Source organism: Solanum verrucosum, unplaced genomic scaffold (genome assembly GCF_900185275.1).
Source record: "Solanum verrucosum unplaced genomic scaffold, falcon-dt-bn FXZP01000183.1, whole genome shotgun sequence".
Lineage (NCBI taxonomy): Eukaryota > Viridiplantae > Streptophyta > Magnoliopsida > Solanales > Solanaceae > Solanum > Solanum verrucosum.
This window is the reverse complement of record NW_026020430.1, coordinates 2,695,426-2,761,300: the sequence shown is the minus strand read 5'-3', so window position 1 is coordinate 2,761,300 and position 65,875 is coordinate 2,695,426. Positions and strand designations below refer to the sequence as shown.

Sequence of the window (65,875 nt, the reverse complement as noted above, 5' to 3'; positions counted from 1 at the left end):
TAAAAGATGGCGGAGTACGAGGCTTGTATTCTTGGGCTTAGAATGGCTGTTGACATGAATATACAAGAATTGTTGGTTATAGGTGATTCCGACTTATTGATTCATCAGGTTCAAGGCGAATGGAGCACCAAGAATGTGAAGATACTCCCATATTTGTTGTGTGTGAAAGAATTGTGCAAGAAATTCGTCAAGGTAGAATTCAAGCATATTCCACGAGCTCAGAACGAGTTTGCAGATGCGTTGGCAACCCTGGCTTCTATGATTCAACATCCAGACAAGAACTACATAGATCCAATCAAGGTCAATATGCAAGCCAGCCTATTGTTTCCATGTAGATGAAGAACCGGATGGAGAACCTTGGTACTATGACATTAAGAGGTATCTTAGAAAAGGAGACTATCCAGAAGGAGTAAACAATGTTCAAAAGAAAACACTTCGGAGACTCGCAAATCACTTTTTCCTAAGTGGGGAAATCCTTTATAGGAGGACTCCAGATTTGGGATTGTTAAGATGTGTTAACTCTCACGAGGCAAGCAAGTTGATTGAAGAAATACATGGGGGTACATGTGGGCCACACATGAATGGTTTCACTTTGGCAAAGAAGATTCTACGAGCTGGATATTTTTGGATGACCATGGAAACAGATTGCATCCGTTTTGTGAGAAAGTGTCATCAATGTCAGATTCATAGTGATTTGATTCGGGTTCCACCGAATGAGCTAAATGTGACGAGTTCTCCTTGGCCATTTGCAGCTTGGGGCATGGATGTCATTGGCCCTATTGAGCCAGCCGCCTCAAATGGACACAGGTTCATTCTGGTAGCTATTGATTACTTCACAAAGTGGGTAGAAGCATCTTCATACAAGTCTGTGACAAAGAAGGTGGTGACAGATTTTGTTCGCAATAACATCATTTGTAGATTTGGGATCCCCGAGTCAATTATTACAGATAATGGAGCTAATATCAATAGTGGCTTGATGCATGAGATTTGCGAGAAGTTCAAAATTATTCACCGCAATTCCACTCCTTATCGACCTCAGATGAATGGATCAGTTGAGGCCGCCAACAAAAATATTAAGAGGATATTGCGGAAAATGATTGATAACTACAAGCATTGGCATGAGAGTTTGTCCTTTGCCCTTCTTGGCTACCGCACCACAATCAGGACTTCGACTGGGGCAACACCTTATCTTTTGGTTTATGGAACAGAAGCAGTGTTACCAATGGAAGTCGAGATACCATCTCTGAGGATCATCCAAGAAGTTGAGTTAAGTGATGCCGAGTGGACGCAAAATCGGTATGAACAATTGATGCTCATTGATGAAAAAAGAATGAATGCGGTTTGTCACGGGCAACTTTATCAACACAGGATGGCCAAAGCTTTCAACAAGAAAGTAAGATTGAGACAGTTTGAACCGGGACAATTGGTGTTGAAGCGAATATTTCCACACCAAGATGAAGCTAAGGGAAAGTTTGCACCTAATTGGCAAGGACCTTACATGGTTCACCGAGTACTGACTGGAGGAGCTTTGATTCTAGCAGAAATGGATGGCAAGATATGGCCAAAAGCTATCAATGCAGATGCGGTTAAGAGATACTACATCTAAAGGTTTCTATTTCATTTTCTTGTAATCTTTTTGTCATGTATTGGAAACTACGTCTTGACCTGATTCCCATGGCGGGATACGTAGGAAATCCACATCGGATTTGGTCCTTTAGTAGGTTTTGCAAATTTCCTTTCTATGTAATATGAACTACGCTTGGCCTGATACCCTTGGTGGGATACGTAGGCGGCCTATATCGGCTTCGGTCACTTTATTAGATTTTTTTATTTGTATGTAGCGAACTACGTATGGCCTGATTCCGTTCGGATACGTAGGCAACCCGAGAAGGGTTCGGCCCCTTTATTTCAATTTTGATTGTGTCCTTAGGTTATGTTTGGCTTGGTGCCATAATAGAATAGTGTGCAGCCTATAGAAGGTTTGGAATCATCGTGACCAAAGGACAATGCATCTCTTTCGCAAAAACTAGGACAATTTTTAAGGGTATTGTTGCAAAAAGATATCAAGATATTTGAAGAGTATATGGTCAATCGAATCATCCAACAGAAGAAAGACTTCAGATAAAGGACGTTCGCTTTGTTTCATGATATGTCACAATTTGAAGTTCGACAAAATTCTTTATTGATATATATACATATATAATTTTATCTTATTTTCAAATATGATTTTCAATCAAATGTTTTCGTTTTATTTATTTTCTTGTTATCCATTTAACCAAGATTTAGAATTGACGGAGGTTATGAGTCCAACCAAAGCTGGAAGAAAGAAGTATGAAGAGCCAGACCTTCAAAGTCAATGCGAATCAACCTCCCCCAAAACTTATAATTTTTCTTTGAGTGCAGGTTTATCAGAATTACCAAAAGCTGAGAAGTCAATAACATTCATAGCATCGAAAGGACTATATGTCGAGTGGTTTGAGTTACTTATAAATTTATAATTCGAAAACTTATAAGTAAAGCTTTATAAGTTTTCAAATGTGTTGATAACAAATATTATTTAATAAAACAATGCACATGATTTTTGCTCTGCATAAATGCCTTTAAATGCACTGCACAAATGCTTTCAGATATTTCCAAGCACACTGCACATTTGCTTCGAGATATTTTTCAAACGCACCGCACAAATGCTTTCAGATTTTTCGCATACATGCTTTCAAATACTTTAAACGCACTGCACAAATGCTTTTATATATTTTCAAATACACCGCACAAATGCCTCGCACAAATGCATATTTTCAAATACACTGCACAAATGCCTTCAATTATTTTTCAAACGCACTGCATAAATGCTTCTAAATATCTTCAAATGCTTTATATTTCGCACAAATGAATATCTTCAAATGCACAAATATTTTCAATTATTTAAAAAGGAATTCTACATGGCTTTATCGCTTTCTAATGCATTGCACAAATGCTTTCAGTTGATTGCACATACGCTTTCAAATATACTGCACAAATGCTTTACCAGTCTGATTTGCTTTCAGAGACCTCCTTTTCATAAATCACCTGGCTTAAAAGGTCTCATTTTTATATCATTTGGCTAAAAGCCTCATATCCATAATTTATTTGGTTAAGGCCTCATTTTCATTAATCATCGCTGAAAAGCATCATTTCTCATGAATCATCGGCCTTAAACCCCTTTTTCATAAATTTTGCAAGATTTTATCTCATTAAGTCATTTCGGCTTGCAATGCCGCATTTTCATAAATTCACACCCAGGAGGTGTTATTTCCATATGTTTATCGCACCATGCTTCATGTTTAATATTATTAACTGTTTTGTCAAGTTTGAATTCTGCAGGAGTTTTAGCACAACGTGGAACTTTATCTAAGCAGTGAACTGGGGCAATTTGTTGAGAAAGTTTAGCTTTCCAACAAAGGTCAAAGGTCTACCTCGAACTCTACTCGATTCCAATCTTAAATACTCTCCTGGATCACAATACCAGTAACATCATGATTCAATACTGGAGCAACTTTTGTAAGCTTGCGGCCACCTTGTTCCCAAAATCCTCTACCTCATAAGTTATTCAATGCCCATATTGTCTCATATTCTTCCAAGGTCGTATTTGTTGGTCGGGACAAAATTGGTTTTTACGTCAACTTCTTAGCCCAAAAACTCTTACATAGTCTCTGGTCAAAGAGGGACAAGCTGTTGACACCCAATTTTGACCCTCCATTCTTCTAATTTATTGTTTTCAAGCTTCTAATTTAATAAGTATAAAATAATCCTTTTTCACAGCTATTTTTACTACTACGACTATATATCGTCTAAAATTATTAGTTTTATTATCAAAATTAATTACTTTTACACCTTTTTCTTAAATAATCAATTTGTCGTCATCTTATTTCTAGTTTCCTATTTATTTAATTAATTATAAGTCAATATTTTATAAATATATTTTATATTAGTGATATTTTTATTATGTAAATTTTTAGTTGTTATCATATCATAATATATATTATATTAGATATTAAGTTAGAAGCCCAAAATAATTTAAAAGAAAAAGGCCTTTAAATTCAGCCCATAGACCCAACAATATCAGACCAAACTGGTCTGCCCACAAAATTAAATACATCTTAGCCCAAATTCGTCCCAATTTTCGGCCCAAAACTAATTCAAGCCCTAAGCCATACCTTTTTAACTAGCAGGAGCTGTTCCTTTGTCTTCTATCAATAGTTTCCTCTTTTAGTTAAACTCCAGTGATCTTCAAAATGGCAGATACCATCCACTCCAATTCTATGCAAGCCTAGACAACTCCACTTGCTCTCTCTCTTATTCTCATCTCTCTTCTTTAATTTGGTCAAAGGAAAATGCCAAAAACTTCTGCGATTTCTGATGGAGTAAGCTCAGGGATTTGAGTTTGAATTCAAACGGCTCCTTCACTCTTTTGAATCCCGCCAAAACGCTAAGCCAGAAAACCTAGTCTTTACCTATAAATACATCCTCACATCTTTAGCCAGGGGGAGAGATTTTCAGCCTCCATAGAAGCCTTGGCATTCATTTTTAAGAAGTTTTTCCATCGCACGATAGCCCCCTTAACCACTGTGTATTTTGCTCCAAAATATCATTTTGGTTCTATTTTTCTCGATTGAGAACTCTAGTTTCGAGCTGGTCGTTGTTCGAAGGTAGGCCTTAGACCAAAGCATCTCCGTTCACTGCCCGATAACAGGTAATACTCGCCCTTTTCTTTTCCTCTGTTTTTGTCTCTGTAATAAAATGTTGTGTGTGCTTTAATAAACTGATACATCGAGAGTGATTTGTTAGCTGTAATGAAGTGTAAAAAATGAGTCTGTGTCCTGTTTGAGATCTGTACAGAGCTGAGTTTGTATTGCCTTGAAGTTTCGAACGTCGAACTTAAAGAATTATCTTGTTTTACGACTAGACTAGATAGCCGCATGAATCCGTTTTTGCTCCAAGTTGTCTTGCATTTGATAAGAAGTTTCTGCCCATGTATTATTAGGAAGAAAGCGATATAATTTTGTCTTGTTTGAGTGAGCTGTTAATCATGCATTTTCTTAACAAAATGCGAGTAAGTAGCTCGGCCATATATCCCACACCTAAAAACTATAAAATTTCAGATTCCTTTGGTATTCTGTCATATCCATATTGTATAGTGATGTTCGTTTGATTCTCTTTAATTTGCAACTTATACTCTTTTTTTTTTGGTTTAACAGAAGCATGTGAGAACCAATTTTAATTTTTCTTAGTTAGGTAGTATTGTGTAGAATAACTATTTAAACCATTTGTATCTCTCTTTCACGTTCCCAATATATACATTTAGTTATCTTAAGTAGGTGTATAAGTTATCATTTTAAATAACATCATATAGTATATATTGTCAAGACTCGTACATTATATTTCGTTGTTCATAATAATTCATAGAAATGACACTTCTCTTATAGCTCAAATCTGATGTGTTTAAATTTAGCTTATACTCGAAAGAATACATTTGTTTTGATTTTGTCATTGTTAGTCGGTTTAAAGGTCGTTATTCAATAAATGAGTATTTTATTTGATGCTTGCATATCTTGTGTTTGTAATAATATATACATTGTATAATTTTGCTTAGCTCTATATTTGATTTTCACTATTATTTAAAGTTGAATCGTCTCACTAATCTCTTCTTTACTTTCTTTTTATTTACATGTACATTCGGGGGGTGCGTATGGAGTTGCAATATGACTCCACCTCTATCCAAATTAGAGAAGCAACCTACCTTGCATTTAGCTCGTGTCTAGAATGATTCACTCATTCCAAAAGAAAATCCCGCACTTCCTCCTTATCTCAAAGCTTTATATTTTTTATGCATACATATATGTTGTTATCTTTGACTAACATTTTATACTTTCTTTTGGTACCTATATTTATGTTTTGTTTCAATTTATATTTGAACTTATGCAAACTAATCAAATAAGAACTTAAGCAAACCTAATAGCTCACCTTCCCCTCCTCTAGATATTGGGTTTAATATATTAATTTGGCTTAGAACATTGACCTTTAATTTAGGTTCTTTTGTTGTTTAATTCGTTTGTTAGTTTGAGAAATCTTTGTTTTGCAAAGAAGTTAGACCCTTTTTTATAATGAATATGTATCAACTTTTAAGCTATACTTTTTGATAAACTAAGGTTTTAAATACAACTTTTCTAACACTTTCCACAAACCTTTGTTAAAATTAAGAACAAAAGTGTAAGTATTTGAACTCTAAAGTGATTTATTTTGAGAATTTAAAAAGGGCCGATTTGTATGTCTTTGTTTATATTTAAAAAATGTAAACTTTATAAAATGTCGATATGTCTAAAGCTTAAAACACAACTCTTTTTTTTGAATTTTGAGTAGGCGAATTTGAAGATAAAAAGGCTTTCAATTGAATAAAAACTCTTTTTTTTTATTTTATCAAGACAAAATATATTTTCATTATCTTTAGCTTTAAGATTTCCTTGTTAATTCAATTTCATAAAAAGATTTTCTTTTAAAACAAAAAGCATTTGACTTGGTTAGCTATTTTGAAGAAAACAAATTATGCATATTTCATTCAAACTCCTTTTTTCTCGCAAAAAAATTAAGTTTAAACTAATGGTTGTTTCATTTCATTTTTAGATCTTTCTATATGAAGTTAGTATATTTTAAGGTTTTTATACTTTAACTTTTTTTAGGTTACTTTGCCATGATTTAATTAATACTAGTTTTTTTCTTAGCTTTTAATGGTTATTTTATTTTCTCTCTAATTAACCTAAGTTTTGCCGGTAACCGTCTTTAACGGATCTTAAAGGATAATTAGAACCCTTACCCAGAATCTTAAGTTAGTAGACCTTTTAATTGAAGTCATTTTAGTATTACTTAGTTAATAATTTAGGTATCCTAATTTACCTTAAAAATAATTAGGTGGCGACTTCTTAAGTTAATTAATTTGGAAATCACCAATATGTTGTACACGTTTTGACCTCGAGTTAAAATAGGGTATAACAATTTGTATATATGGCAAGCGAGATTGGGAGAGGGAGGAGAAAGGCGAGCAAGAGAGGGCAGAGAGTGTGAGAGAGGTGAATTGTATATGTATATAGGTTAGATAATTGTATATTATACACATGCATTTGTATATATGGCAAGCGAGATTGAGAGAGGGAGGAGAGAGGCGAGCGAGAGAGGGCAGAGAGTGGGAGAGAGGTGAATTGTATATGTATATAGGTTAGATAATTGTATATTATACATATGTATTTGTATATTCTAGCAAATTATACATATACAAACGTGGCTAATTATACAAACTCGAAGTCAGCCCGCGTAATTAATGTATAATGTTAGTCGTAAGTGGTAATTATAGCAAACTATAACTATGATGAGTAATTAAGTAGTATAAGTTTGCTTAATCGCATAATTTTCCCTAATTGTTATTCTCGCCGTCCTAATTTATATGATATATTTTAAATTTTAAAATTTAAATAAATTTATTTTTTATCGTAAATTTTCCGTATATCTTTTAAGTATAAAATAAAAAAAATTATAACTGACTTACAAAATCGATTCTATTTATATAATTCGACCATACTCTATTGTCTAGTCCTTCACACCTATAATTCCACGTGAATTTAAAGATAAAATTCTGATCCACAAATTGCGGATTTGGAGTTTGGATATGGCTGTGACTTGTTAACAAATCAGCATGTGCTTTCTGGTAGTGCATAGAGCTAAAGTATAAAGTTAGCTACAAAAAATAAATATACGTAGGAAGGATAATAATCTAATAGACGTGCAACTTTCAACCTAAAATATAATATACATTCTTGCAACAATTTCATAGTTAAATGATTGGAATTCATTTAAGGGAAACGTTTCCTAATTAACAAACAAATTATTTTGTAGTCACGTTGTCATGATTCGAATTCAAAACCTCTAACTAAATATGCGTAGTAAAATCATATTTCTTCACCCATCGTCCACAACTCTCCTTATAAATTTGCGTAGGATTGTCATATAAAAAAACGAGTTGAAATCTTTATCAAAATCTGGTGTCAGTGAATGCATGGGCTTTCTTATGGAAAAGAAATAGGAGAAGTAAAGCGTACGATTGAGTATGCCCCAAGTAATAGTATATATCAACTTCATAGCAAACCATATAATTGAGGAGCAATTTATGAGAAGGTTTAATGTTTAATTTGCAAAATACCACTTTCTTATCGACCCTTTTACTTTGTTGTTACTAGAATTTTACGTATCAAGTTTGAGCTTTGGGTATGAAGAAAATATTGTGCTGAGTGTCACCTCAAATGAGCCCTGTAATGCGTGACTCGAATTTAATCGGGACTCTAAGTGGACTGAAGGAAAAAAATTAGTATCTCTTAACATAATCAAACTAATACTACTGATTAATTAAAGTAAGTGTGTGTTTGGTATGAAGGAAAATGTTTTCCAATTTTCTCAAATTTGGTTGGATTAAATATTTTGGAAAATGCTTTCCAAATCAACTCATTTTCCTCAAATTTAAGGAAAATGACTTCCCTTCAAAACTTGAAGAAAACATTTTCCAAAAGTCTCTTCCAACTTCAAATTACATTTTTTTTTTTTTTGAAAAAATCAATTTATTTTGTTCCTACCCTCAAACCAACCCCCCCCCCCCAACCACACCCCCCCCCCTCCCCCAAAAGAAAAAATTAAAGCTTGTTTTTAAAAAATGTTTTTAACTTCAATTTTTACCCCACCCTCACCCCCCCAGCCCCCACACACAAAAAAATAAATATTAAAAGTTGTTTTTAAAAGATATTTCTAATTTCAATTTTTTATTTTTTTACCCCCACCCCCTTCAAATAAAAAAAATTCAAGTTTGTTTTTAAAAAATATTTTCAACTTCAAAATTTTATTTTTTCACCCCGATCCTCGACCCCCCCACCTCCCACCCCCCGAAAAAAAATTGAGTTTGTTTTTAAAAAATATTTTCAACTTCAAAATTTCATTTTTTCACCCCTACCCTCGACCCACCCCCCTACCAGCCCCCCAGCCCCCAAAAAAGATTTTAAGTTTGTTTTTAAAAAATATTTTCAACTTCAAAATTTCATTTTTTTCACTCCTACCCTCGACACCTCACCCCAAAAAAATAATAATTTAAGTTTGTTTTTAAAAAATATTTTCAACAATTTCATTTTTTCACTCCTACCCTCAACCCTCCCCCCCTCCCCCCGCCAACCCACCACTCCCAAAAAAAAATTTAAGTTTGTTTTTAAGAAATATTTTCAATTTCAATTTTTTTTTTTATTTCTCAAAAATACTCTTCATTCATAAATCAAACACTAAAAATCTTTTTTGGAAAATATTTTCTACTCACCAACCAAAATGAGAAAATAAGTCACAAATCTACTTGTTTTCCAGGAAAACATTTTCCTTCCTACCAAACACACCCTAAATGCATGTGAGGACTCGCATCAATCTTGTCACCTTGAGCACCACATATTAACCCCACTTTTGTTTTGCATTTCCGGTTAATCTTATATTTTGTCTACTAATTGTTCAATCTCGTGTTCCTCGTGATTGCTTTTATTATCATATTGATATTGGTCGATTTAAAATTTAAATCTTATGATTAGATTGATTCGAATTTGATCTATCACATACCAACTAATTTATAGGTTTCAAATTTATTATTTATATTTATATTTATATTTATTTAGTGGTATTTTAAATATATATATATAGAAGATCTTTACCAAAATTGTTGAATTCGAATGACCTATATATAATTACACTTGTTTACAGAGTTAATATCTAAAAATGATCACTCAACTTTGAATAATTCAGTTAGAAAGTCACTCAACTTTGAGTTGTTTACTTCGAAAGTTACTCAACTATTAATAGCTCACTTAAACAATCACTTAACTATTGATATTTTACTTAGAAAGTAACCCAACTAATTTAATTTATTTTTTTCATTAATTTTGTAAAATACAATTTTTTTTAAAACTATTTTTTTTAAAAATAATAAGATGCTTATTTTAATTATTTTATTGAATTTTGTTGAAATATAATTTTTGTTTTACCTATTTTTTAAACAAAATAATTTTTAAAAATTGGTGTTTTGCTGCGTATTTTTTATTTCTTCTCATCAAGTCCAACCATTTTTGGATCATTTTTTAACATATTTAATCCCGGCAATACAATTGCTAAAATGGAAAAGGTTTTTTCTTGTGGTCAATTGTTACCGCACGTTTTTCAAAAAAATAAAAATAATATAATTGTGATTAATAATGATATCTTATTATTTTATTTCTTTAAAAATAGTTTAAAATAAAAATTAAATTTCAATAAAATTTTATGAAAAATTTATTTAAATGGATTGAGTGATTTTTTAAGTAAAATATCAATAGTTAAGTGACTTTCTAAGTGAAATATCAATAGACAATAGTTGAGTGACTTTTTAAATGAAACATCAACTGAGTGGCTTTTGAGTAATAAAACAAAATTGAATGACTTTCTAAATAAACAACTGCCTTTCTAAGTAAAATTTTCAAAGTTGAGTGACAATATGAGAGAAAATGACATAAATAGTCCCTTAACTATATGAGTAGGTCTAAAATTATCATTTAACTATACACTTAACGGATTTAGTCCTTTAACTATTCAAAAACTTATCAGTTTTGGTCTCTTAACTATACACTTGTCGATTTTAGTCCCTTAACTATAAACTTACTGATTTTAGTCCTTAAGTATTCAAAAACTTATTAGGTTTGATCTTTGTCCATTTTCTTAAGGGAAAAAGGACAAATATACCCCAAAAAATATCGTAAATGGTATGCAGATACCCTCTGTCATACTTTTGGGACATTGATGCCCCTGCCGTCCAAAAACTATAGCGTATATGCCCTTCACTCTAACAAAAGATTAAATAAGGACACGTGACACAATTTTATCCATCGATCCGATGTCGGGTCAGTGGATAAGATTATGACACGTGTATGTCCGTTAGTATAAAGGGTATATATGCTCTAATTTTTGGACGGCAGGGGCACCTATGTCTTAAAAGTATGACGGAGGGTATCTGCATACCATTTACGATAGTTCAGGGATATATTTGTCTTTTTTCCCTTTTCTTAATACAAATAACTTAGATTTATATTAACGGAATCCATGCCTCGAGAAATTAATTTTTTTAACAAGTTTTTCTATTGTTTCTCTCTCTCCACTACTTTTTCTTCAAATTAACCTTATGCGAAAAACTTTAACCTCAATGATTTAAAATAAAATTCACGAGGAAAAAAAATATAAGTCATAGTTTTATTCAACGGAGGATAAAATGAAGCATGTTATTGCTACTAATGACTTGAATATGCTAAACTTTATTATAAAAAGAAAAAAAATTATTGCCCGTTAAATTCAAAGTTTGTACTCCAACGACTTCATTGAACGGACTTTGTTTAATTTTTCAGAAATTGAAATTTATAAAATGGTAGATTTGCAATTTTTTTAAATAGATCAATTTTATTATTCAATTCATTTTATTTTACGTAAAGAAATTTGAGTAAATTAAATAAAATCTGCACCGATTAGCATATTAAGTAAGGATTCAAGTCATTAACAACAATTATATGCTTAATTTTATCCTCCATTGAATAAAATTATGACTTATATCTTCTTTTCTCATTAATTTTATTTTGAATCGTTGACGTTATTGTTCTTTTCATAAGAATAGTTTGAAGAAAAAAGGGTGGGGATAGAGAAACAACTGAAAAAATGGTTTAAAGATTTAATTTCACGAAGATTTTCATTAATATAAACCTATTCTATTTGTATTTAAAAAATGGACAAAGACCAAACTTGATAAGTTTTTGAATACTTAAAGGACTAAAATCGGTAAGTGTATAGTTAAGGGACCAAAGCTGATAAATTTTTGAATAGTTAAAAAACTAAATCCGTTAAGTATATAGTTAAGAGACCATTTTAGACCTACTCCTATAGTTAAGAGACTATTTATGTCATTTTCTCGACAATATGAGATATTAATTCCTTGTTTACAATATAAATGAACATTAGAATTCATATAGGAACTAGTAACGGCTATTTCACTTTTGATAAGCAGCTATACAGCTCTTTATGGAGCCATTCAAGTCACCAATGGAGTCAAATTTTTTTACTAAGCGTGTCTAAAAATAATAGTGTGTAACTGTAAAAATAAAATAATAATATATTATGCTATTTACGGTTTGAATATGAAACTCTGCCATTTAAATGGACACTCATTATCACTATGCCTTACATAACTTTTGCCAAGTATGTCTAACTTTAAATATATATCATTTAAATGTAAAATTTGGCATGTATATAATATAATTTTCCGACGAAGGGTGTCCAATTGGAAACCCTGGATGGCTATAGCTACGCCCCTGATACAAGTGGTCCCTCACTTTTAGAGTAACTACGTACATATAATGTTTTTCTAGGGCATAATTAAGTAACAATTACAACATAACATATCTAATATAATCTTTCATAAGTATAGTCTTTTATTTTTATCTTTATAAGATAGAGAAATGATTATCGATAGACCTTCGACTTTATCAAAAACACAATTTGAAAAGAAAATTATAACAATAAAAAGTTGTGATAAAGATATTGAACCAAGGTACATAAAAAAATCCTCATTTCTAAATCTTTATTGGAATATTTTGATAAGGTAAACTCAACGCTCAATCTAGTCAATAAATTTAAGACGGCAACCTTCTTTAATTCAAACATCATTTTCTTACTTCGAGTATTTTATAGAATTGCAGAATTTATTCATAGACTAGCCTTAATAGAAATATTAGACGGTATTATACATGTAATTGTCATAAGAAATACATCTTTTGTTTCTAGAGAATTTTAGACTGAACCAATTTTCTTACTTTGATTATAACATCACCAAAATTCAAACTTATATTATCTGATAATAATAGTGTTTTGGACCAATTTACAAACAAAATACACTTTGTTTTTTTATATTTTTTTATCAAGTACCTATAAAAGTGAAATATCACCTGATTATTTAATTTTGGCAATATTAAAATTTGATATTGACTCATAATTTTGAGTTATTTCAATTACATACGCTCCTTGATATCCAAATTCATAATAAAAGGTGAGTAATTTCTCTTCTTCTTATTTTATTTTCCGAACAAAACACATTTTTTTATTTTTAACAAAACACATCATTTGAATTTTGAATCAACATCGATCCTTGAGTAGAATAGAATATTACTGCAAATCTATACGTAAACGACAAAATGAAATACGAAAAAATCATTAACTTGTATTATTGGGTATACTAAACTAGATGACTACAATGTCCTCATCAGTCTAATATATATTATTAGAGAATTTTTGAATTCAAAGTTAAGCCTAGAAATGAATTCAAAATCCTACCAACATTATCCGTTCCATAAAATGTATTTTAAGGTAATCCTCAAATTTACTAGTAATAATAAATTGACATGCTCTCCCCATAGGTGAAAATTTACCCACATTAAGTATTTATTTATATATTAAATAAAAGTATATATGATACATATCTTTACATACAATGTCATCACTAAACTGTAATTAGACAAATTCTTATATTATTTTATCACTAATTAGCTACACCAATTAGTATGATTCGACAAAATCAAGTGTGGATAATTAAGGTCTTGTGAATTGATCTTTTCCTGAAATTCAAAAGAGAAAAATAATTCGTAATTTGTATATCTTTGTCATTATCACTAACCATTACCCTTTCCATTACATTTTTTTGATTGGTGGCTCTATACCATCTTCATCGTCAAACCAGCCATTAATTTGGTAAATTGGAGTATTAGTAATTATTTTCACATTGCTAATTAACACACAAATTAATAAACACCATTTGACATATTTTTTTCCTCCATCTTTATCGAATTTATTTTATACAGTGTCGCCATTTAATAATTTTTCGCTTTTTGGTTGAATTTCTAGATTTTTTTTTGCCTCTCAATTAAGAATTATCCAAATGTAGTTTTTCGCCTTATTTTTTGCATTGATCTTTTAGTTACACATTTAATTCTTCTTTATTTATGATCATTAGGATTATTAATGAACTCTGATTAAAACTTAAGAGATTTAAAGTTTCATAATTTTCAAAATTCTCTAAATTACTATACAATAACCAATGCATTTCTACCAGTGGAGTTTGAGAAAAACAATGTTTATACAACCTACCCACCATAATTTTGTGAATGTAGAAAGATCTATTTTTGAAAAACACTAAAATAAAACAATTTAAAGCAATTTTTGAAAAGACGTACAAATTGAAGTAGTGGCATATGCTTGTAACTAAACTCTATGGCAAGTCATGTAATAATTAGCAAAAGAATGCTCCATCTCATATGAAGGTCCTTCAATTATTTTAAAATTTTTCTTTTTTTTGTTTTTATGTTACAACGGTCAAAAATCAATTTCAAATGGGTTGTAACAGCCACAAAATCTGTGCTTTATCTCAGCTCACGCGAATATTACATACAGCTAGCTCCTCCTCTCCCCTCTCTCAATCCCTTCTATTTTTATTATAACCTGAAATTAGAAAATAATTCACCAAATTTATCAGTCTCTATCTTTTCAAATCACTAAATTCTCTCTCCAAAATCCTCTCTCTAAAATATCGCCCTTCTTCTTCTTCTTCACATTGCAGGCGATTTGATCGTCGGTAAGTCTACGCCATTTCCTCTTCATTTTTTTTTATATCGTACATTTGAATCAATCGACGGATTTCATTTTGTTATTTGAATGATGAATCTCTAGTATTCATTAGTCGTTTTCAATTTGATGGTGAATTTTCGTTTGTATTTTTCTCGACATTTGATGTGAAGATTTGCATTTTACCTTTCATTAAACTGTTTCAGCGCATTCGAGTTGGAAGCTCTGTTTTGCCATATCAAGTTTTTGTTCTCAGATTTGGAATCGAGTTGAATTGAATCGGAGAATCGGCAGAAACGATTGTGAGATTGGAGTATAAGGAGATCATTCTGGAAATGGAGCCATCACAGAGAAGAGGCCATGTTTCGCGGTCACCATCACAGACGCCGCGGTCTAGTGAAAAGGTGGTTAGAGATCTGCGATTGGCGGAAGGGAATATGAGTGGGAGGCATGACAAAGATAAAGGCGTCAATGTGCAGGTTATTGTGCGTTGCAGGTTAGTAGAATTAGTGCATTTTGGAGCTTTAGTGTAGGTTTAACTTACTGAATTGAATTGATTGTTTTTGATGGAATTGTTGTGAATTATGCAGGCCATTGAGTGAGGATGAGATGAGATCGAATACACCAGCAGTGATTTCCTGCAATGAGGGAAGAAGAGAAATTTCAGCTATGCAGAACATAGCTAATAAGCAAATTGACAAAACATTTGTCTTTGATAAGGTCTGAATTTCTCTTATCCTTATCTGATACTATTGGTTCTATAATAAGAATATAGTGGATAGTTAAAAAAAGTAATTTGATGTAATAACTCGGACACATTACCTGTTTAGAGCAGAATGGATACAAGTATTTTAATAACTCACTCCAACTAGTTTGGGGATTGGGAGTATTTGCTTGCTATATTGATTGAAACTGAATGCCCATAAAGGATGTGAATCAGACATCAGGTGTTTCTTGGGCTGACACTAACATTCTGCTGGATAATGCTGTCCAGGTCTATGGTCCTACGTCCAAACAAAAGGACTTGTATGATTCGGCAATCTGCCCTATTGTATTTGAAGTTCTAGAGGGCTATAACTGCACCGTTTTCGCTTATGGGCAGACAGGAACCGGGAAAACTTATACAATGGAGGGAGGGGGGAGAAAGAAGGTTGGTGGTTGGCTGTTAGAGATGAATTTGTTTATGCTACTTTCTTCTTTATAATAATACATTACAGTTCACCCCATTTAGAATGGGGAATTTCCAAGTGATGCAGGTGTTATCCCACGAGCTATTAAGCAAATCTTTGACATATTGGAAGCTCAAAGTGCTGAATATAGTGTGAAAGTAACATTTTTGGAGCTGTATAACGAGGAAATATCCGATCTTTTAGCTCCAGAGGAATGTACAAAGTTTACAGATGACAAATCCAAGAAACCATTAGCTCTGATGGAAGATGGTAAGGGTGGAGTTTTTGTTAGAGGCCTGGAAGAGGAGTTAGTAAGCTCTGCAAATGAAATCTACAATATCTTGGAGAAAGGTTCCGCTAAAAGGCGTACAGCTGAAACTTTGCTCAACAAACAGAGCAGTCGTTCTCATTCTATATTCTCTATCACAATTCACATCAAGGAATACACTCCAGAAGGGGAAGAGATGATCAAATGTGGTAAACTGAATCTTGTAGACCTTGCGGGTTCTGAAAACATTTCACGTTCTGGTGCAAGAGAGGTGAGACATTAAAATTCTGTAATTTGTTAGCCATTGCATTTAGCAACTTTATTAGTAAGAAAAAGCAAAAAAGATAAAAGAGAACCAAACCAATGAGTGTGCAAAAGTTGCTTAGCAATGCCATAAATTTTCCTTTTTCATGCCAACTTATCCTGGAAGAGACTTCTCAAGTTCTTTTTGGTTCTTTTTGCCCACTTTGATTATGTTTTTTCTGTTCACATTATATTAAACTGTACTAGATGATAGATTTTATTTTCCAGGGCAGAGCAAGGGAAGCTGGGGAAATCAACAAGAGTTTGCTTACACTTGGTCGTGTAATAAATGCTTTAGTTGAGCACTCTGGTCATATCCCATATAGGTGCTTAAAATATTCATTTTTATAGAAGACAATATTATATGTATGAAACTTTTTACAGACCCTGAGAACATTTGTTGGTTTGTCAGGGAGAGCAAAATAACAAGGTTGTTGAGGGATTCATTGGGAGGGAAAACAAAGACATGCATTATTGCGACAATATCACCCTCCATTCACTCCATGGAAGAGACACTCAGCACTTTAGATTATGCTCATCGTGCCAAAAACATAAAAAATAAGCCAGAGGTCAGTTTTCTGGTCAATCAAACATTCTTAAAAGAATTTTAGTCCAAACGTGGTTAACTTTTCTTTTGCTGTTATTTAGATTAACCAGAAGATGATGAAATCTGCATTGATGAAGGACTTATATTCTGAAATTGAAAGGCTGAAGCAAGGTGTTGAACTGGTTTCTTCTTCTCTTTCTGCATGAATCTCTATCTTGGATGTTAGTTGCTTTAAATTATTTAAATGTTTTGATTACATAAATTTCCATTCTAATGCCAACAGAGGTGTACGCTGCAAGAGAGAAGAATGGTATCTACATACCAAGAGATAGATATCTCCAAGAGGAAGCAGAGAAAAAGGTTAGGCCCTGCTCACTGATCCATTGATTGGTTTGGATTATCATGTAATCTTTTCTTATGTGTGGTCAATATGTTTTTTCTTATCTCTTAGGCAATGTCTGAAAAGATAGAACGGATGGAACTTGACTCAGAATCAAAAGACAAGGTATGCTACTGATTAATTACTCAGCTAGAATCTAATTAATCATCCAGAACTCGTAACTCGTTACATTTTTGCCTACTACATACAGCAACATATGGAGCTTCAGGAACTGTACAATTCTCAGCAGTTGTTGACCACTGAGTTGAGTGGCAAACTTGACAAGACAGAGGTATATGGAGTTCAGACCCTTCCTAATTTCAGTAGCTATCTTTTGTTGTTCAACTCTTTCTCATGGATATTAGCTATAATTTTGTATCTTCCAGAAAAAGCTTCAGGAAACTCAGCATACTTTGGCTGATCTCGAAGAGAAACATAGGCTGGCAATTACAACAATTAGAGAAAAGGAATTTCTAATAACAAACCTTCTAAAGTCTGGTAAGCCGCATTCTCTGTGCATAGTCAAGGCAGACTCTTTTGATTAATCATCTGCAATTGCTTTCTGCTGAAATTGCATGTTTTTCCTATGGACCAGCTTTGGGAGGAATTTACTTTTACTGGGATGGGTGGATAAAGCAAGGTTCAAGTGAAACAAACAATATTAGGGGTGGGGTGCAAGGTTTTAGTGATTCTTATAAACACTTTTGGGGGTGGGGATCATATTTCTCTTAAAGGAATTACCAAATTCATTCGTGGAGACACTATGGGTTCTTTGGAGTCGTTTTACCTTTTGTAATAGTTGTATGAGATAGTTGTATGAGACAGTATGGGTTCTTTGGAGTCGTTTTACCTTTTGTAATAGTTGTATGAGATATTTAATCGGTATGTATTCCACCAGAAAAATCACTGGTTGCGCAGGCCTTTGAACTTCGAGCTGAGCTGGAACATGCTGCATCAGATGTCTCGAACTTGTTTGCAAAGATTGGTAGGTCAACATAAAGACCTGAAATCCGTAATGATTTTCTTTCTCAAAATAAAGGCTCTTGCACCCGCTATACTGATAATGGTTGATTTCAGAGCGCAAGGACAAAATAGAACATGGAAACAAAGTTCTCATCCAAAAGTTCCAATCCCAATTAACTCAACAACTTGAAGTTCTGCATAAGAGTGTTGCTTCCTCAGCCACACAACAAGAGCAACAACTCAAACACATGGAGGAAGACATGCAGTCCTTTGTGTCTACCAAGATTGAGGTAAACTTGACTTTGTATACCTGTTAAAGAAGACACTCAGCAATGTTTCTGGGAAAAGACTTATACTTCTATATATGCTCCTACACAATTTATTGCTTTCATGATGTCATGTGCCCAAAGATTTAGGCATCCTTGACTTGTTAAATTTAGCAATTGGCCTTTTGCAATATTGCCTAGACAATGATGTGATTATCAACCTCCTACAGACCCTTTTAGAGAAATCTCAGAAGCGCTTCTGTATAACACATTCAAAACTATGTACTTAAGAGTCTTGCACTCATGTTGATCAGTAAATCAGTAAGAGTTTTGGTGTACTTTTCAGGCTATGGAGGAGCTTCGAGGTCTCCTAGACAATTTGAAAATCAGGTTTGGTTCTGGTATCAAAGCTTTAGATGGTTTGGCCGGGGAGCTCGATGGCAATGCTCACTCAACTTTTGACCGTTTAAACACTGAAGTTTCTAACCATTCATCTGCTCTCCGAGAGGTATGCCCTCTTTTTATAATTCTCTGAGAAATCCCAGGTAGTATTTCTGCTTATCTCTATGTTTTGTTTTTGAAATGTAGTTTTTTGAGGAGATCGCCTTAGAGGCCAATACCTTGGTTAATGATCTTCAAAAGAGTCTTCACAGCCAGGAGGAGAAACTAATTGCATTTGCAGCACAACAACGTGAGGTATCAGTAGTTTCTATTTGTGAGCTCTTCCCTCTTCTCCCCTCAGTTGCCCTCTGTATATCCCTCTTTTTTCCTTCCCAAGTTTGTGTGATAAAGTTTGGATGCTTTTTATAGGCTCACTGCAGGACAATCACAACATCAAGGTCATTTTCTCAAATTACTGGCAACTTCTTTAAGACTTTGGATACACATGTCTCCCAATTGGGTGATATAGTTGAAGATGCACAGACCGTCAGTGACCAGAAGTTTTCTGAACTAGAAAAGAAGTTTGAGGTAATGATGTCATCCATGAACATCTCTCATTTCATGAAGGTCAATATGATTGTTAGCCCCATTTTATACGGATATTCGCCTTTTACAGGAATGTGCTGCCAGTGAGGAGAGGCAAATCTTGCAGAAAGTGGCAGAACTTCTTGAAGGATCAAATGCTAGGAAGAAAAAATTGGTATGGTCACTTATTAGTCATATAAATGCATCATAATTTGCTTCACCAGTTGAAGAAAGGCACTCAGTTGCGGCTAAAATTTCCATTATCCCTAAAACTAGGCAAAAAGATAGTAATTTCATTGATCGATGAATATGACAAAAATAGATGCACTTTCTTATAGTCGAGCTAACTTTGAAGACAGCAATGATATAAATGTGTGACCTTCCTTTACCTTGCCTAGTTTATGTTTGAATTTTTTTTTCTAGCGCTAGTACTCCCTATATAAGTGACGAGAAGAATGCATTGTGGATCTGGTTACTTTTTCTACTTTAGGCTGCGAAAGCTAATTGGATTTTTTACTTGGTTTGCTCTAGGTTCAAACTGCAATCAGTGACCTCCGAGAAAGTGCTTACAACCGAACCAGCAAACTAAAACAAGAGATGTCAACCATGCAAGATTCAACTACTTCAGTCAAAGACGAATGGACCAATTATATGGAAAAGGCTGAATGCCATTATCTTGAGGATACTGCTTCTGTGGAAAAGGGAAAGAAAGAGATGGAGGGGGTGCTACAGAATTGGTATGTCCTCCTAGCATATCTCGTATCACTTCTGAAGAAAATTTATGTGTTCTTTTCGTCTGTGACTTTTTCTTGGCCTCTCTGCTTACTTGAATATGTACTATGCAGTCTGCAAAAGGCAAAATTGGGTTCTGAACAATGGACAAATGCTCAACGCTCTTTGATCAGTCTAGAGGAAAGAAATGTTGCGTTTATGGATAAAATTGTTAGGTTGGTTGATTCACTTGTTATTCAAGGCTTTTGTCTCTTATTTCCAATATTTCACCTGTTATTTACTGTGAGCTTGTACATTTTTTAGTGAAGGAATGAATGCCACTGAAGCACTGCGTGCACAGTTTTTGTCTGGTGTGTCATCTACTCTTGAAGACACTGATGTTGCCAGCAAAAACCTTCTCTGTTCCATTGACCGTACGTTATCAAGTTTTTTACACATATATTAATGACTTTTGCTGGCTGCTTGGTATCATCCAGTTAACTAAATTAAATTCTGCAGATTCTTTACAACTTGACCGTGATGCTTGTGGGAACCTTGATTCCATGATTGTACCTTCTTGTGGAGAGCTGAGAGAATTGAAGAGTGGACACCACCACAAGGTTGTTGAGATTACAGATCATGCAGGACAGTGTCTTTCACAAGAGTACATGGTAAGGACATCGCGTCATATGATAGAAAATCTGTATTTGTTCTGTTTAAATGACATTATTCATGTACCTGCGACATTATATTCATGTACTTCTTTCTCCAAATCTGTCACTTGTAATAGGTCGACGAACCATCTTGCTCTACACCAAAAAAGAGAGCTTTCAGTATACCAAGTGCTGGTTTGATTGAAGAGCTCAAAACTCCTTCTTTCGAGGAGTTGTTGAAATCATTTTGGGATGGAAAATCACAGAAGCAAGCAAATGGAGATGTAAAACATATTGCAGATGACGCTCATTCATTGAGAGATTCAAGACTTCCTCTCACTACTATTAATTAGTACTATAGAAATTAGACATTATAGGATTATGGAAGAAAAGCTTGTACATAAGAATTCACCTACATGGACGAGTGAGGGATAGTAAGGGCCCTCCACCTCCAATTATAGTTGGGGGTTCGAGTCATCAAGGGAGCAAAGTGGAAGAAGCCATTGTTAGGCTTCTTGAGTAGGGGGAGTTTGAATATGGGTTACCATATCCAAGAAAGAAGAAAGGAAAAAAGGAAAGAAAATCTCCTACATGTAATTGATGTTAGTGTATCCTATTCTTTAAATTATTTGTAGTGATTGGGAAGAGTTTCATTTGTTTGACGTTCTTGTAGGAAACAAAATTGGGAGATTCATGAGACAGACAAATTATAGTAAATTTGAGGTGTCTCTTTTGATGCGATAAGAGTTTCTAATCTTCTTACCTGGTAAGTTTCATATATCCTGAAATTGTTTCTAATTCCAATTTAGGAATTGGTTTGGAAGAGATTTTGGTCCATTTGGGACACACCTAGAATAGAGGTTTCAACTTATTTAATGCCATATGATATCTGCTCACATTAAGTCACTAAAATGCACTCAACTTCACCACTTAAAAGTGCACTAAATTAACTAATAAAGCTAACTGAATCTACTTGTGTTAACATTGAGATATCTTTAAGCTTCGTGTACTGATATGAGTATGACTGTATGAGCTGATACAAACTAGTTAATCGCACGCAAATTTTCAGTGTTCAAATTCATCTTAAGCTTCGGAGTACAGTCAAAGAAGTGAAATCCTATCTTCTTGCACAAACATATATAGAAAAAAAAAGATCAAAAAAGCAAAAACTGCTTCGAAATAAGATTCTTACAAACTTAATGTCAGACTGATAAATCGACCTTGATGTCATATCTAATATTCAAAGTTTGTCTTGATTTGCTTTACCCCTAAATATTTAATATTTCATGTTATTAGCTACGCATATTTTAGTCCAATCTTTATTTCCGCGTTAAAGAGTAGTAAGGAGTATTTGCCTGTACTCTATAGAGTTGTCAAAACAATTTTTTTTTCTTTCTTCTATAGAATTGTCAATACCACGTTTGAAGTTGAGATTATTTTTTATTAAGGAAAATTCCAAAACCCAAAAGCATAAAAGAGAAAAAGATTACCAAAAACAACAAAAAAATAACAAGGTGGAGGACGACGTGCTTACAAGTAAGGATCCCTAATGACTACTCGTTTCAATTAATAAAAGAATTCGAACCACGTCTAAAAGATTCCCTAGAATTTCTGTTCTAAGTAAAAATTGGAACATTGATAATCATATGATCTGTTTCTAGCTTGCTAGGAATGTGCCTACAATTAAAATATTGTATTCACATTAATGAATAATGAACAAATTGCAGTATCTTATTATAAAAATCCAGTCTTTCAGTGACTAAACTATAATCCAACTACTCCTTGGCTGTTTTAAAAAAAGATTCAATTAAAAGAAAATAAACACAAATAAGACTTTGTCTAATAAATAAAAAATTTCATTTTGGCATGCTGTTTTAGTGGGGGACACTATGGTTTTTTAAAACATTGTATTTTTCAAACAACTGATTTAACGAACTCTTCTTTATTTTTCATAAATTTTTTGTGAAAAACAGAGAAGAAGTAAGAGAATCACATAGTATGGTGCCCATTGACGATGGGGATTTATCTAGAGACAATTCAGTGAAATGGATTCTTGAAAATGCTGAAAAAGATAGTACGAGCGATGTCCATGAGAATAGAAATGGTGCAAATGGTTTACAAGAGCTTGCAAATCAAAAATCTTTCAAGAGAAATTTCAGCATTTCAAGACGAAGAAATGGCGTTGTACCAAGAATGGCGAGGATGGAATCAGGAGCTACTAGAGGGCTCAAGAGCTTGCGGTTTCTTGACAGATCAACTACAGGTACTGAATTGTGTGACCATCTCATCTAAAAAGATAAAATGTTCGAGAGTAAGCATTTTTATTTACGTAACATGTCCACTTAGAATCTTTGATACCATATTGGATAATGTAATGGCTCTTCTAAAAGTTTTTAACTTTTATTTACTTATATCTTCAATAACAGGGAAGGAGGGAGATGCCTGGCGAAGTGTGGAGAAACGATTCAATCAAAATGCAGTTAATGGGAGGATCTTCAGAGAGAAATTTGGGACTTGTATTGGTATTTTTGTCAAACTTGTATAGAAACAGGCATTTCATATAAACTTTGGTTTCAGTTAGAGAAGAAAGTAGGATAACATTTCTATGTTTTGCATAATAGGAATGGGAGAAAGCAAGGAATTTGCTGGAGAGTTATTCGATACGTTGGCTAGGCGTAGGAAGATCAACACAGAAAATGGTATAACAATAGATGAAGTGAGAGGATTTTGGGAAGACATATCAACTCAATCTCTTGATGCAAGGCTTCATATTTTCTTTGACATGTAAGAGATTAAATCAATGGAAGATGAAAACTAAAATCCGTCTTTCCGGGTGACTAATGGTGGTGAATTTTCACAGGTGTGACAAGAATGGTGATGGGAAACTATCAGAGGAAGAGGTAAAGGAGGTGAGAAAACTTCCCTTGGAAAACTTTCTTCCTTCAATTTTCGCGTATCTATCTACTTAATATGTTTTTTTTCTGAAAAAGGTTCTAGTGATGAGTGCCTCGGCAAACAAATTGTCAAAATTCAAGCAACATGCACCGACATACGCAGCTTTAATCATGGAAGAGCTCGACCCTGATCATTTGGGATATATTGAGGTAAGGATGGGACTAAAAAGTTGTTGTCGTTTTACTGTTATTGATGGTTTGAATGTCTTGATCCCCGAAATGGTCATGCTTCTAGTTTCCATTGCAATCATCATATTAATGGATGAATCTCCTCGTGCTTTGCCATATGAACTTATTAGAAATGAATTTATGAAAATTCTTTTAGAGAAAGAGCGTCAATGCGTGATGATAGTTTCCTTGTATAATTTCTCATTTTCTACTTTAACAGATGTGGCAACTTGAAGCTCTTCTAAGAGGGATGGTGGGTTCAGAAGAAGGGGAAAAAACCCTGAAGAGATCACAAACACTAGCGAAAACCATGATCCCGAAAGAATACAGGACTCCAGTCAGCAAATTCTTTTACAAAACATCAGAAAAAGTACAAGAAAACTGGAAAAGAATATGGGTCCTAACATTGTGGTTGTGCATCAACATGGTACTTTTCACTTGGAAGTTCCAACAATTTAAAAGAAAATCAGCATTTCAGATCATGGGTTATTGCGTTTGCATCGCTAAAGGTGCAGGAGAGACTCTTAAGTTCAACATGGCTCTGGTTCTTTTTCCTGTATGCAGAAGAACTCTTACTAAGCTCAGAGAAACTTTCCTTGGTTCAATATTTCCCTTTGATGAAAATATCAATTTCCATAAGATAATTGCATTGGGAATTGCTGTCGCAACGTTTATTCACGCACTTTTCCATACCAGCTGCAATTTTGTGAAACTAACAACATGTCCACAGAGTAAATTTATGACATTTCTTGGAAGCAACTTCGACTACCACCAACCGAGTTACTTGGACCTGGTGGCGTCTATTCCAGGTGTAACAGGCATTCTGATGACACTTTTCATGCTTTTCACCTTCACATTGGCTACACATTCGTTCAGAAGGAACGTCATCAAATTGCCATGGCCGTTCCATCATTTAGCAGGATTTAATGCGTTTTGGTATGCACATCATCTTCTGGTCCTCGTCTACATCCTCTTGGTCCTCCATGGCTACTTCATATACCTTACAAAAGAATGGTACAAAAAGACGGTATGTATGTATGTTCATTTGGATTTTGACATTTCCTAACTTTGCAGTTGAGAGAAGAAATCCAACTACTGCATAACTTGAAAAATGCACATATATATATCAATCATGTTGTTTCGATATGATTAAGGGCGTTTAGTTTGTTGACATTTAAGATCAATTTAATCAAACTAGTGATGATGATTGAGAAATCAGAAATATCTTTGTTATGCAGACATGGATGTACCTTGCAGTTCCGGTACTTGCATATGCTACGGAAAGAATTCTCATCGTCTACGAGCACAGCTACAATGTCAATATTATAAAGGTTTTAGCTTCGAACAAGCTTTATGTCAAATTCATAAGAACTTTCTGAATTTAGCTTTGATTTGATGCAAAAAAAATTTTGCAGGCTGTCACATATACAGGGAATGTACTAGCATTATACATGAGTAAACCTCCAGGATTCAAGTATAAGAGTGGAATGTACCTTTTTGTTAAATGTCCTGATATATCAACCTTCGAATGGTAAATGAAGAAAGCTCAAACTATGCAATGATCATTTACAGATCTGGACGTCTAAGGAACTTTATCAATTTTTACAGGCATCCATTCTCAATCACTTCAGCACCAGACGACAACTATCTAAGTGTTCATATACGTACATTGGGAGACTGGACTACAGAGCTAAAAACCAGATTTGAGAAGGTGATAAATTTGTTAAATTCGCATTTTCTATTCTATGAGTTCTACAAGTCTAATGAGCTAATACTAACAAAAATTCGACAAATTGGTGATCCATTCATATCACTAATCTTTTGAAACTCAAGTAGCCAATACTAAGACTCCCCTTCTTTCTTCTACTTATTTTTAGCTTTTTCTGATCTTAATAAGCTCTCCTTTAGCAGGCCTGTGAGCCTGATCAAGTAGCACAATCAAGGAAGGGAAGTCTTGTTAGAATGGAAACTAAAGCATATACAGATGTTGAACAGGCTCAATCCGAGTACGTTTCCATGTTGTTCTATGTCTACTGATTTTCATGTTCATGAACCATGATAGAACTTATTATATTTACTCTTATCTTTTCGATGCAGATTTCCGAAGATCATGATCAAAGGACCTTATGGTGCACCAGCTCAAAACTACAAGAAATATGATATCCTTCTACTAATTGGCTTGGGAATAGGAGCAACACCATTTATTAGCATTTTAAAGGACCTTCTTAACAATGAATCTCAATCTGTAAGTACCTAATCTCAAAACCATAATTTTGCTAACGATTTAAATTATATACACTGATAGTATACTTTAACCTAATATAAAAATTCTTCTATATTATCCGTGTACAGAAGTTAAACTCTTTTTCTAATTAAGAACATAACGAAATCTAATTACTGCAGAATCAGCAAATTGGTGAATCATCAAGTAATAAGAGAGGTCCTCACAGAGCATATTTCTATTGGGTGACAAGAGAACAAGGATCATTTGATTGGTTCAAGGGTGTTATGGATGATATTGCTGAATATGACCATAATGTGAGTTGATTTATTTTCAATAACATTAACTTAAATACATAGTATATAATTGGAAGTGATATATTACTTGTATTATACAGGAAATGATGGAAATGCACAACTATTTGACTAGTGTTTATGAAGAAGGAGATGCTAGATCTGCACTTATTGCAATGGTGCAATCACTACAACATGCTAAAAATGGAGTTGATGTTGTCTCCGACAGTCGGGTATATATCCTATTTGTTGCAATTTTATGAATTTTTACACTTCAATTTATGCTCTGCGTTGAAAGTATTAGGTTCAAATTACTTTTACAGTTACGTCAGTATATTGATTGTAACACTTACAATGTAACAGATAAGAACACATTTTGCAAGACCAAATTGGAGAAAGGTATTCTCTAGGTTGGCAGCAGCCCATCCATCTTCTCGAATTGGTAAGCCCTTAATAATAAACAAATGTTCCAATTTTAGCTAATTTTTGACGTTGAGTTACGCTCAATTGTCACATATTTTTATATAATGATATATCAATTGCAGGGGTGTTTTACTGCGGAAGTCCTACTCTTACAAAACCACTTAGAAGGCTGTGTCAAGAATTTAGTTTAAATTCATCCACTCGTTTCAATTTCCACAAAGAAAATTTCTAGATATACATATATACAAGTTTCACTTATTGAGGCTTCACTGAGTTGTGAATTCTAATAATTTCCTGTATAAATTGTTGCAATTCTACTGTTGCTTGATATAAACGGAGTATGTACTAAGAGAAATTTTTGGAAGTTGATAGAAATTTGGTTGTGATTGTTTTGCAACTACTCTCCTTGAACAACAGCTGACCTATATTATATTATATTATAAAATGACTTGATCATCTATAAATTAATCGATTTCACTCTCGAGATTTAACTTATTATATACACTGACTAGAATAAAAAAAATTTAGATGTACCTAGCTCATTGGAGTAAAATACTATCCAAGGGAGTGTGATTTTAGTAATTATTTTATGATGTTTGATTTATAAAGGAAAAAATATTATCAAAGACATTTAGATACTATAATCTAGAAAGATACTATCACTTTGGATCTAGGGCCATAAGACAACTATATAGGGAAATAAATGTAAAATTTGGACTTAAACACGGCCTAAAAGTCAAAATTGGCTTAAACTTGATTTAGCGATTAATAAATCAATTTAGTGCCTGACAGATAAATTTTTTATTCTTATATGTATTTCAATATTTATATTAAATTATACTAATTTATCATGTTAAATTATAAACTAAGATAAACGCATATTAATTAACTATGTTGTATACTAATATATAAAGACATGTTTCATGTATTTATTGGATTGGAATAAATATTGAATGCGATAAGTTATTATTGGGCCATACTTTCAAGTAATTTTTTTAGGAATCCCATAGTATAAGGAGCAAATTACATTCTGTCCCTATTTTTATCCAATTTATAAAACTCCCCTAAAATTGTTGTCATCCGGATAAATCTCATTCCTCCGTATACATCACATTTGATACATTATACAACTACTTTGTTGAGATTAAAAATAAAATTAAATGTCAGTTCTCCAAATCATGCAAATCTAATTGATGTCAATCTCTCCCAAATAACAGCTCCAAACAATTCAAATTTCAAATTTTCTTCTCTCAAATCTCATCCAAATCGTAATAGATTAAAAAAAATGTCGACAATTTAATATAGTTATGTATCATATAAAAAAACTATGAATATGATATATTTGATTTATTTAGAAAATAGTGTTGCATATACATGCATCTGATACATAACTATGTTTTATACATAACAAAGTTATGTGTCATATACGTAACTATTAATATGATACAAACAGATTTTGTAATAAAATATTAGTGTTTATGTATCAGCAGTAATATTTGATAGTGTCTACAGATACATAGTCTTCTACTAGTTGAATAAGGTTGGGTGTATGTATCAGTAGTAAAAGATGACGAAATTTGTAATAGTTGTGTATCTAATACATAACTATGATCATGATACATACTAATTTGTGTTTCAATAAATTAGGGTTATGTACCAAACTAATATTTGAAAATGATATATTGTACATGATAAAATTGTAATATCATAAAGGTGAAACGAACAAATATTACATTAATTTAAGAATCAAAATCAAGTAGATACATTAAATGATTTGTTGAAAGCAACAAAAAATCAACAATTTGATCTGCTAAAAGCAAAAAATAAATGGAAAAGGGCCTAAAATACCCCTTAACTATGCGAATTGATACAAAATTACCCTTCTTCTACCTTTCGGGCCTAAAATGCCCTTGCCGTCAACCTTTTGGCTCTACTTTACCCTCAACTTTAACAACCCTAACAATCTGTTTGGATCATTATTACCCATTGTTTCATAATGTATTGTATTGTATTGTACTCTATTGTACTGTACTGTATGGTAGATACAATGTTTGGTTAGACTGTATTGTTTGTTGTTGTTTGATAACATTTTAATTGTTTGGTTTGATTGTATTATACTGTATTGTAATTTATAAATTTAATAAAATATCCTTAATTATTCTAGGGTAGGAGGTTTGATTAGAATTAAATAATATAAGGTAAAGGATAAAATAGTATTTTGAAATATTATGTAAAGATATAATTGAAAAAAGAAATTAAGTAACAATGGGAACACACCAAATCGGTTTTTCCATAAAATAGGGGTTTTCATTGTTACGTAACAACGAAATTTAACAATACAATACATTTTAAGTAACAATCAAAACAAACGTTATAGGTATAATAACGATACAATACAATACAATGAATAACAATATAATGATCCAAACAGAGTGTAAATGATAACTTCAGTTAGCAAATTCATTAATGATGTGTCACTATTCTATTAGCTACCCCAACAATCTAATTAAAAAAACCATATACCCACCCAAAAGCCCCACCCGTAAACTTACCCAAATATTCTAACCCAACCTTTATCCCCAAACCTTTTAACCTAAAAAAAAACAATTAGCTCCAATCCAAAATTTTCTGTTCTTCCTCTATCAAAGCTCACATTAAAGCTGATGAGGAAGTGTCTTTTTCTATTCCTTTTTTGAATACCGAAATGCGCCACCACCTGCAAATATACTGCCCAAATGGCGAGACAATTTTTTATAGTTTTAATAATTTGCAGTATACTTGAGTTCTTGTGAGCTTTGATAGAGGAAGAAGAGAAGAGAAAGAAATTTGGATTTGGAGCTTCTTGATTTTTAGGTTAAAAGGTTTGGGATGAAGGTTGGGTTAGAATATTTGGGTAAGTTTATGAGTGGGGCTTTTGGGTGGGTATATGATTTTTTTAATTAGTTTAATTAATTGTTAGGGTAACCAATAGAATAATGACATGTTATTAATGAATTGGTTAATTGAGGTTATCATTTAGGATGTTAAAGTTGAGGGCAAAATAGAGCCAAAAAAATTGATGTCGAGGGTATTTTAGGCTCGAAAGGTAGAAGAAGGGTAATTTTGTACCAATTCGCATAGTTAAGGGGGTATTTTAGGCCCTTTTCCGAAAAATCCTTCCACACTTTCTCCTTTGCTCTATATCAACTCTTGTAGTTTTTTTCACTTTCAACAATGACGTCACCCATGGATCTCGACCCAAAGTCCTTACTGGAGCCACCGACAATTCTTGATAAAATTTTAATGTATCATAATGTTGAAACGACTGCATTATACATTAGTTTAAGAAACAAAAACAACTAGATACATAAAAAATTGAACCCATATGTTCAGAAAAAGATGAACAACAAGAATCGAAAAAAAAAAGTCAACAATTTGATTTGCCGAAAGCAAAAAAAAATGATGAAGAAATCCTTCTACACTTTCTCTTTTTCTCTGTATCAACTTTCGTAGCTTTTTTTACTCTCAACAATGGTGTCACCTATGGATCTCGACCCAAAGCCCTTACCGGAGCCACCAACAACTCGACCTTTTCCCTTTTTTTGGGCTTTATCCACAAGCGAGTTTGAAGTTGACGATGCATCCTTCTTCGACTAAATTTGTAGATGAAAAAGCTAAAACAAAATTTTAAAAAAATTGATACCTGATGAAGTGGAAAGAAAAAAATGAATGAAGAAGAACTACCTCTTCAATAACTTGCAATTGATAAATCAGAAATAGAAAAGATTTGAAATTCAAACTAGAGTGATGGAGATGATTGCTGATACCATAAGTGATTTTAGACGTGAAAAAAAAGAAAGAAAAAAAAATCTTAAATAAATTCAAAAATAGAGTGATTTTTCCTACTTTCAATTCCCTACTTTCATAGCATAAGTACTTACTTGCATACGGTATTCAGATCAAACAATTTAATTGTAGTAGTTAAAACTTAAAATGAAAATATATATCACTTAACATTATTAAATCATAGTTTTTATGAAAGACACACGTGCATTCATTTCTTTAATTTATAAACATAAATAAAAATAGTGAATATGAGTTGATATCAACTAAATTGTTTCATACTTACTTTTTACATATTGACCAATTGGCTGTCGTTGAGTCTGGGGTGCTTTGCTACTAGACAACCTCACTTGTCGATGAAATCTTTCTTTTATACTCTATTTAATTTATTTTACTTACGGAAAAGGGTCAAAATTGCCCCTGAACTATGCGAAATAGACCACTTATACCTTCCATTACATTTTGGGATCAAAAATACCCCGCAGTTATCCCAGGAAACCACAAATACCCTCAAGAGTTAACACCCCAATTTTTTAGTGATGTGGCAAGCCACATGGGACTAATGCCTCCACCTAAGCATTGCCAACTAAGATTCACTACAAAAAAACTTGACATTTAGTGGCGACAAAGTCGCCACAAAATCCCAAAATATTGCCACTAAAGGTTATGAGTGATTTTTAGTGGCGACTAAGGCTCCAACAACCATTCGCTAGTAAAACCTATTTTTTCAACAAAAAAATATGATAATTAATTTTTGATTGCGACCTAATTTTCTAAAATAAATAACTTGCAATATCAATATTAAAAACATCCAATATTATTACGAAAAATAATCAAAATTACTTCTCGATTCAAATCTCCTACTATATATATATAATGCATCATTGTACATTTTATACATTTACATATGACATAAAAATAAAACATATAGTGTCTTCAAACTCCTACTTAATCGATATCATATTTGGTTTTTTAAAAACAATGAAGAAAAAAACACAAAATTAGAATTTAATGTTAAAAACTTTTAGTGACGATTTTCTGGGCTATTGTGGTGACTGTTGTTGCCGCTAAAGGTCTAGTTCTTTTGTAGTGAATCCTAGTTGACAACGCTTAGGTGGAAGGATTAGTCCCACGTGGCCTGCCACGTCAACAAAAATTTGGGGTGTTAACTCTTGAGGGTATTTGTGGTCTCTTAGGATAACAACAAGGGCATTTTTGATCTCAAAATGTAACGAAGGGTATAAATGGTCTATTTCATATAGTTCGGGGGCAGTTTTGACCCTTTTCCGTTTTACTTATCATATTCTTTTTGCACATATTCTGAATAAACACTATTAAAATAGTAATTTTTATCTTACAATTTTTAATCTTAGCTTAATACTTCCTCCAGTCAACAATAAATAGAGTTAACCTTTAGTTTCGGTCTTATTTGTTTTGATTCAAAATTAAATACGTATCTATTTAAATAATCAAAGAGGAATTAACTTTTATTTACCAAATTCTTCCTTATTTACGTATACTTAAAAAGTCTTTTAATTACTTCAATTTTCTATGAAGGGCAATTAATTAAAGTCTTTTATTTACACATGTTTTAAAGGGGTGTACCAAAAGCCAAAATATCACTTATTATATGGTTCTAAAATGACAACTATACTGGTCTACAATGGACGTTGCACACCCCTAACCAAGAAATAAATGAGGTGCATACTTTGTCATAATACATATATTAATTAATGTATTTGAAAAATGATTTAGAATCAGTAGTTAATGTTGAGAGTAAAATTGAAAAAAATTGTTTTTCTCTTAATATGTTAAAATAGACAAGTAAAAATAAAAAATATATTTTTAATATAGTAAACAAATAAAAAAAAAAGAATTAAATTGTATCGTTTGGATTATATTTTTAATAAGCACAATAATTGAAATGGACCGTACCAGAGAAATTATTTCAAGTGTTCTCTCATTTATAGAAATTGTTACTTAGGACCACATATTGGTTGATGAAATAAGTTGGTGTTTTTTTAAATGATATCACACAATCCTCTCTTTTATGGGTGTATCTTTTAGAGTTAACGTGAGCCCTACAAATAATATTTTTACATGATATCAGAATTAACTAATATCGGTCCCTTTGTTGTTTTGTCATGTTGAGCCGGTAATCATGCTTCAGGAGATGTTGAGTCTTGAGCATGCGAGGATCAGTGTTTTCAAAAACGTTTTTGGGGCGAGTTTCAGGGTGAGTTTTGGGGTGGGGTGTACCAAAAATGCTTCGGGGCATAAATTAAAGACGTAGATCCATAAGGCGTAAGTTCTAAAATTTGAGGCGTAAGCATCGAGCATAAAAACATAGGCCCGAGTGTTTTTAATTTATTTTTTTGAACCTTTTTTGCTTTAAATCATATTTTTTATTATTGGTGTAATGATATTTCTCAAATAGTAATTATAATACTCTTTTTTTTCTTCATTATTGATTATTAATACTTATCAGTTATCTCAAATAAAAGTCATAATATAATTTATATATATTATTGGTTATTTATAAAAATTATTTGTAAAATCATTGAAAGGTTTACTTTTGCTTATTTTATTTGTAATAAAACTATAAAATTGAATATACATGTGACTACGCCCAGTAGATCCATGGGACTTACTACGCCTCGTGTCTTGGGCTTATGCTTTGCCCCGTACTGTATAAAACGTCTCGTCTCACGTCCCCGCCTTTTAAAACACTGTAAGGGAGTGTTAATACTAGATCATTTGTTGTAATTTTTTTATATCGTCTTAAACAATAATGTTATATTTATTTTAGGAGAAAATCAAACCAATTAACCAAGCATACATATAAATATATGAACTCGTACAAATATTAAGATGTTTCTAACTCACATAACATCACAAAAGCTGTCACACGTACAATACATGAATCAAATTGAAGTAGAGTCTTCAAATAATATATAGTACTAGCTACTAAATTATTAGTGATATTATATAAAGTAAATTCTAATCCTTGAAGCCAGTTGTTGTGACAGGGAAAAGTTGTAATGTTTTTAGAGGTCTGTTATTGTTGCAATGGACAATATTATTATTAGAAGAACCTTCTTGATCTGTCATCAACATCCAATCCATACCGTTGCTTCTCATCATCCCATTCTTCCATAGGTACTTCATCATTTGATGAGGTGATGCATTTGTTCCTTCAACCTACATAAAGGACCACAAAATTTAAAAAACATAAGATCACAATCATTAAAAGTACATCTTTTTTTCCTTCTTAAGCTTTGTGTCGAGTCTAATATCACTATATAAATTCATACGGAGGGAGTAATTGTTAGGAATTAGGATGCGATAGTTTTAAGGGAGGAGGAAACTTGCACCTATTATTTATACCAAACCGCGTGGATTTACTATGATTAAGAGATAAACTGAGGCAAATCTATTTATAATACTTCGTCCCAATTTATATGTGACACTACTTCTTTTTACTCAATCACATAAATATTGGGACGGGGAAGTATTACTTATTAATTGTTTCACGGGAATTCAGAAACTCTTGCTCAAACCTTGTATATGAATACATCCACTAATTAAATATTATAACTACGATAATCTCATAAGAAGGGCCTAGAGCGGATGGGTGTACACAGTACTGCACACACGGATCTTATCCTACTTTTGTGGAGTAGAGAGGCTAGTTGTTCCGATAGACTCCCAACTCAAGAAAAATCACTAATTAAATATTTGTGTTTGAACTAAGTTAAACTATTAAGGTCACGATAGAATAAAATAAAAAATCATAAACTTCAAATTTGAAATCTATCTCGAGACATATACGCCATCCTCATAGTAGTATATTTAATTTTGCATGTACGTGCATGGACATCACAATCAAAACACTGAGACTATACATGCACGTGGTAGATCTCGAGTAGACTAGAAAGACACATTAATAATGTACCTGATGAAGAAATAAAGTTGGAGAGTTAGGGTAAAGTTGACAATTCACAGGCCCAGAAGCATAAGAAGATGAAGAAGGAGGAGAAGGAGGTGGAGGAGGAATAGGGTTTTGCTTTTGTTGTTTTCTCATTTTTTGCCTGTCTCTAGCTTTGTGGTTTTGGAACCAATAAAACACATTCTTCCACTGTATCTTTCCATACATAGAAAGATGGGAAGTAATCATTTGTACTTGACATGAATTTGGATTTGTCAAACCTTTTTTGTACATATCTTGTAAAATCATAAGCTGTTGTGGAGTTGGTTTCCACCTAGCTCTAACCATTTTTCTTTTTTTGTGTGTGTGTGTGACTAACAAAAAAGATTCTTGATGTTTCTCTTTTAAGGGTTTAATTCAAAGCAGTAAACTTCTGTCTAGTTTTATTGGGGGAGAGTATGTAGTATAGTACTATAAATAGATAAGAAGGGTAGACGTCAAGTGGAGTGAAATAAGTAGTCATGCTGGTGTCATACAATGATAGAGGACAGGACGGAGCTAGCCCCTTGTACGCGGGTTTAGTTGAATTCAGTAGATTTTGTTCAAACAGTGTATTTGTATTTAATAAATTCATTATATATATATATATTAATCTTAGAATCCAGTTGTTATCGTCGATCGGTTAAAGTCATCGTTATAAAAATTTAGAACTCATAAAATTAAAACCCTGATTTCGCCTAAGATAAAAAGGAGAGTAAGTTGGGGCAAGTCATTTAATTAGGTTGGTTGTTCATTTCTCTGCATTATGTTACTGGAACGAATCAGGCAAAATCTTAATTACAGTGTGGACCTAAGATCCATTTCTTATCATTTGGCCTCTTTGGATTGGTAGGCATCATTAGACATTAGATAGAGGAGACATTATTTGGTACGGATTTTTCTTTGTTCACGGGATTAATAAATTATGAGAGAATTGCATATAAGTATAACTAACACACATAGTTTGTGATAGAATGGTGTAGTTTTAATTTAGAAAATTTACATGATATAATAAATATGTGTTATAGTATATTATATAGTATAACTACATTTCATTTTTTTAAAACATCCTTTCTTTCTCTCTTTTTCAGTCTTGCTTGCCTCTCTCTTTTCTTCCCCCCCACAAACTGTATATATTTATTCATAAGTATGGTTTGTATCATAATTATGAATATTAGTTATAGTTTGCTTAATTACAATGCATAGCAACGATTTTAAAGAGAAGAAAAGCAAGCAAGAGTATGAAAAGAGAAAGGAGAGATGCTAGATGCAGACTGTATCATAGATATAACCTGATATAAGATTGTAGCTCAAATACATAGATACCCATATTAGCTTGAAAACAAAAATATAAATACACTTATACACATACATGTTATCAATCTGTGTATATAAAAAATCAGAATTACTGATTTCAATAAACTTTGCAGAAACACGAAGTAACCAAAGTTTAATAAACCAGTAAGAATAGATGAACAGAAATTAATTGACAAAACTAAAATCTGTAATAAACGTACCACAATCTGGAAAAAACAGAATCAGAAAAAGATCAAGCCCACTGAATGCACAGTGTCCCCTTAAGGAAATTATTCCCCTCTAGTATCCGAGGTTTGATTTGGAATATGTCCTCCCAGGATAGAATGATCTCAATCACCAGTGTATTGATACCCAAAACGCTGGTGTCAGCGAACCACTCAACAGCAGTAAAGTACACGAAGAAATTTTGTGCAGAAGAAGAAGAAGAAATCAAAAAAATTCGTAAGGAATAAATCTGAAGAATCAATGTATTTATAGGCAAGAGGAACTGGTTCCGAAAGGTTGCAATCCTTTCAGAATCCACACGACCATTCATGAAAGTTGCAACCTTTCAAACGGTCATGGCTGTTTCTGAAAGTTGCAACCTTTCAGAACAGTCACTGCGGGAAATTTAAATTAAACGGGTCGCGCATGGATCCGAGTCGGGTCGGGTCAATTAACTAATTAATTGAATCGGTTAATTAACTAATTAAAACGTTGGCCATTTAATTTAATTAAATAATTAATTAACTAAAATAATTAAAACAAACTTTGTCCTCGATCAATCATTTTTCCAAATCCAAATCCAAATCCAAATCCGAAGCCGAAGCCGAAGCCGAGCCGAGCGAGCGACGACGACGGCGCGAGGGGGGTCCCTCTTTCCAACCCTTTTAACAATTAATAGGAGTGTTTCTATATTTAAACTCTCCTATTTTTCTTTCCAAATCCAAATCCGAAGCCGAAGCCGAAGCCAAGCGACGACGACGACGGCGTGAGGGGGGTCCCTCTTTCCAACCCTTTTAACAATTAATAGGAGTGTTTCTATATTTAAACTCTCCTATTTTTCTTTCCACCACCGATGAGGGACAAATGTCTTTTCAATGTCTTTTCAATAAAGCATAAGAGGACTTTTCAAGTTCTCAACTTTTCAAGTTCCCAACTTTTTCCAAGTTCCTCTTTCATCTTCCGTCAATTTCCCATTAACTCTTGCTACATACCCAACAATACATATCAATCATCAATCAAACACAAATACACAAATACATATATTAACTTTGAAACTGAAATATAGACACACAGTTACACATATGTATCAATTATCAACGGAGCACAAATACACAGATATACATGTGTATATGATACACAAAACTCAAGAATAATCGGAGAAAAAGAAAAGATTCAAAAACAGGTATACATGTTTTTCATCTATAGAATATACGTTTGATACTCTCTTTACCTTACCATGAATAAATTTTTCAAAAGAAAGAAGATTAAATAGATGTATCAATTATCTACTTTCTAGCGATACAAACACATTGATATTCCCTAAACTTGACGATTGTGAAATTTGTGGTTTATTATAAAAAAAAATATTATTGCAAGTCCCCAAATTAAATCTAGACTTTGTGTGAGATGTTGGTGAAAGTCGGATTTCACATTCTTTTATTTACAATTTTAAGTCTGTTTTGATTTGGGAAGACAAAAGCAAGAAGATTTAATGACAACTTCAAAGAGGGAGAGAAAGACGTGACAGAGAGAGGGAATGGGGATTCGAGAGAGGAGAGATGCAAGCGAGAAAGGGAGAAACATATTTGTTACTTCCTAAGTTTAAAAAAGAATGAGTTAGTTTGACTTGGTACAAAGTTTAAGAAAATAAAGAATATTTTTCAATTTTATCGTCATAAATTAAAGTTACGTCAAGTGTACCATAATGTCATTCAATCTTGTGGTCTTAAACATGTCACGTGGAAAAATTGAAATTAAAGTGTTGCCAAAATAAAAAGGGGGTCATTTTTTTTAAACAGACTAAAAAGGAAAGTAGATAATATTTTAATATAAATCACTAAAAATAATTATGTTAGATTAATATCTTAAAACTATAATTATACTAGTAAAATAATGTTTGCTTAGTTAATTAATTTTTTCTGATAAATCCTTCCAGTTCCAAAGCGAAAAAATAGAAGAAGGTGTAGCTTATATAAAGTCTAATTTTAATAAGTATAGCTATGTATTTTTATTGAGAAAATAGTCAAATGTCTCCTCAATCTATTATCGAAATTCTAATTACACACCTATACTTTACAGGGTTTCTATTATCTCCTTGGACTATTTTAAAATGAAATTAAGTTCACCCTAAAATGCTATATCCAGTTTTAATGTGTGAAGTGAAACACACGCACCCACACATGTGTAATTTATTTTATTTCTTTCTCTGATTGTAAATTATGTGTAAATAAAGTTATTGATCTAATGTTTGTTTTTGGGAAACTCGGAAGATTGATTTGTTTATATGAAAAGTGAGGTAAATTATAAAGAAAATTGAAAACAAGAAGAGATTAAAAGGTTGCCGATAAATTCATCTTTTTAGTTCTTTGGCTTCCTCTTCTCCGTCGATTATCTCCTCTCCGTTACAGGCAGGCACCATCAATCCGTTGGAGATGGAAGTGTTAAGATTGTTGTTTCTTCTTCACCATGGAAGTGGGTGAAAGGAAAGTAAGTATCTCCATTAAAGGGGAGGCAATTTTACGTTTAAGAAATAAATAAATAGAAAAAAATATATAAGTTATTTAATTATAACAGAAATATAATAAACTTTTACATGTTTAAATGCATTTTCTGTGCCAACTTAGCACTTAAGGGGTTATTTATTTCACTTCAAAATAGTCTAGAGCTGTAATAGAACCCCGTGAAGTATAATTATGTAGTTGAAAATTCGCAAATAGATTGGGCACTCATTTGGCTATTTTCTCTACTTTTATTAGAAGTTTAGTCATCTAACATTTTGAGATGCTAACTTGTTAATTCTTTATTTTTAAATAGTAATATTTTTAGTAAAAAATATAGTGAATTCATTTAATTTATCCTTGATGAAATGTAATTTACTCCTAATACGTACCTTCAAAATAAAACTTAAATTAGTTTAATCAATTATCCTACGTCCATTAATTGAAACCAAACTCAATTTTCAACAAAGCTCAATATTAATGTTTATTGTGAACTTTTACCTATAGTCGACATTTAGTAATTATTGGAGTACTTCAGCTAATTATTGTTGAGCCAATAATTCTTTCACTTGTGAAATTCAGTACCTATCCAATCACACCTAATCTGGTACTATTTTGTTCAATTTTTACATAGCATATTTTGCATCAAGCCGCCCTTTTGGCAGCCATAGGCGGCTGGCTCATTAAAGTAAATAGAGGAAAAAAACTAGGGCGTGTGATAAAAATCAATTCAATCTATGCCATTCGTTTAAATAATTTGTCCGTTTATTAGTCCAATTCATTTTTTTTTATGACAAGGGAAACACGCAATTGCTACCTTTTGGGTGCGCACAAGCCACAAGGTAAAACCCTCGCTCCTATGCAATAGCTCGCAAACCATATGGGAGAAGTAACCCACACTAGGCAATCCCGATGCGACGAGCTCGACCAGAAGGCAAACCCCTTGCTTTTGCTGGCAAGGGGTTTCGAACTTGAGACCTCTGGCATGAAAGTCCCAAGCCCAAATCACTGAGTCACCCCGAAGGATATTAGTCCAACTCATTTTAATCCAACAAAAATTGAACTCATATGTATGTAGTTCAAATTCTTATGAGAAATCTTATCAAAATATATTTTTAAAATGACTTTTAATTTATTTGATGTGTTTTACCTAAGTCATAAAAAAGAAAAAATAACAATTTTGTTGGATACTAAAAACTTATAAAATAGTAACTTGGAATTATAGTAACAATATAACTGAATCACCAACAAGGGTTGTGGTGGATCAATAAATATCCTTTCATTCTTAATTAAAGATCTTAGATTCGAATCCCCATGAAGACAGAGTCGAACTCTAATGTAGATACCAAACACTGGATAGAAATTTCAAACTATAGGAAGAATTAATGCATATGATCGAAATGCTTATGTAATTAGGTAATTTTTAAATAACCTTTGAATATTTGACCCGTGCAAATTTAATCACTCCTCTCATTTGACACCACAGAGAAAATACACGTACTGTATCTCATCAATAGCTGGCTTTCAGTACGCTATGCACTCAATTGGATTCAGTTACCGTACAACATGTATTGAATCTCACTCCTCTTAACTACTTAGTAAATAATACATTCGTTTATTATTGTTTCATCAGAAATGTAGGTATAAACATAAATCCTAGGTGCAACAACTCTTTGTCTAACTACCTAATTAATCATTGAGCTTATTCAATCACACCTAAGCTGGAGTTTTTATTCCTTTCTCATTCAAGTCAAAATGCTAAAAATAGACATATTGTACTAAGTTTGACCAAATTATTTTAATGTTGAAAAATTAAAAGTATTTTTATTGTTAAAAGTAGTAACAAATTTACATTTAGCTAATTAATTTGAAAAAAAAACTAATTTTAGTACTTAAACTACTTTTGAGAAAATCATTTTTTCAACTTTTGAAAAAAACAAATTAGATCTGCCACATTTTTTAAAAACAGTTATAATTGTCCTAAAATAAGAATGTTTTAAAGAAAAATAAATACTTTTTTTCTGTAAGCTCTCGACACTCAAGTTATACTCACCAATGCTGGTGAGGATTAGACATTAATCCCTAACTTGTATATATAACAACTTATAAGGAGTCACACTCTAAGATAATATTAGTAAATCAAAAAAAAAATTGACTTCTCAGAAGCTTGACCAAACAAGACCAGTAATTTTTTATGCGTTTCATTACTCTAAATTCTATAAGTTTTCAGTTAGGTATAAGTCTTTAAACCCTACATTACTTCAAATATAGTCCATAGACCATATTTTTAATTACCTTGTTTATGGATTTGGGCAGTAGGCCTCATTTTTGTCTTTACTCTCCAAATATATAAAAGACCAAAATTCTATTAAAAAATAGGCTAAACCCATCGCTGGCCCTCTAAACTTGGCACAATCTTTCACTTAGACACATCAATTGAAGGATGTTCACTTTAGACACCTCATATAGGATTTCGTTATGGCATTTTGACACTTTTTTTCAATAAGCAAAAATATATAATGTGTGTGCGTTACACTCGCGAGTGACCTGTAAAGTGTCCAATAAAATAAGGACATTTGTCATTTTCCCCCAAAATAATTCTTAAACAATGAATTTTTGTCTAACCAAAAAGATAACAAGTGAATTGATGACACGTGGCATTTTTCCCAAATAATTACAAAAGGAAAACTTAATCACTTCTAAAAAGAAGTGTTTTGCATAATACCAAACCACCCCTGACCCCTATCCCCCCCCCCCCCCGCCCGCCAACACCAATCGTCTTCTCCACGAAAATCAAATCCACCCCTACCCCATTCGTCTTCTCCGCCATATCCGAGCTTTCTCTATTCTTTAAAGATTCAAAATATATTAAATCCTCTTCCCTATAAAATAAGTATTCGATGGAATTTGAATGATTTGAGTGAAAAATAATTCCTATTCTATATCTGTAGTGGAGTAAAAATAGAAAATTGAGGAAATTAGGACCAAACAAAATGAAGAAATTTATCTTCAATATCATCATTGGAAACTTAAGTGCAGGTGCCGTTTCCCATGGAAAGTTAGAGACTAATTAGAGCAGAAAATACATAATGGAATCTAAGAAAGAGATAAAAAGGAATTTTTGAGAGAATTAGATCTAACAGGAATCTGAGGGTTAAACTATCAAGCAACAAAATTGTTTGTACTAATTTCAATCATGATTTTGAACCACATAATTTAAATGGGTCCTGATTTAAAAACAAATAATAAACTAATTTGACTATTAAATTTAAATCAGTGAGATATATATTTAACTCTAAAATTTCTGTCAACACTTTTCACCATGGAAGGAGTTTAAATTTATGAAAATGGTAATTGAAAATAGGACAAGACAAAAAAGAAATAATAAAAAAAGGCTAAATAAAGCTCTGACGCGCTGGTAGTTAGTGTTATACACTCATTATGCCATGTCAGCGAAAAGTGTCAAGATGACACAACGAACTCCTACTTAAAGTGTTCAAAATAAACAAAGCTTACTTGAGGTGTCTAAGTGAAAGTGCCAAGTTTAAGGGGCTGCCGATGGTTCACCCTAAAAAATATATGTCCATGGACCATGAATTATTATCTATAGCATAAGTAGATAATTAATATTTCTTGAAGTTAGATTTTTATTTTATTTTTTTGTAAAGGAAAATCATGTCGACAAATGGCAGATGCATTTATTAATAATAGAGTACATGAGTAATAGATGGCAAAAAAAGGAAAAGGCAATAGGTCATCGTACTGAAGTGGAGCGTCATCACGATGGCATGCAATCCATAAATTCAGGAACTTTTTATTTATTTGTTCAATTTTATTGAAAATAAATAATTTAGTTTTATTTATATAATTTGAAAAATTAATAAATAATCTATTACTTGATTTCTAATTTAATCTTAATAGTTCAGTTGGTTTGCTATTTGAACTCCCGCCTTGTTTAGTGAGGGTTCGATTCTCCACATTGTAATTCCCCCTTCATTTTTGTTACCTTTTAACTCAATTTTTTTTTGAAAAAAAAAACTTATTAATTATCTATGATAATTTTTAAAGCATAAAATTTATTATATATCAAAGAGTGATATAGTAAAAATAAACAAAGAGGGTACAAAATTTTATGATTTAAAGTAAGTTATATAGAATAATGTTGTTATAAAATAATTTATAATTAAGAGTAAAATATTAAATAAGAAATTTAAAGTTAAATTATTTTTAAATATAAAAAAATATTAATACTCTCTTCGTCCTAATTTATGTGGCATTTTTTAGATTTCGAGATTCAAATAAGTCTATTTTTTACCGTAAATTTTCATATATCTTTTAATTATTTTGAATTGTCAATTATTATGACTTATAGTGCTTTTTACGTAATTTACAAATATATAAATTTCATTTCAAAAAAATTGAAAATTCTACCATAAATTTTCGGTCAAACTTAAACTATTTGACTCTCGAAAAATGAAAAGTGCCACGTAAATTGAGTCAGAGGGAGTATTATTTTGGACTGACTAAAAAAATAATCATATAATTGAAAATGAGAGAGTTGTTTCAAACCAGATGATCAATGTTCTTGATTGGGTTGGAAGAGAATTTTAACAAAGTAAGGAGGTGGTACAGTAAATAAGATTGCTTCTCACTTAACTAGAGATTAGATTCGAGTTTTACGTATGAAAATTTTTTAGTAGGAAGTATTTAACTGGGCATTACGCGATATAAATCTTTATTAGTCAAATTTTAATACGAATAGTTTACACCAGATGAAAAAAATGATCAATCTCATAAGATATTCTTATCTATTTCATTCCGCACGTTTAATCCTTAAATGCCATAAAGTTGGTTTGAAATGTGAATGCCTGTGCATATACATGAAAGATATGTAATTTGGTTTTCCAACAAATTAATTACTGTAGCAGCACACGGTATAGTCTATCTTTCATGATTGATTTAATGCTAGGCAAGGGAGACACATAATTGAAGGGTTTGTACGATTAGTGAGGTGAAAAATGAATGCTTTTGAGCAGTAGCCAATAATTTGTGATGGACATACATCATCAAATTAATATATAATCACTTACGAATTAAATACGACACTTCCACGTACTTGTGACTTTAAATTTTATGTTATGTAACATTATAGGTCTCAATCCAAAAATCTTTTATTCAGAAAGATATAAGATTTGAGACCTATAATGTATTAGTTTAAAAAGAAATAAGTTTCTTAAAAATGAGTAAACTGACACTTTTCCAGTGAATTAAGAAAAAATAAGTGTCAAAAAAGTAACATTCCACATATTTGATTGTATCCTCCCTGTTTCAATATACCATTTCTTCTGATCACGTAGCCCCATTTCCACAATCCTACACTTCTTGGCAAATTCAAATTTTTTTCTAAAACAGTTTGGATAATAAAAATATAGTGTTTTGTACTTGGGATTTAAAGATAAATTTTGAATCTCTGATAGTATATCGTCTTATATAAGGAAATTCATAATCTTTTTTTTTTTCTCTCTCTCTCTATATATATATATAAATGGTCCTAGCTAATATACAGGAAACTCCGTCTTAATGATTTCTGATGTACCTTTATGTAAAATTAACTACCCAATGTCCTTGTATCTCGTTGGAGAATATTATCACCCCATTTAAAAAATTAAATTGCTAAATGCTAATAGTCATGGTATTATAGTAAAAAAAAAAAAATGGTATTATAGTAAAATTTGCTTTTTATTTATTATTATTTAAAAAAAAAATGGAAGTCAAAACAAGTAAAACTAACTAGAGAGAGTATAATTTTTATATTCTATATATAATAAGCCACAATGCAACTATCATTGTAACTATCTTGTTAGCTTTCAACCAAAAGCTAACAAGATTTTTAGTTACATATTTATTATTTAGTTAAATTAATATTACTATATATGTACTACTTAGCACATGACAAGTGTTACATGTGCTTAGATAGTGTTGTACATTCTTCTTTTATGGTTGTACCTTTAAAATTTATATTATTGGACAATTTAACACCATTAATCACAATAATTAATAAGTTAAAGAAAATTTCAAAAAAATATGAAAATTTGGATGACTCTCCAAATTTTATTTGTGTCACATAAATTGAGACAACAAAAATAACATATATTGGGTCCATTTTAATTTATTTGTCTTTTTTTTTTTGTATCTTTTATATTTAAAAATTGCGTATAAATACTATAAATCATGATAATTGACAACATAAAATATGTTTTGAAAAAAATACAAAAAATTCCACTGATTCTTCAAATGAATCTATCGTAAAAATACTATAAATCATGATAATTGACAACATAAAATATTTTAAAAATAAATACATATAAAAGAATTATATTGATTCTTGAAATTAATCTATCGTTACAAATTATGTATAAAATATAATAAATCGTGATAATTGACAACTTAAAATATTTATTAATAAAACACAAAAAAAGAAATTGACTGATTCTTAAAAAAAATCTATGAATGTCACATAAAATGAGACAAAAGTAGTAATATGTATTATTTAATGTGAAATTATTGAAAACTACATAAAATGTATTGTAAATCTTAAGAATTAACAACATTTGATTGACTCTTGAAATTTTATCTATTCTACATACATTGAGACAAACGGAGTAATATATATTAAGTATTTAAAATTACGTACAACCTTATTGCTTTCTGTAGGCTTTGAATTATCGTGGTCATTTTTTAGGCTGATACAAGTTTTGTACATTTTCTATTTTTTTTTTAATATTATAAATCGCAATAATTAATAAATTAAAATATTTAAAAAAAATATTAAAAATTGAGTTGGTTTTGGGAATTTTATTTATACTATATAAAATGGGACAAAGGAAGCAACATATATCATTTACAAATGACTTAAAAAACATTAAAAATTACAATAATTACCAAATTAAAATATTTAAAAGCTATATAATAAAATAGGTTCACTCTCAGAATTCTATCAGGCTCACATATATTGAGACAGAAAAAATAACACATATCAGTTTAAAATTATCAAAAAAGTATTATAAATAATAATAATTAACAACTTAAAATATCTAAAAGACATATTAAAAGGGTTAATTATGTAATTTTATCCATATCACATAAATTAGGACAAAGTGACCAGTAATGTAGGTTATTTGAAAGTTACATAAAAATATTATAAATCACAATAATTAATAACTTAAAACATTTATAAAAGAAATATGAAAATTTGGATGACTCTCCAAATTTTATTTGTGTCACATAAATTGAGACAACAAAAATAACATATATTGGGTCCATTTTAATTTATTTGTCTTATTATTATTTTTTTGTGTGTTTTTTATTTTTAAAAATTGCGTAAAAATACTATAAATCATGATACTTGACAACATAAAATATGTTTTCAAAAAAATACAAAAAATTCCATTGATTCTTGAAGTGAATCTATCATAAAAATACTATAAATCATGATAATTGACAACATAAAATATTTCAAAAATTTTGTATGTGGGTAGTCTTATTATGCCTTAAATAGTGTCAAAGAAACTACAGGTTTGTGATAAAACTTATTCCTTTATCCACACAAACAATTGCTTCAAAAACTCCGTTATTAGCCCCAAAACATACCATTTATATTATTGGGCCTGTGCATAGCACGGGCACCATTATCTAGTATATTAATATGATGGAAATTTATATATTAAAAATTGATACAAATAAAGCTAAACGTAATTAATAAGTATTTTGGAATCAACGGAGTATTAAAAAGGGAAAATTATGTGGTTAAGCAAATCTATACTATCTAATTAGTCACAATAGCTACAATTTGCTATAATTACTACTTGCGACTAACATTAAATATTAATTATGTGGTTTGGATTCGAGTTTGTATAATTAGTCATGTTTCTATAATTCGCCACATTTGTATAATTCACAACTACAATTCTTCGTTTGATTTGTATTTGTATATGACAGTGATTTCCTTTGATTTTTCAGTTTTATCATCAGATACATTCAATCTTTTTTGTATAACTTTGAAAGATTGTATAACCGTGTAGTTTTCAGATTTTGTATAATACAATTTTTATAATGTAATTTGTAAAATATAATTTGTAAAACTATTTAAAGTTCAAATGTTTATGTTTGTATAAATTCGTTATATCGAGTTTTATCATATTTGTATAATTCTGGAATTTGTATTACTCAATTATACAAATACACGCAAATTATACAAACGTACCTACGAATTATACAAACGAGATGTGAATTATTCAAATTATTGCCTCTCTTGCTTGACTCTCTCCTCCCTCTCCCATTTTCACTCGTCTCTCTCCTCCCCTAACATGTTGCTACAAATCGTAATTAGCAAACTATATCGAGTTTTATTATATTTGTATAATTCTGAAATTTGTATTACTCAATTATATAAATACACGCAAATTATACAAACGTACCCGCGAATTATACAAACAAGATGTGAATTATTCAAATTATTGCCTCTCTCGCTCGCCTCTCTCCTCCCTCTCCCATTTTCGCTCGCCCTCTCCTCCCCTAACATGTAGCTACGAATCGTAATTAGCAAACTATAACTATAAAGTCTAATTAAGTTATTTTGAGTGGCTATATGCGAAAATTTGTCAATTAAAAAGGCGTAGCATTTTGTCCAAATAGACATTGAAATAACAATTTGCGAGTTAACAATAATTAGAGTCGTAAAATTATTTTTTGTTATACTAACTTTATTAAATTTACAGCCTATTTGGCATTGATGCTGGGAGGCCAAAAACACTTATTTTGAGGGGAGAAAAAACTTTTTTTTTGATTTTTTTTTACATTTGTCAAATCAATAAAAAAACTATTTTTAAATAAAAGTATAAGCAATTTCCCTAGGAAAGAAGCTAAAAAATTTTACTCCTAAAAAAAAAAAAAGCACATAAATTTATTTTTTTCAATACTAAAATATCTCTTTCTTAGTTATGTACATATTTACCAGTATATCCATTATTAATTAATTAACATATTTCATTAGTTTTGTTAAGTTTTCTTTAAGAATTTTGTTTTTTTATTTCTATATAATTTTTTTTTTAATTTTACATTTATATATTATTATTTAATATTTTTATATTATTTACATATTTTTTTCAGAATTAGTATAAAAGGTAACACCAATATTTTGCAAGATTATAATAAAAAAATAACAATTAAAGATTTTTACCTCCCATAAAAGGTATAATATTAATTGAAAATTTGAATATGCACATTTTAATTTAACAAAAATAAAAATTAAATTAAATTTTTTTACCATAGATATTAAAATAGTTTCACTCTATAATATTATCTTAATATTAAAAGTACATTATATTAATACTTATTTTTTTCATAATTTGATTCTTAAAAGTATTTTTTTGAAAAATATTAGTCAAATACAATTTACTTATCAAAAATAATTTTCAAATGAATTAGCCAAAAATTAAATTATTTTTTTCAAGAAAGCACATTCCTGAAAAATTATTCTTAAAATAAGCAATTTTGAACCATAACGCCAAACAAACTCTTAATTAACCATAATATATATGTACTGTACAAATAAAGTCAACTTGTTTAGTAAAAGAAAATTTTAATTTTATTATTTCTGTGACAAGAAATAATACTCCCTCCATTTCTAATTATTTATCCACTTTTGAATTGACATTCTTATTAATAAAATAATGATTGACCTAGTGAGTTTACCATTTTAGTCCTATTAATTATGAAATGGATAAATTTAAAAAATATAATTTTCAAAAAGTTATATTTTTTAAAGTAATTAATTGAGAATATAATAGATAATTTTTTTTTATCATTTCTTAAAATAGACAAATAAAAAAAAAAAGTGAACAAGTAATTAACAACAAAACAGTATTCAATATTCTAGATGGTAGAATTTTGTCCTATTCTTGTTTTCTTTTAAAAAATGGCCAACATGTTCCAGCATGGCATTAATTGTAGGATGGGCATTGATGATGTTACTTTATACCAGTATGACGTTTTCATGACGTTGCTGTTATAGACTTGATTATGATGGATGATGCATCTTTTTCATGAAAAAGAAATATGGAACGGAGGTTTTATTTACTTGGTATGGTGTTCGAAAAGTAAAAAAAAAATTGAAATTTATTAACTAAAACAATTTTTAGATATTTGTGTGATGGTAAATCATTTCATCAAGGGTAAAAGAGAAATCTCAAAGTCAAATTGTTCTAGCTATAATAAAACGACATTCTTTTTGAGACGGAATGAAAAGGAAAGGTACCACATAGTGTAAGTACTTTATCCATTTCATTTTATGTGACGATCTTTGACTTGATATGATATTTAAAAAATATATCAAAAAATTAAAATATGTGATTTAAAATAATTTTTATATATGTGTGTTTATATATTATTTCATTAAGATTAAAATAAAAAATTTAAAATTAAATTATTACTAATTATAGTAATATAATATTTTTTTTAAATGGATAAAATGAGAAAATATGTCACATACAATGTAACGAACAAGTATAATAATCACCAACAACGATTGTGATAGAGTGGTAAGTACTCCTTCATCCTTAACCAAGAGGTTTCGGGTTTGAGCCTCTTTGGGTAAAGAGTCAATTGCCTTTGTTGGAACTTTCCGACGCGAATCCAAATTTAATCGAGCTCGCCTTTGTTGGGACTTTCCGGCGCAATTCCAAATTTAATCAAGCTCCAATATGTGGGTACCGAACACCGAATGGAAAACAAAAATAAAGTATAACAATCAAGTCACAATAGACTAAACACTAGACACTAGTACAGGTTATTAGGTGCGCTAATTAATTCCTTTTTTCCTGCTATTCAAGTCATCTAGTGGATTAACTTATTTTTCCTCTTTCATTTCGAAAAGTCATTTTTTTTTATGAAACTTGTTTTAGTAGAAAAAATAGTTTTAAAAATATTTTGACCAACAGAACATAAAAATATTGAAAAACATTTTTCTGATAGTTCAAAATACACCTTTATCTTGAAACATAATTGAAAATAAATTTGATCGAACGAAAATATACCTAGCTAAAATACAGTAAATTAAAGGTCAAGAAATCTTCCTGAAGTTTGACATTTATGATTAGTTCAAACTCAGAAAATAAAAAAAATGAAACTTTCATGGAGAATGAACTGTCACATTCTTCAGACCTTATTATTATAAGAAAACGCTGGAGTTTACACTCTGAAAATTCGAAACTTCATAAAATTATTAATTATATTGTAAGTCATAAATTTTTCCCAACGGCCAACCGCAAACTATAGATGTATTGTAAAACTCATTTTTTTACGGAGAAAGATGATGTAAATATAGATTTGCCTTTATTGGCTCGAGTGATTAATATGTGTATATATATTATAAAATAAGGGAGCATATCTATTATTTTTCTTTTATAGTTTTCATATAAATTTTTAAAAAAAAATTCTAATTAATGTTTTAATGTCTTTATAAAGTCTTTACATGTTTTTGATAATTTTAATGAATTTTATGAACTTTTTATATGCCACTAAAAATGATGATACCCAGAAAACATTCTTTTTTCAATCAAGAAAAGCACACTCATACATATTTTAAGTATTTCTTTTATGAGATGAAACTGTTACTAAATCTATTTTAAATTATAATTTTGTTTAAGAATTATGGTAGATCATGGCATTTAATTTTTATCGTAATATACGCTTAGCTATTGAATTATAATTTTCTTATTAATACTATTTATAATTTTTATTTACTATCTTAAAATTTTATTTGTCAATTAAAGGTAAAGTTATTTTTCTTCTCCTATATATGCACTTTGTATCGTACATGTTGGGAAATATAAGTTATTAGTAAAGCTCTTTAACCTCTTTAAATTTTCAGTAACTTTTTTGTACTTGAATTTTTTTATAAGTCTTTCAAGAGTATCAAATTAATATTAAAAAAAAATAAAAATAGAAAAAAATAAATTTATAAATTTTAAATATTGATTTGAAGTCAGTTTAACATTGGTCAAATGAGAGTAAATATTAGTAAGGCGAAATAATGGTTGGGCCGACAAAAATGGTTTGTGTACGTATCCTTTATTTTCATAATAGTAATAGAGAAGAGGAGATTGTTGCATTGAAGGCTTATCACAGTTAGACAGAAAGACAGTCCATATTAAATCACTGGGCCATTCAGGTCGTTTCTATAATAAAAAAAACAAAAATTAACTCAATAGATGATCATATTGTCTACCACATAATTTTATGCAGAGATATTTAGGACCCATTGCCATGAATATTTTTTTTATTTTATTACTTTATCTGAAAATCAACGTTTAAAATTATAACCAAATATAACTTGATATTCAACACACTCCACCTGCATATATAGTTCCATTTCCTACATCCCTACACCTCTACCCAGTTAGCACATGATATTGTATTTTTCTTAGATTATATAAAAAGAGAAATAAAAATGTTTTTAGAGATAATATCTTGTACTTATGAATATAAAAAAATAGGTTTAAGTTATTTGTGAGCTCTTAAAGTTATCCGCATAATTCACTTATTAGACATTTTAACTTATCCATGTGTCAATTGAACACTTTATTTGTTCAATAGTCATTTCTATTAGACATAAAATGTTGGCATGACAAAAAACGTGAATAAGGGGGACATAGTGAACGTAACCACTCCCTTGGTTGGGGGCTGTGACTCCCCTATCCTTTCAATTTTTTGATTCTCAGGTCTTTTTTATTATCACTGTTGGAATATTTTTGTTGACAACTTGGTCAGGGCGGTTCACAATTTCTTTACTGAAGGTGCTGTTAAGCCCTAAGTTTGAATTCCAACTTCATTTCCCTTATTCCAAAAGTATAAAGTCCTTCTTTCACATTCACTTTTTTTGAGCACGTAAAGTTATTAAAAATAATATTTTTCTTTTTTTTTTCCTTTAACTTAATTATGCACCTAAGCTAATAAAAAAAAAGAAAATTAATTAACAAAAAAAATGGAGGAACAGTCGTCTTCTTCCCCATTCATGCAACTATTTTTCCACCATTTTTACCATCTTTATTACATGCACACGAACACCACACCCCACGGTCCCCACCCCCCTCCACCTCTCTCTTTCTCTCACACTCTACTGTTCTTCTTAATTCTTATGTTTTTCCTTCTTTTTTTTTGTTATGTTGATTTACGTCTCAAATATCTCGACGAAGCTCTAATTATTACTATGAAAAAAATATGAATTGATTCTTTTTGTTAAAAGTTTGTTATTATTTTTTCCAATTCTAATAAATATGGATAGAAGATCAAGGCAATAAGTTGATGCTATCGAAATGAAAGAGAATAAGTATTTAGCTTGAGTGGACAACAATGGTGTATTATTATACTGCCGATGCCAATGGAAGAGAAGAAAAAGGTGGAGCGATGGTTTACTGGGGCGTACGTTGTTAATTAAAAAAAAACTTTTTAATTTCTTAAAATACTTTTAGAATTATTTAAATAGAGCTTTTAAGAAAATTAAATAGAATGCCACATGTTATCGTTTTATTGGTAAATTGATTAGGTATTCACGTTTAAGATACACACATTTTTATTTTTCAACTTATTGTCAGTTTATGTCAAATAGGTATAAACTTCTTAAGGTTAAAGTGTTCAATTGGTACAAGTCTAGACCAAAGTGTCTAAATGAAATATGCGAACAACTTTAAAAGGCCGCATATGACTTAAGCCAAAATAAATACTAGTTAGCTAATTTTTTCCAAAGAAAGTATTTTTATAAAAGAGATTTTCCTTCGTATATTAGTGACTCAGAAACTATTTTAAAGTTTTAAAGTGAAAAACCCTTATCCTCCAATCGAGCAACCACTCTTGTCTTGCTGAGGATATAGCTACACTTACTAACTTAACATCATCCAATCGAGCAACACCTCTTATCTGACTGAAAGTGAAAAGAAATCTAACTCAATCTCGAAAGTTGGAAATCCAAAATATATAAAGGGATCCTTCATTGGTATTATTACTTTATTGATATGGGACTTTTGGACGACAGTTTTTGAGCTCATATACATCATAATTACAGTTTGGTGACTTTATTATTTACGAGTTTGATGTGAACCAGCCAGTCTAAGACTGAGCATCTTGATGTCCTTGGACAAACATGATCATGCAAGATTTGACATCTGACAAAAATGATAAATAATTTAATAAATATGAGCTGAATGAAGATACAATTGAACCTCAGTCACTCAATATAATAATCCCAGCATTTCTCTGTAAAGATTTTCTTTCCAAATAATTTTTTATGTTATATTGGAGTATCTTTTTATAACAATTAAGTATTAATAAAATTTAATACACCACCCGGCAAAACATGTTAACTATTGATGCTACGTTCATTCTTCCGTTATGTAGCCAAAGAGTATTACTACCTATATCTGTCCACGTGATTCGAACTCAGGTCTCGCGAGTGATTCTTTTGGCTTGTACCAATAAAAAAATTACACTCATATGCGTGTACGGGTAATTATATACTAATTTCTGTCAGTTTCTCAAGATAAAAAAAACATATATACACATGAATTTTTCTGAAGATATATAATGAATAGTGTACAGGGTTCTGAGATTTCTTTTAGTTTGTATAAAAAAAATACCTTTGGTATAAACAACATTATAGCTCTCTATTTTTATATCAGTAGATATTTCAGCGTTGCAGCAGCAACTAAATTAGTAATAGATTTGGCCTCTATTTCCTCTTCTCTCGTATCTGTCCATCTTTCTGATGGTGAAGGAAGAACATGCAACCCAACCTATAGGGGTGTATCCGCCTATGAAACTATTAACTCATATAAAATATATAGGACAGAGTATTACTTATTAGAGTAATTCTTATTGAACTTTATAAACACAATGGCATGATCAGATCATCATCCTATTTCTGCAAATCAAGACTTATCTGTAATGAAAAAAGAACAAAACAAGTTTCTTATTTTATAATTAACTCAGAAAATACTTATTCATGAAGTTTTTTTTTGTTTTCATAGCATGAAGATTGAAGGCAACTTACTAGCAGTAAGAAAAATCATGAAATTCCGTGTTGTGTATGATGTATGATGTATGAACATCAAATTCCTAAACGTACTCCTAGCATGCTCTTACTCGAGAGAGGAAGAGCAGATTGTGACGTATGTCTGCCATAAAATTCCAAAAAACTAAGATAAAAAAAATCGTTGTAGTAGTACTACTCACTCCGTTCATTTTTACTTGTAGAAGATTTTTTATTAATATAAAAAGTCGTTGTGAGTGGTAACATCAAATGAATTGATGATGTATAACGAATATTTGCCACCACAAGGTTGTGGCATGCATGCACTGTATATCATAAAAGCATTTGAATGGGAGCCTCAGCTTCCTGAAGCCTCTCAATCGTAAATATGCAGCCATGTAATTATTCAAGCATACGCATAATGTCGTCATCGTAAATAAATTTAAATCATCACGTTGTTTTTATCTGTTATACATAAATGATAGTATATGTTATTCTTAAGATTTTAAGAGAAACATTCCTATCATATGTATTAATTATTTCTCTAGTTTGAAATAATTATATATTATCGCACTAATTTAAAATTTCATATAAGATTATAAGTCAGATATACTTAAATATATATGTATTTTGCTATCAAATAAATTAAAATTAAATAGGGAGAAAGATGAGTGAGATCTAGGTGGGCCGCGAGATCCAAAAATACTTGTATCTTGAACGCTGGATATAGGAGAGAGATGAGTGAGAAAGGGCAATGACGAGCGAGATAGGAAAAAGGCTAACGAGAGAGTGAGATACATGCGAATTCTATTATATAATAATCTATTAGAACAAACTACATATAGTTTAAACATCATGTATCTGAGATATATGTATCATATTATATATAATCTATTTAGAACAAACTACATATAGTTTAAATCTTATGTATCTGAGATATATGTATCATATATTCAAAATCTAGGGTGACAGTGTAAATATTTACGGTGACAGACTTTGGCAGATAAAATGATGATCACACTGAAAAAAATGGGGGTAAAAAAGAGGTCACTGTAAAGTACTGAACAAACACGTCATTACTCTGTAGTTACAGTAAAATGTTTACTGCGGCATAAATAAATCACCGGTATTTTACTATTCATCTGAAACAAAACAATTTAAGTTTTTACTTTTTTTTTCTTCCCCGATTTAAGTTCAAAAACTCATAATCAAAACACATATTTAATTACTCGCATTAAAAAGTTTAAAGTTACAGTTAGCGTGAAATTTTAATATATACAATGGCTGAGGCCAAAATTGCTTTAAAAAAAAAGTGAAAATTTTATAAGCAATCCGGTCATCTTTATCTATTATAATTAAGTAATTTGTCTTTTTAAATATTTTTTTAAACCATATCATATTTTAAGGAGACTTACGCATAATATTTATCATATAAATCACCAAATAATATATATTACAAATTCTTACATTGACCGTATTGTATGGTATAATTTAGCTCATGATGTTTAAAATATTATTTCTAAATTTGAACAGAAAATATCAAGGCTCCCAAAACACTTAAGTTACTCATTAGCAGACCACTGCGTTCATCTCCATGATCTTCTTCTCCTATATAAAAATTAATATTATGATAATTTACACACTCTTAATTAAATTTCTTATTTCCATCTAGCAACCTCTCTCGTCTTACTGAGGATAGCTACACTTGCTAACTTTTAGTTTTAGAATCATGCTGGCATAATTAGAAAAACGATATTCTTAGTGCCATAGTTAAAATAATAACCTAACTGAACATTGAAAATCAATTAAAAATAATAGTAATAATAATCCAAAATATATATAAGAAGAAACATTCATTCATATGCCAACGTAGTTGGATGAGAGGCAGTGTAAGAACTGAGCATCATGATGTCTCATGATGTCATTGAAAAAACATGATCATGCCAGATTTGACATCTGACAAAACTTATAAATTAATTTATTAATAATATGAGTAGAATGTAGATACAATTATTGGACGTCTTTATAATAGTCACTCAATATAATAATCCTACTTTCTTTATAATTAAGAACTTTACATAAATTTTACTAGTGTAAAAACTAATTATTTAAATACACTCTAATTTGTAATATGATGTATCTTATCAGATTTTAGTACTTTCAGATATATGTATCTCAGATACCTAGGATCAAAATTAGGTGTAATTAATTTGTTCTAAATATATTGTATCCAAGTAGATTCGTATGTATCTGAGATACATAGCAAATCTCCCACGCCTCTCATCCATCTCGCTAGCCACTCTCTCATGTATCTAGTGTGAATCACTCCAGATATATATAAATACATGTATCTAGTGTGATTTACATATTTTTTGGGATACATATGAATCCTGCTCACCTTTCTCTTCCTAACTTTTTGTATCTGGTAGCAAAAATATATGTATCTAAATGTATTTTCTTCAATATTATATGGTAGGAAACTCTCAACTAATGATAAGATGTATAATATTTTTAAAGTATAAATAATAATAATAATAATAATAATAATAATAATAATAATAATAATAATAATAATAATAATATATATGGTAGTGAAATATATCTAATTGCATATTTTTTCCTTTTTATATTATATTTTAATTTTTTATAATATACACAATCGAGCAAAACTTGCTCAACTTTCAGTTTTGGAATAATTAGAGATGGTATTATTGATATAATTAATTAAAGTGCATTAATAAATAGTTTCTCCTTGTTTGGTCCAGCAAGAAATGCTTCTCAAACAAGCCTGTGGATTATTATTGTATTAATTATTTGTTTTCTAGAAATTAGTATTGTATATTTTTGTAAAGAAGGGATGTCGATTTAAATCAACTTCTAAAATTAGTTTAAAAGATGAGGATTATTTTTATCACTGATGTGGGACATGACACCCTTCGATCACGTTTAGTATAGATTGAAATATTTGGAGTTATAATAAGGAATTATACAACATCAAAAATTATCTTTAAATATAATTCTAACCTCAAAAATTAATTAAAAAAAGTGGAAATTGTCGATTATCTTCATTCTATTCATATGGTATTAATTGCTTATTCATTTTTGCATATGTCAAATCCTGCATGATCATGTTTTGTTCAATGACATCATGATGCTCAGTTCTTACTTAGGAGTCAGGCCGGCTACCATCAAACACGTAATTAATAAAATGTCGAACAAACATGACCAAGCAAAGATTTGACATATCACAAAACTGATAAACAAATACTCCCTCCGTTTAAAAAAGAATGATCTTCTTTCCTTTTTAATTTATTTTAAAAAAATGACATTTTTCTTTTTTTGGTAATATTTTACTTTCAGCTTTCCACGTGGCATGTTTAAGGCCACAAGATTAAAAGACAATTTTGTACATTTGAAATAACTTTAATTTAGGACCACAAGATTCAAACATCTTCTTTATTTTCTTAAACTCCGTATCAAGTCAAACCATGTCATTCTTTGTGAAACGAAAGGAGTACTAATTTAATAGAATAAAGATACAATCGACATTTTTTATTATTATATAATAATCGCTTAATATAATACATACTCATTTATTTATAAAATAAAATTAAAAATATAATTTGAATAATTATATATTATTACACTAATTAATACTTAGTAATTATTTTGGTTGTTTTCAGATTAAATATACACACCTAGATTTATATAGTTTTGCTACTAGATATACTATACAAAGATACTAGATGAAGGGAGAGTGGCGAGCGATAGACAGAGAATAGTGGGGAACAAGATATTAGAGTCATATACATGTTCATCATTTAGATACAATGTATCTAAGTTCTAACACAAATTATATCTAATTTTAACCTTATGAATCTAAGAAAACATGTATATGAAACCGCCAAATACATTCATCTGGAATCCAAAATTTGATAAGATTCCTAATATTGCAAACTAACGTGAATTTTTAACTCGTCACCCACCCGCCTAAATATGTAAACTATTGAAGACAAGTAATTTGCTCATTCTTCCGGCATGTAGCCAAACACTATTACTCATTAATTCGTACAAAACTTTCTTAACGATGATAATAACTTACATAAATCACATAGTATAAAGAGTAAATTACATTTTATCCCTATTTTTTTTTCTAATTACAATAATTCCTTAAAATTTGTACCTTCCGGATACATTAATTCACCATCCGGATACATAAATTATAATACAAGAAAATCTTTATGTTACGCTAAAAAGGGAATAAAATATGAAAATTAATTAATACTCATAAATTACGCTCATGTTTCTTCTTACTCTCAATCATACAGAGGCAAATCCTAATAGAACGAAGAAATTCAAAATTTCAAATTGTTCCCCCTGTTCAACAAAGAAACCTTTCAGATTTGATTCAAAAACTTTTGTTGAAATTTTGGGTAAGCGATGTGAGTTACGAAGGATACAAAAGTGATGGAACTGTTGTTGGACAAACGATATCCTTTTGAATCTTCAAGTTCATCGAAGATCCTTTCAATTTTGATTCAAGATTATCAAAAAAAATTAGATTCAAGATTCTTTCTTCTCCCAGTTCAGCGAAGATCCTTTCAATTTTGATTCAAAATTGTTGAAAATTTTGAGATTCAAAATTTTTCTCCTAGTTTATTGAAGATCCTATCGAAAAATTTGAGAAGATACATCATGAATATCTTTGCTACTTAGCATTTTACTATTTATGTATCTTGTTTAAATTGATAAGCATTGTATTTATACCAGATACATTAAATAAATAATTATTGCCCATAAGATGTTAGATTTGATAACGATACATTACTATGATAGTTGCTATGTAATTGATACATTTAGTATGAATTCGAATTTATGTATCATATCTAAAAAATCAATGCATGATACATTACTATTTATGTATCTCGTTTAAATTGATAAGTATTGTATTTATACTAGATACATTAAATAAGTAATTGTTGCCCATAAGATGTTAGATTTGAGATCGATACATTACCGTGTGGTAGTTATTATGTAATTGATATATTTAGTATAAATTTGAATTTACGCATCATATCTAAAAAAATAGTGCATGATACATTACTATTTATGTATCTCGTTTAAATTGATAAGTATTGTATTGTTGCCCATCAGTTAATTCTTCTGCATTAGCAAGCTGCAAGTTCATGTATGAATCGACAGAGACCAAATACCCATTGTACTCTAATCCCCACTTTAGCTTTACCATCACAGGCTTTCCAGTCAAATTGTTCAAAAAAGGCTTCGGATTAACTGGTAATGTCGCCATTGAACCTTTTCGAGGTTTAGGGTTTCACACGAAGACGAGAATTTTTTTTGTTTATTACCAAATAATAACTACTACTATTTTTTTGCTTTTTCTAATTTACGTTTTTAATGTTGAAAATTTGAATTTCACTTATTTTATTTTATTATAAATTTTGGAGTATTTTTAAAAATAGGTAAAAGACTCATAAATATTCTCTTTAATTTTTTTTGTCTAAAAATACCTTAACCCACAGAAAAGAGACTGATTTTGAATTTCAAACGTGAATGAGAAAATAACTACCAAAATTTTGTGGGAGAGATTTGCGGAGTGAAATAAAGAAGGGATAAATGTTGATTTTGGGTGTTAGGATTTATGTAGCGTTTGGGAGTAAAATAAGGAATTTTGAAAAGATTTAAAGCTGATAGGGAATAATGAAAATTATGGGGAAAAAAATGTGTATATAGGTAATTTATCCTATAAACTATGGCATCAAAACATCCTATTGGCTATTTGTGTAAATCAAGAACTTTAATTGAAATGAAAAAAAACCAGTTTCTCAATTTATAATTAACTCAGAAAATATTACTGTATTCTTGAATTTTTATTTTTTTATTTTTACTGTAGAGATGAAGGCAACGTTTCCTAAGAAAATCATGAAATTCCGTGCTGGATATTATATTGAATATAATGTGTATGATCTATGAACATCAATTTCCTACAAAAAATCCGTACCATTAGCATGCATACTCTTACACAAGAAAGGAAGAGCAGATTATGACCTATTTCTGCCATAAAATTCCACAAAAGTACTCCCTCCGTCCCTTTTTAGTTGTCCACTTTAGAAATGGCACACAGATTAAGACAACAATGATTAGCACAGTGAAGTTACAATTTTACCCTTATGACAACTTTTCACTTCAAAATTACAACCACTTATTTGAATTAAAGTGAAATAAATTGGAGGGAAACAACATACACTTTTACAATTTTCAAGAAGTGTAAATAAGGGTATAATAGGAAAAAATTTGTTGTCCTTTCTTGATTTGTCAAAATGGACAACTAAATAGGGACAACCAAAAAAGGAAATATGGACAAGTAAATAGGGACGGAGGGAGTAAGTAAGAAACAAAGAAGAAGAAGAATTAATAAAGTACTGCTCCCTCTGGCCTCCGACCATATTAGATAGATATTTTTATTAAAAATGATTATCTCATATTATTTGATCAGTTTCTAAATCAGGTTATAATTAATTTTTTATTTTTATTTTATTCCTACCATCAATATATATATATATATATATATATATATATATATGACTCTTTTGAAGTTTGAACAATTCTCAATGCTAGGTATTTCTATAGTACACTATGTATATTTTTTCTGATTTCCTTTTTTTACATTGATATGAACAAAAGACAAAATAGTTAAGTTAATCAATCTAATATGAGATAGAAGGCATATTAAGGATTGTATTAACTTGATATCCCAACAATTTCACTATATAATCTTTCACTATAAGTATGTTACATTGTTACTATATAATTTCTTAATATAATAATTTATAAACACATAAATATTTTTAACTTATATATTTTAAATCACAAGTTTTGTTTAAAAAAATTGGTATTCAATCAAATAAATAAATTCAAAAGGCAATTTTTTTCTTTATTATGATAAATTATTGGGAGTGATATCATTATTATAAATCATTGCATGCAGGATATCGTGTAGCAAATAGATGAGACATATATCATTAAAGCATCTGAATGGCAGCCTCAGTTTCATGAAGTCTCTCACTCGTAAATATGCAGCCACTATTGAATTAGTCGAGTATACGCATGATGCCGACATCGTAAATAATTTTCACATATTTTTATTTATCAAATCAGAATTTTAATTTTATATTTTTTAAAAAGATATGTTCAATTTCCGGTTAATATTTGAGCCACGAATTTTATTAAAGAGTTCAAATTTATACGGAGCTTCTCTAACAACTCCTGCAGATTTTACATGTATAATAAGTTTTAAAAAACTCTGAATAAGGGATCGATATCATATAAATATCCCCACTTGAATGCGGCTCACCAATGCTGGAGAGTGTTGAAAAATATTTACGTTGACACAATTTCCTAGATAACATGATGATCATATTGAAAAAAGTGAGGTGGTCTGTATAAAGGATTGAACAAGCACGTCATTGCCCGGTATTGTACTATTTATCTCAAATAAAATAGTTGAAATATATATTAGTGGAATGACCTGAGAGATCTTTATACTTGATTCAAATTATCAACTGGACTTTTCTACTCATAACTTTGTCAATTGAACACTTAAACTCAATGAAACGCAATATTTTAAATCTCTCTAACCGTTGACCAATCTTATATGGCATATTTAATAGTCGAGGTGGAACAAACGTGTGATCTCACGCGTTAAAGTAGCGTAAACAGAAAAAAATGAGACTAAAACTAATTAAAAGAAAAGAAAAAATAAATAGAAAGACAAATTTTCTTTTCCCCATTTTCTTTTGAGTAAATTTTAGGTTTAGGAAACATAAAAATCATATTTGTATGCTATAGCTATAGTTTGTATAATTTTTGTATAAATCGATGGGAGCCTCTCATTAGTATAAATCGTTGGCAGCCTCTCGTTTCTATAAATCGTTGGCAGCCTCTCAATTCAATTTTATGTGTTTGTATATCTGCATAAAATTTGATTTTTTGTAATTTGTATAATTTGTGTTTGTATAAAGCGAGAAAGAGAGAAATGCAAAAGAGAATTGGGCAGCAGAAGATCTGTATTTGTATAATTATAAGTGTATAGGCAAAAATATATGTATTTATATTTGTATATACAGTTTTCTCTCACTTTATATAAACACAAATGCATTTTATACATTTATGTTTGTATAAAGAGAGAGGCGAGGGAGAGACTGGCTAGCGAGAAATCGAGGGAGAGTGGCGAATGACAACTGTTTGCTACGGGTTACAATTAAATCAAACTGTAGTTATAAATTAATATTTGATATTTATACAATTTTCCCTTTTCTTTTCTTTCCTACCCAACACCACTATCGTTCTCTCCCCCCCCCCCCCAAGTCCCCACCTAGTCCCCATTTTTCTTTCTTGCACCCTTTCCCCATTTTTATAATCTTTAATATGTTTGCAAAAGTATTTCAGAAATCCTTTTCTAGAAGTAGTTGTTTCGGTCGTTGTGAGATAAAAATATATGAAGAGAAGCTATTGGCGGAATGGGGAGGGGTAATTTAAGGCGGTTAGGTGATAGAGATTTGATTATTTTGGAAAGTGAAGAATGATTATTGTATGTCTTTGTAAAATTAAGTGGCACAGGTATATATATTAAAACATATTAAGATATTTTAGTGTGGTTCATTGAAATTAATGGAGGAAATTAACAGATTCATATATAATGGTTCAAGTGGTGGATGAAGACCTTGGTAAAAAAAAATATGGCGAAAAATTATGAACGATGAAAACTTGGAGAACAATGATCATTTTTAGTTATTTAAGGTAGTGATAATCAATAAGGAATACGGATGTAAGATGGCAATGGTGTCTTTGGTGGAAAAAATGGAGGGAGATGGTCAAGGATAAAGTTAGTGTGAGGACGATACGGAGTGAAAAGAAAAAAAAATGAAAATTTTAAGTAAAGTAAAAAATAAGTGAAAAGAAAAAAATTAAAATTTCTTAAAATAAAGTAAAAATAAGTGACGTATCACTAAAAGTCTGATGTAGATCATGACATGTCATTTTCATTGTGTGTTTGACGTGCACGTGAAGTCAAAAGGGTTTTAAAAGATTGTGTTTCATTGAGTTGAATTGTTCAGTTGGCAAAATCATGAGCAGAAGGGTCCAGTTGACAATTCGAGCCAAATATAAGGGTCTCCTAGGTCATTTCGCCATATATATATTTAATTATTAAAAAGTTTAAGTTATTACACAACATGAAATTTCTATTCGCAATCATGTCATCTTTACCTATTATAATTAAGTAACTTATCTTATTTTCAAAATTATACAAATTATATTCTAAGTAGATTTACGTGGAATATCATTTTGGTCACATTATAGACATTGACAGTATTGTATATGATTTAAGCTACTCTCTCTAAATTTGAATAGTAAATAATGAAGAGGTGATTTATTTTCTAAGCAAGAAATGCATATAATTAAGTTTTACTTCTAAAATTAAAATATAAAATTTAAATAAAATAAAATAAAAATCTTAATGTACAAGGAGTTGTCAATAAAATGGCTTGTTTTATTGACGATATGGAGATAGTTTGTGATGATGATTTATAGAACTAATATCTTAAAAGATTAATCAATTTATCTTCAAAAATTAATTAAATTGATTTTCTTAAAGCGAAACAAGACTAATAAAAATGAACAAAGAAGTAGCATCCTGGAGAATTAAAGTAAGGCGCTCCAAAAGACGACTATGTTAGGTTCCATTCATTTAAATTGGAAGAATTATTTTCAACTTTCAATAATAATAATAATAATAATAATAATAATAATAATAAAAATAAAAACAACTACTTGAAATGAGTATATATTATAATAAGATAACAGCCACTTTGTAGCTATGAAAGTAAATGACCACCATAGTTTATTATTACTATTATTTTAAAAGTTATGAGTGGCATGAATGATGAAATCCTCGTGTGTCCCTCACTCAAAACCCCCTTTTTTAATCATATATTATACATATAGACAGAAACTAATAAATTTCACCTCATCGTAATAAATACTATATAGTAGCTGCGGCCAGTGTATATACTTAAAAAATACATAACAATATTAGATAATAATGTTGTGAAATGTAACAATTTTCCCCTTGTAGTCGTAAAATTATTTTTTGTTATCAACTTCAATTTGTTTGGACGTTTCAAACTGTACAAATGGCATATCCACCTCACTAGAGATAATTTGCGTTTGGGCCGTGGTCCAGTTTAAATGGACTCTACACATATTTCGACAAGGAAAATTTTCACATATAGCCACTCAAAATAACTTAATTAGGCTCTATAGTTATAGTTTGCTAATTACGATTCGTAGCTACATGTTAGGGGAGGAGGGAGGCGAGAGAGAATGGGAGAGAGAGGAGAGAGGCGATCTAGATTGGGAGAGGGAGGAGAGAGGCGAGCGAGAGAGGGCAATAATTTGTATCTTTCGCATCTCGTTCGTATAATTCACGGGTATGTTTGTATAATTCGCATGTATTTTGTATAGTTGAGTAATACAAATTCTAGAAATTATAAAAAGGGCAAATTATAGAAATCACATACTTTTAAGGCAAAATTACAATTTATCCCTTAAAAGTTTATAATTACAGAAATCTCTCAAACGGATACAATAATATAAGCGTTGATACATTAATCTGATGCGCGAGATACATTAATTGTTAAGTAAGATACATTACATTTTATACATGATACACTAATCTGATGCGCGAGATACAATAATATAAGCGCTGATACATTAGTCTGATGCGCGAGATACACTACATGATACACTAATCTGATGCGCGAAAATGAGAGATTTTGGAGATTTGTAAAACTTATAGGGGATACTGGTAATAAGTAAACTAAAATGTGGGAATTTTTCCTTATAAAAATATGATAAAACTTGAAATAACGAATTTATGCAAACATAAACATATGAACTTTAAACAGTTATACAAATTATATTATACAAATTACATTATATAAGTTATATTATACAAAATACGAAAACTAAACATTTATACAAACTTTAAAAAGTTATACAAAAAAAGATTGAATGTATTTTGTGATAAAACTGAAAAATCAAAGGAAATCATCGTCATATACAAACACAAATCATTATATACAAATACAAATCAAACAAAGAACTGTTAGTTACGGATTATACAAACGTGGCGAATTATACAAACATGGCTAATTATACAAACTCGAACCCAGCCCATGTAATTAACAACTAATGTTAGTCGCGAATGATAATTACAACATACTATAGCTATGATGACTAATTAATTAGTATAAATTTGCTTAACTGCGTAATTTTCCCTTTCAACAAAGCATATCATATACCAAAATACATTTTTATGTTAAATTAAACATAAACATTGAAAAAAAGGAGACTTTCTAATTGTTACCATCAAAGTATCTTATAATTTGAAAAAGTTGAATGATACCTCTTAAGTCTTAAGTGATCATAAAATTGTTAGCTTATGACCACTAATTTAAAATCATGAATCCACCTAAACCTAGAGTACTATACTAGCTAGTTTTTATGTGCATAAAAAGGAATGATTTTCATGGGATAAAAATATTTGCACAGTTTAATTTTATAACGTAATTATAAGTGAATATCTTACTTGACTTATTATATGAGACACATTTTTCTTTTTAATCTATTTATAAACGATTTCTTTGAGCATCCATCCATGTCAACAAAGGTCTTCAATATAGGCATTAGTTCATTCAGTCAATGATCGAATTTCTTATTACCAGGTTGGATCGTTAATATTTAAGTCAGTGATGAATTCGTTATGGAAAATACAAACTTGAATACATTGATTAAACCAGTGGAAATACATTGACGGTATATTAACATTTTTATCATAAAAAATTATCTATAATTATCTTCCAAATGACTTAATTATGTAAACATTACTTTTTTA

The 65,875-nt window shown here is 30.7% G+C and overlaps 3 protein-coding genes across 3 annotated transcripts; 2 read left to right on the top strand and 1 right to left on the bottom strand.

The window, feature by feature from the left end:
- The first annotated feature begins 14,936 nt into the window (after nucleotides 1–14,936).
- On the top strand, nucleotides 14,937–21,651 carry LOC125807318 (kinesin-like protein KIN-5D). The gene is made up of 22 exons (XM_049487015.1): nucleotides 14,937–15,223; nucleotides 15,318–15,447; nucleotides 15,722–15,877; nucleotides 15,959–16,435; nucleotides 16,696–16,793; nucleotides 16,880–17,036; nucleotides 17,116–17,185; nucleotides 17,298–17,374; nucleotides 17,466–17,519; nucleotides 17,605–17,685; nucleotides 17,780–17,891; nucleotides 18,292–18,378; nucleotides 18,471–18,646; nucleotides 18,969–19,130; nucleotides 19,211–19,318; nucleotides 19,433–19,591; nucleotides 19,680–19,763; nucleotides 20,120–20,325; nucleotides 20,434–20,535; nucleotides 20,624–20,733; nucleotides 20,819–20,970; nucleotides 21,090–21,651. The coding sequence occupies exons 1-22, from the start codon at nucleotides 15,063–15,065 to the stop codon at nucleotides 21,303–21,305; spliced, it is 3,135 nt and encodes a 1,044-aa protein (XP_049342972.1). The 5' UTR covers nucleotides 14,937–15,062; the 3' UTR covers nucleotides 21,306–21,651.
- Nucleotides 21,652–22,856: 1,205 nt separating this feature from the next.
- Nucleotides 22,857–27,254, top strand: LOC125807319 (putative respiratory burst oxidase homolog protein H). Its single transcript, XM_049487016.1, has 15 exons — nucleotides 22,857–23,215; nucleotides 23,379–23,474; nucleotides 23,574–23,736; nucleotides 23,813–23,861; nucleotides 23,943–24,056; nucleotides 24,295–25,101; nucleotides 25,313–25,405; nucleotides 25,490–25,605; nucleotides 25,683–25,785; nucleotides 25,986–26,080; nucleotides 26,172–26,319; nucleotides 26,478–26,612; nucleotides 26,693–26,821; nucleotides 26,952–27,030; nucleotides 27,134–27,254. The coding sequence occupies exons 1-15, from the start codon at nucleotides 22,951–22,953 to the stop codon at nucleotides 27,241–27,243; spliced, it is 2,502 nt and encodes an 833-aa protein (XP_049342973.1). The 5' UTR covers nucleotides 22,857–22,950; the 3' UTR covers nucleotides 27,244–27,254.
- A 6,579-nt stretch (nucleotides 27,255–33,833) lies between these two features.
- LOC125807349 (WUSCHEL-related homeobox 3-like) lies at nucleotides 33,834–35,128 on the bottom strand. The gene is made up of 2 exons (XM_049487046.1): nucleotides 34,789–35,128; nucleotides 33,834–34,034 (listed from the first exon to the last, which is right to left on the bottom strand). Exons 1-2 carry the CDS (start codon nucleotides 35,107–35,109, stop codon nucleotides 33,834–33,836), a joined length of 522 nt encoding a protein of 173 aa, XP_049343003.1. The 5' UTR covers nucleotides 35,110–35,128.
- Nucleotides 35,129–65,875: the final 30,747 nt, after the last annotated feature.

Excerpts from the sequence above, each read along its gene's own strand:
- LOC125807319 (XM_049487016.1), top strand. The coding sequence starts at position 22,951 with ATGGTGCCCATTGACGATGGGGATTTATCTAGAGACAATTCAGTGAAA. Across the intron at positions 25,406-25,489 it reads ACAATGTCAATATTATAAAG|GCTGTCACATATACAGGGAA; the intron begins GTTTTAGCTTCG and ends AAAATTTTGCAG. Across the intron at positions 25,606-25,682 it reads GATATATCAACCTTCGAATG|GCATCCATTCTCAATCACTT; the intron begins GTAAATGAAGAA and ends CAATTTTTACAG.
- LOC125807318 (XM_049487015.1), top strand. The coding sequence starts at position 15,063 with ATGGAGCCATCACAGAGAAGAGGCCATGTTTCGCGGTCACCATCACAG. Across the intron at positions 17,892-18,291 it reads AACAAACCTTCTAAAGTCTG|AAAAATCACTGGTTGCGCAG; the intron begins GTAAGCCGCATT and ends GTATTCCACCAG. Across the intron at positions 20,536-20,623 it reads TTTATGGATAAAATTGTTAG|TGAAGGAATGAATGCCACTG; the intron begins GTTGGTTGATTC and ends TACATTTTTTAG.
- LOC125807349 (XM_049487046.1), bottom strand. The coding sequence starts at position 35,109 with ATGGTTAGAGCTAGGTGGAAACCAACTCCACAACAGCTTATGATTTTA. Across the intron at positions 34,035-34,788 it reads CAACTTTATTTCTTCATCAG|GTTGAAGGAACAAATGCATC; the intron begins GTACATTATTAA and ends TCCTTTATGTAG.